At 41.5% G+C, this 72089-nt stretch overlaps 2 protein-coding genes across 4 annotated transcripts in view; both read right to left on the reverse strand.

Moving 5' to 3' along the window:
• LOC143114280 (ankyrin repeat domain-containing protein SOWAHA) overlaps positions 1-1710 on the reverse strand; it is a 20855-nt gene extending 19145 nt beyond the window's left edge. The window contains exon 1 of the mRNA XM_076275805.1: positions 1464-1710. Within this exon, the coding sequence (XP_076131920.1) occupies positions 1464-1587 (124 nt within the window). The 5' untranslated portion in view covers positions 1588-1710. The remainder of the gene's footprint in view (positions 1-1463) is intronic.
• Positions 1711-14646: 12936 nt separating this feature from the next.
• plekhg5b (pleckstrin homology domain containing, family G (with RhoGef domain) member 5b) lies at positions 14647-44515 on the reverse strand. 3 transcript variants are annotated; one of them, XM_076276230.1, is made up of 19 exons: positions 44378-44515; positions 43233-43332; positions 41522-41582; positions 40767-40858; positions 40375-40511; positions 39416-39585; positions 26783-26971; positions 26134-26301; positions 25893-25988; positions 23677-23877; positions 23159-23269; positions 22888-23037; positions 22439-22576; positions 21836-21955; positions 21117-21249; positions 20896-21011; positions 20014-20168; positions 18369-19367; positions 14647-16715 (listed from the first exon to the last, which is right to left on the reverse strand). In XM_076276230.1, exons 1-19 carry the CDS (start codon positions 44418-44420, stop codon positions 16706-16708), a joined length of 3189 nt encoding a protein of 1062 aa, XP_076132345.1. In that variant the 5' UTR covers positions 44421-44515; the 3' UTR covers positions 14647-16705. The 3 variants fall into 3 exon arrangements, with proteins under 3 accessions (XP_076132345.1, XP_076132347.1, XP_076132346.1); XM_076276231.1 differs by lacking the exon at positions 14647-16715 and having other exon boundaries at positions 18365-19367; XM_076276232.1 differs by lacking the exons at positions 39416-39585; positions 40375-40511; positions 40767-40858; ... (1 more) ...; positions 43233-43332; positions 44378-44515 and adding an exon at positions 33392-33468.
• Positions 44516-72089: the final 27574 nt, after the last annotated feature.

Below are 72089 nucleotides of genomic sequence, written 5' to 3' on the forward strand. Positions count from 1 at the left end.
AAAAGCATCCCTGAGTGGCAGTAGGTCTACTCCTCAGATATGAGCAGAATAGACCATTTGAATGTCATCCCTCTGTACATCCCACAAACACAAGCATGTTGTGAAATTAACAAAGGCGTAATTACAAGAACATGATTAAATGTCGGAGACACATGCTTTTATACAGCGCTTTAAATAGATGAGGATGATTATGATTTGAAAGCCATGTCAGATGGTGTTTGTGGAGAGAGGCTTTTCAAACCCCTGTGCACCACTGCCAACAGCATCTGGCCAGAGCACTAACCTCTCACTTCAAGGTCAGGCTAGATTACCACTTAAGGTACTTTGTTGTAGCATGTCAGTATTTCTCTTATAATCAGTATAATTATCTCATAATTATGGTGGAACATACAAACTCATCAGTCAAATCTCTCTATCTCTCCCCCTCTCTGTTTATTCAAACACACGTGACCATTATCTGATTATAGAATCGTTCACAAAATTAAAAAATGTTAACACGTTAGTTAATGGAACACATGAAGGGGCTAGGGAGGAAGACAATAATAACATCTCTCAGATGGGCTTTCAACAAATGATCCATTAATTAAGGACATGTCATTACATCTGGCATAGGGTTGTCTGGCATGTAGTTGGTCTAACACAGTGTTTTTCAACCACTGTGCCGGGGCACACTAGTGTGCCGTGAGAGATCATCAGGTGTGCCGCAGAAAATTACCCAAATGTCACTCACTGGTCCAGAAAAGCAACTGTTGCATCAAATAATTTATAACCACATGCTCTCATTGATTGTATGATTGCACTATTTGTGGTATGCAGGCATTGTACAATGGGGCCCCATATCCAGTATTCACAGAATCATCACATATCCAGTTCATAACAACAATTAAATTAGATATAGTCACCTACAAATGAAACAGAGGGCGCTTGTTTTATTGAGCAGGTCTTGCATAGAAGCCATAATAAGGCCATATCTGTGTATTATTTGAAATTTTAGGCTATGGTATGTTTATTTTTTCTTCACACAGGATGTTAGTGTGCCGTGGGACATTTTAAGTGTCAAAAGTGTGCCGTGGCACAAAAAAGGTTGAAAAACACTGGTCTAACATGCCTAGATGTCAGATGAGGAGGCTACCGAGGCACTCCCAACCAGCGAACAAGCAAGGAAAGGAAATGACAGAATTCCAAACGTGACTATAACTGTTCACAGAGGCAGTCTAATGTAAACCAGATGTTAATCAGAGTTGAAAACTTCTGGATGCATCTTTCAGATATGGCGCCAGAAACATAAAAAACGTGATGAAAGTAGATTATAACTTTGAAAACATATGCAACAGGTATAATTAAAGACCGAAAAACCTAGCCTCTTATCGAGGAATCACGGCGTGCCCATGCTGGTAAAACATGGCACATTTCGTTCTGTGATGTTTAACAAAGGCTACAAATACGTGGCTAAGTTTACTTACCGCGCAGTTGTAAGTCGTTATGGCTTATGAAGGGTTTATATTTTTTCAATATATCTGCATTTCTAACTTTGCCACCTAAAGAATAAATGTAGTTCAATAGCGTCTCCTCACTGACGTCTCCCATTTTATCAAAGAAATGTTAGTGTTTTATTGAGAATAAAATTTAAATTTCTTAAGACACTAAGATATTGTAGCCTAGGATTTGACATATCCTACATAGTGCTTTCCAGTTAATTAACATAGCCTACTCAGCGTCTAACTTCCTCCACCCAAATCCGGTGAGCGCGCCTCCTACATTTTAACCCTTTACAGGCGTTTTTGGAAGAGAAACTTTTGACAAGAGCACTTTGCCCCTACTCAACGCCAACTGTGGACAACATGAAAACTTTACTGCACACTCTGTTTTGAAACACTGAACAGAACAATTGATTGATGTGAAATATACAATTACAAGACCACAAACACTGTGGAAAAAGAATTACTTCTTTCCCAAGATTAACCATGGAATAATAGCCTAATTCAATGAATTCAAGGGTAATTAAGATATTGGGTACCAAATAAAAAACAGGAAACCTGTGTGAAAGTATGTCTCAAAGACAAAGGATTTGGAGTAAATTGATGTAGGTCTACATTTGTACATGGATTCAGGTTTTTCAAATCTGGCGAAACATGCGCTGTCTTCAAGTGTCCCTTGAAGAAGAACCAATAATGTTCTAGGCCGACCTCATAGCAGGCCGTCTGCTGTGTTGTTCCTCTATTTCAGTGTGTTTAGATCTATCATGATTTATCAGAGGCAACCAGATGGGAGTGGTTGGTGGACTCATATGACTGTGTGCCTTTACTCATGCACCTCTGGTGCTCACCAAACAATTCCATATGACGTGGCATTCATTAATAATAGTATAGAACTAAACAATTATGACGTGGCATTCATTAATAATAGTATAGAACTAAACAATTATGACGTGGCATTCATTCATTAATAATAGTATAGAACTAAACAATTATGGCGTGTCATTCATTAATAATAGTATAGAACTAAACAATTATGCCGTGGCATTCATTAATAATAGTATAGAACTAAACAATTATGCCGTGGCATTCATTAATAATAGTATAGAACAATGCTGTCTGCTTTCTCTATTTTGTTGGGAAAAGAAATTATTCTTGGTATTAGTGTTTTGAGTGATGTCTTGCAACCATACACATTAATAGAGAAATGAATGATTGCACTGTTTCCCTTGTGTAGCCTATGGTGTCTACAGGGTGTGTTTCCCTTGGGTATCCTATGGTGTCTACAGGATACAAGGATACAAGGAAGTTTATTGTTACATGCATATAGTTACTGGAAGTAAGAAATGCAGTGAAATTATGTCTGGTGTCAGCCTATTTGTGCATTTATGGGGGGGGGGGGATAAAAAGTGCAGTAAAAGAGGGGTTTAGTAGATTAAGTGGCAAGGGCTGCATAAGAAAGGTGGGGGAGGATTGGGATTGGGGGGGGGGGGGGGGGCACCAACAAGGAGCAGAGTGTGTTTCCCTGATTCTTTAATCCTAATTCTGTGTATTATTCATTAGTCTCCTCAGACCCCTAAATAAAATGTGATCTACAGTTAGATAAGAGGACAAAACCTATAGATAAGCCTTTGAAGTTGAAATATCTGCCATATGTAATATATTTAACAAAACAAGTTAGTAACATTTCATGCAGACTGTTGTTAAATAAGATGTCTAATTCAAAGTTATTGACAGATCAATCTTGTAGTTGATAAATATGTTATGAATATGGGTGTGCACTGAACTACCAGTTGGGAGAATCAAAGAATAACCCAGTCATTCTTAAGATTACTTAATGTTAGATGACTTTATCTTTCACATTACTCATATTTTAACAATCAAACTGTAATAGGTTATGGCCTTTTTTAACCTTCTGCAGAGGATAAAGCAGCCTACTTTTATTTAATCCTTTCAACATTATGCAACCATTTAGGTTATGTCTTTAAGTAATGCAACTTTAAGAGGGTAATTCTTCTCTTGGTGTTAAATGATTTACTTTCAGTTTTTAGAAAGTAACTGACCTCAGTAACATGTACACACACATTGATTGTGATCTTAAGTACACACACTCACTCACACTCCTAGAGAGAGAGAGAGAGAGAGAGAGAGAGAAATAAAGAATAAATATCACCATAAGTCAGCTCTCAAAATCAGCGTTTGAGTTTGAGGCTTGCCATGTCAGTCCAGTTAGTTCACAACAATCTTGAAGATTTCTGTTGTGGAATAAAGCCCAATAAATCCTCAATTAATCCTCATTTAATTAGGAAATAGGCCTACTTGCAATTGTGTTTTTATATGCTCTGTCTACAATAAAAGATACTATTAAAAGTAAGCACCAGTAAGCTTCTTATAGTCCGATACAATTTCAGTAATCTCAGGCTCTTTTAAAATGACACATTATGGTCACTTTCATTTTCCAAAGCACCTCAATGTTAAAATCAGCTGAACATATGTCAGTTCTAAGTAAGAGCAAACATCTGTTCATCAAAGCAAGAAGCATCTTGTGTCATTTCAAATGGTAAACTAATCAAAACATTGGTCTTTTGATTTGCTTTAGCTTTATTTCAGTGATTATTTATTTGATTATTTAATTGTTGTTGTTGAACTTATTCAATTAATGCAGTTTTTACACAGCAGTAAACCTGTGTGAGCTGAAACAAGTTTAGTAATGTGATCAGTTGTCATTCAGGGGTGTGTTTCCCAAAACCGTAGTTTCTAACCTGTTAGCAACTTAGTTGGTTGGCAATGGGAAATTGCATTGCATGCTAACTTAGTTAGCAACTAAGGTTTTGGGAAACGCGCCCCTGTAGGCCTACTATGTTTCAGCCCATGACTCAAACCTCTGGATGAAACAGTGATATTTTGTAATGTTTTGGGTATGCCGGCATATAAAATCTTCTCTTTTCATGAAATGTTGCCTGCCTCCAAAGAATGTGGCAGTAATGTACCACATGCAAACGTGTGTACATTTTCATGAAATTTCAACCTCATCATCACACTGTAAAACAGGGCTCCTCTGGGTTAAAGAGGAGAGGGACTATTCAACTAACCAATGTTTCCAACTTGTTATAAACCCAGCATCCATGACTATGTGGAGGTGCATTGTATGGGCATTTTGCACATCTGGCAAGGCACAATCAATTCTGAACGATGTACACAGATTTAGAGCAACATATACTGCCATCGAGACATGGTATTTTCAGGGAAGACCTTGAATGTTTCAGGAAAACAATGCCAACTCTGTCTGCACATATTTAAACAGTATTTCTCCATTGAGGAAGAGTCTAGGTGCTATAATGGCCTGTCTGCAGTCCAGATCTGTCTATTTGGGTGCATCATGGAATGAAAAACATGATTAAGAAGTTCCCAGACTGTTGAGCAGCTGAAATCCTATATCAGGCATCCTCCAGCAACTGGTCTCCTCAGTTCCTAAACATTTACAGAATGTTGTTAAATGAAGAGGTGAAGCAACACAGTGATAAAGTTCCCCTGTATCATTAACAACATGTTAATTTCTCTCCTTCAACCATGTTATAAACTGAACAAATCTATGGTTCTACGTCAATGTTGGCAAAATGATCACGATACCCTTTATATTTCAGGCCTATATGGCTACTTTGCTAAATGAGCCTTAGGTCTAATAGGCTATATGTGTGATATGTGTGCAAGTGTGATTTACGCTATAATGCATGAAACATATACGACACCCCTGACCTCAGTATTTGAAAAATCCTGGCTACGGCCTTAGGATCAAGCCCTTAAGTTGAGCTTGGGCATAGTGCCACTCCAGCCATCCTCTTCCAGAGCTGCACCAACTAGCTCCTACTTAGCCCATCATCTGCAAAGATACCTACCCACCGTACCCACTGACAACACCACCAGGTCCCAGGTCGCTAGTAGTCGAAGGAGTAAACTCCAGAGGTGCACCCCACCATAGGCCAGGTGATGCCTTTCAGCCTCTGCAATGCCCTGGCCTCCTTCAAGCTCCTCAAGAAGACTATACAAAAAGTGTTTTAAACAAGCCCACATCACAAAGTGCTTTTAGTGGTTACCTGTGTTTTAGAATTGATGTTAAAGGGGTGGTTCAGGATTTTGGACATAGGACCTCATTTCCAAGTAAGCAAGTGTGATATTTATCAGTGGAGACCGTTTTCAACACGTTTCATTCAGTCCTTCTAATTGCAGAGTTCGCAGGTGCTAGGCTAGCGCAAGTCAACGGTATGTGCTAGCCTGCCACTAAAAACAGTCTTACCCACTCCAAAGTACACCCGAGGCAAATAAATGATAACGCCAGACTATCGATGTAAATGTCTGTATTGATAGTGTTATTTCTAACGTTATTCTATCCTTGCATTTCAACGATCACATTACATTTTGAGGGACTAGTTTCTTAGCAGTGGCGGAATTATACTTCTCCGGTTAGTAGTACTGCGCCGAAAAGTAAACAATAAAGCGCACTCCAATGGGGATACCTAGTAGTAGCCTTGGTAATAGCAGTCCGCCGCTGAGTTGCAAAATGACTACTAACAACTTCAGGGACCAAAGTATAACTATTGCAACGCGATGCAAGGGTAGTTGTATTTCTTACACTATTCTATCAACACAGACATTTACATCGATTGTTTGGAATTTGCCTCAGGTGTAGTTTAGAGTGGGTAAGACTGTCTTTAGTGGCAGGCTAGCACATACCGTTGACTTGCGCTAGCCTAGCACCTGCGAACTCTGCAATTAGAAGGACTGGATGAAACGTGTTGAAAAACGGTCTCCACTGATAAATATCACACTTGCTTACTTGGAAATGAGGTCTTATGTCCAAAATCCTGAACCACCCCTTTAAGGTTCTTTTATTGGTTTTCAAAACGCCCAAATGTTTATCAGACACGTTTTTACCATACTCCTTCAAGACCACTTAGATCTGCTGAAGTTAAAGTTGCCTGGTTTTTAGCAGACGCTTTTACCCACAGTGTCACAGACCTGCAACGATGGGTTCGGGAATCAAACCTGGGCGGATGGATCGTCAGCTGGTGATGTTACTGCTCCAACACTTGTCAAAGCTCAATGATCCAGTAGGTAAAGAGTTAATTAAGTACCGGTAGTTACATTTTTGTGTGATTCAATTCACATGTGGGCAGCTGAGCTGTGAGTGGTGCAGCCGTTTGGTGAGCCTGGATGAAGCAGCTGTGCGGCATTGCAGTGAGGCAGCTGTTGGCTGGACGATAACTCCATATGGCCTTTGCTTGTCTCAGTGCTGAACATGTAAACACCCCATCACCTGGCAGTCCAGCCTATTTCTCTTACACTCAAATCCTGCATATGTAGTCACCGTGTTGCCCAGAGAGGATGATTATGTTGATTAATAACAGAGGCACACTAGTGTTCACACAGACACTCACACCCGTGCATTTAGCAACAGCAGTTTGTCTGCAAGCCTCAGAATCAGTGAAGGGGAAGAGGAGCTTATAGCCATGGATTGTTTGGACAGACAATGGTGTCTACCTGCCTGTAATCCCGCAGCGACCCCGGGTTTGTAGGGGATTGTAGGACTTAATAAACCTAAGTGCTTCTGTAATCATGGATTAATCAAAGTGCCCTTTTGTGATAATCTGACATTTTTTACAGGATGCTATTTGACATCTGTCACAGGAAAAGCATGTTAAAATACAGGCAGACATATACAATATAACATACTGGTACATATGCATAAGACTACATGTTATATGTGAGCTACAGCAATATAAACTGTTGAGATTACAGACAACAAACTTGCAACAATAGTACACTTGACATTAAAGCAATCTTGCTTGTTAACGGATGTGTAGCAATATATTTGACAGCATGGCGCTGTAGAATTATATTGTCCCTCTGTAGGGGTTTTCAGAGCACAGAACTACAGTGAATACCTTGGGTAGACAGAGCACAGAACTACAGTGAATACCTTGGGTAGACAGTAGGGACAAACAGGTGTGTTACTGTGTGTTGCTAGAGTGAGAGAGTAGGGACAAACAGGTGTGTTGCTGTATGTTACTACAGTGAATACCTTGGGTAGAGAGCAGGGACAAACAGGTGTGTTGATCTCTCCTGAACGTCTGCCATCACAATTAGGTTGAGCTACAAAACAAAACAACCTAAAGGAAATTAAGTATTTAAAGAACAAGAGAGCTATATAGTATTGCAAGGTGCATTGCTTTTGTGTCCTGATATGCATAAAGAATGGACTTCACTTAATCTCACAGTAAACTTCAGTTATCAGTCCTAAGTTTTGTCTCAATCTCACAGTAAACATCAGTTATCAGTTTTGTCTCAAATGTAAAAAATATGGCACCACAGCTACACCAACAAAACACATGCACACACCAGAGAGAGAGAGAGAGAGAGAGAGAGAGAAGCTAATTTAATCAAGTTGTGTAATTACTTTGAGTCCTGGAGCTGAAAGCTGCATTTTTATAATTAAAATACAGTGTATCAGCGATTAAGCATAATAAAATTGTTCTAAAATGGAGGATTACATCAGTAAGTCCCCCAAGGCCAGATGTGAGAGCGGAGCATGGGTGGGGCAGGATTATGGAACAAATCACAGCAGATAGAATAGGCCACTGCTCAATCAAGCAGATTAGGGGACTTGTGGAGTCAACATGCTGTAATCCTGAGATTAATGGATATAATCACCTGTAAATACACCTTTCCACAGGGCACCTCACTTGTCCTGTCTCTGCCACATATGGAGGTCACAGTTGACTTTAATAGATGGTCACTTATCAGAAGATAGAGCTACATAGAGGTCCCAAGAAGTCTCAGGCAAGAGATCAGTGAGTATATGCCACAGTGGTTTTAATAAACATATGTCAGACAAATTAGGCATGTGTTATAAGTGTGTATCTACATATCTTTGATAGTACTACAGACCTCTGATATCCAATAATATATAATATTTACATAACCATCTATTCAATTTCTCAGCCACATGATACAATATCCTTCTACTTTTAACAGGGCCCTAATTCTAAAGGTACACTATGCAGGTTCAGGTATTTTTGGCGACTGTAGAGCTCCCCTAGATATTTTACTCTGCTGTTGTAAATAGCCTACTTCTATGTTCAATAATGCTGAAAAGTGTTGAAATAAGTGAATTTTAGAGTTAAGGAACAGCCGGAAACATTTATGTAGAAGGCACATTCACTATTAGCCTGGCGAGCCAGACCCACATTATAATGTAGGGTCTGGGCACTCACCGTTCGCAGTGCTCAGTCCGAGGGTCGGGATAATCAGTTGTCTTTCAAATTCCCTCTGCACGCAATAGGACGCAATAGGATATTTGTTTTCAAGTAGCAGGGAATTCAAGCCAAACCGTTGCAACTCTGCCATCAATCATTATGTTAAGCCCAACAAACGACTCTTTACACGATTTCAATGCCACATTTAGTTTCGATTTCTAGAGCTCACAAGTCAACGGAGAGTTGCTAGACTAGCCCTGGCAGCAAATGTAATTTGCTGCCGCTAGGGGCGCGTCTAGATTTCTAGGCTAATTCACTATTGCATTTCAGAGGGAATCATGAAGAGGAGTGTAAAGGAAGGGGGGGGGGGGGGGGGGGGGGTATTTGAGGACATGGTATACTTGAGTAGGGGTTGAGGATGTCGAAATTGGTGGCAGTCTTTGACAAAAATTATTTTAACACCAAAACTATTACTTCTGTGTTTGTTTTATTATTATTATTATTATTATTGAATTGGAGTGTTTTCTCATTTCAGTGGTTATACAGTGGATTCAGTATGCCTACATCAAAGTCGATGATGATGACTTATACCCTTACCCAAGAGTGGCTATCCCACAACTTATACCCTTACCCTAGAATGGCTATTCCACAACTTATACCCTTACCCTAGAATGGCTATTCCACAACTTATACTCTTACCCTAAACCTAAACCTGTGCGAGTATCAACCCATACTCAGGTTTTGGTTTGCCATCATCAACCCCAACATCTTTCCCTGTGTAGCCTGTGGAATTCATTGGTAAGTGCATAGTGGCCAGTTTAGAGGGCAGCTGTCTTTCATTAGCATGAGAGGTAGAGTGATCTGACCTTTGTTGTGTTCCTTTTTTATAATGAACTTGCAACACTGAACATCTGAGCATTACCTGAGACTTCCTGAGGTTCTTGAACTATCTTGGAAGTAACAACCAGGTGTCAATTCACATTAGATGCAAACGTTGTGTACAAATATTCATCTAGTTATTCATGATTAATCCACACATGATGATTTCATTCATTTAAATCTCTCTAAAACCCAGAACCCAAACAGCCAAAACTACCAAAACAACAGTGCCCTCTATTGGTATATTTGTTTTCATCTTTTGAATCTCAGTGCACTCATTTGAGACATACACGGATGAGCCATAACATTATGACCACCTGCCTAATATTATGAAGGTCCCAGTTTACCCAGCTACCAAAATAGCCTTGACCGGTCGAGGCATTGACTCCACTAGACCTCTGAAGGTGTCCTGTGGTATCTGGCATCAAGATCTCAGCAGCAAATCCTTTAAGTCCTGTAAGTTGCGAGGCCAAGTTAACACCTTGAAATTATTGTGTTCCTCAAACCATTTCTACACAATTTTTGCTCTGTGGCAGGGCGCATTATCCTGCGCAAAGAGGCCACACATTATCCTGCGCAAACAGGCCTCTGCCATACTGTTTCTTTGAAAGGGTGTTCATGGTCTGCAACAATATTTAGGTATGTGGTACATGGTACATGGTGGTAACATCTAAATGAATGGCAGGACCCAACGTTTCCCAGCAGAACATGTGTTCCCCAGGTAAGTGATGCACACGCCCAGGACCGTTGCAAGCGGGTTGGGGGGGGGGGGTGCCTGAAACACAATTCCACCCCCCCCCCCCCACACACACACACACACACACTCACACACTTTTTGTCACGAAAATGCAGGGAGTCAAAGACATTGCAGGGAGTCAAAGACATTGAATGGGGGGGTGTGCGCAACAAGCCACTTGTTGTTTCTGTGTAGACAGGCCCTTGGTTACACTGGACACGCAACTGCGTTCTGTTCTCAGAGCATATATGCTTTCTCTGTCTATGATCTGCAGCTTTTCTCAAACTATGGGCCTACTAGAGGATCACTGGTCCGCAGAGCCGCCACGTTAAATTATCCCGGTGCTTCTCTGATCACACGTCTGATCATTTGCCGCAAGACTGAATCTTATTATGGAACCACGGACTGAAAGAAAAATAAATTAAAAGTTTCCCCAATCAGGAAATACTTCTTAATTTGGTGTCATCAACTATAGTGGCGTATGTGTGTGCGTCCCTCCCTGCGCAAGTGAAACTTAAAGGAGAATTCCGGTGTGATATTGACCTAAAGTGTGTTGAAACATGATACTGAGTGTGAACGTATGTCTCATAGCTGTTTTCGGCTTGTCCCCTGCACTCCAAAATCTGGCGCTATTTAGCCGATGCTACCAACAGGTTTTCAAAGAGGGCCGCCTCGGGCATCGGCCTAGCCATGAAAATCAATCACTGTTTTACACCATTTACGAGTCTCAAAGTAGCTCCACACTTCATTGGTAGACTTCCGAGGGCCCTGCTATTTAAAACGAGACATTGAGAACTTTGAAAAAGCACTGGTAGTTTACTTACAAGACGATTTATACAGACAGTACCTTCAGGAAGTTTACCGTTCGCCGCCATCTTGAATTTAGTCACGATAAGTCGAGCGACGAGTACGAATGAACAGGTATGATAAGGCAGGGGTTCCCAAACTTTTCCACGACAAGGCCCCCCAAATACCACTAGGTTCTGGCCAAGGACCCCCTTGATGTGTTATTAAACCCATCGACAATACTACGGCAAATGTAAAAATACATTAAGCTAATCCTAATAATTATTTTAGCCACAAGCACTTCACAATGGAGCATTCAGTGTGTAAAAATTGTGAACGATAACCAATCTCCAGGGGCCATGTTAACCCATTCCATATGCACAAATGTGCATGAACAGATACACACGCACACACATACATTCACGGTAATCATACGAATGACACAGGGGCGGAGTGGCAATCGGGACGATCGGGAGTTTTCCCGGTGGGCCGGTCTAGGTGCGGGCCGGCCCTCAGAGGTTTTACCACGGCCCTGTATTGTTCTTGCCATATACACATAAACATTTCCGCAAAAAACTCTACACTTCAATGTTCAAAGGAGTCCAACCAATATTTATACCACTCATCTCTCCCATGCTGATTTTTGTGAAGTCTTATTCAGGTGTTACAGAACTTTCATGGTCACAAATAAAAAAAAAAATGACAATTTAATTTGTTTGTTTGTTCTTAAATTAACGCAGGCCTAGGCTAGAATGGAGCAAAGCCTCCTGGGAATGGGGAATGAGTTTTTGGTTTATCCAATGAACCGATTGCAGGTCAAGTGTATTTACAGAAATGTAGGGGGATAAATGAGCGGCCCCTTGTCTAATGGCATGACCCTACAAGCGATCAAGTTCGAGGAAAACTGTTAGGCTACTGTCTATGGGGAAAACTACAGGATTTTTGACAGTCAACGGATTTGCGTGGTTGCTTGCTGTTTTACACATGGATGGAAGGCAGAGAGAAAGGTTAGCGGAGCTAAACCATTGACGTTATTGCTAGGCAGAAACTAGCACAAGCTAGTCTTATGTTATGTAGCCTATAGCCTAGCCTATGACTAATTAATGGGCCACTCAGGCTGATAAATGGTTTGTGGAACTCGTTGGAACTGTCTATATGTACGCCTTTATAGGCCTACTTTAATCTATCTATTCAAAGTGCCTGATTTTTCAATTATTTAATTACCTGTGTTATTAGGTTGACATTGTCTGTAGGCTAGGCCTTTTTTGGGTGGAACTACCATTGGGTGGAGTGCATACCCAGATATGTCCTTGCATGATGCTTGAAATTTCCATCCACCCACAGAGCTGTTTTTATACTGCACTTAAATATCTAGTTCCTCACACATTTATTGAAAGTGCCTGGTTTGTGGTTGATAGGCTTGTTGTATTGCATTGCATTAGCACTACAGTTCCTTTCTCCAAATGTAGCCTATACAGCCTAGTGTGCATGTTTGAGGGGGGTGGGGTGTTGGGAGGGAGGAGGGGGGCCGGTGCCGTCAGTATTTTCCCAGTGGATTTTAGTGCCCCACTCCGCCCCTGGTATGACACATACACACACAGTAGACATATGTACAGTACGCATGCATGCACACACAGGTGCACACACAGGTACACACAAGCACATGCACGCACGCACACACACACACAAACAACATTAACACGTACATGTACACGCACACATGAACACAATTCAAGAATTTCTCAGAATTATGAACAGGCAAGATGGGGGTGGGGTTGTATAAAATGTATTTCACATGTCTATGAAATCTATGAACTAATATAGATCCCATGGCACTTATCGCAAAGAGTAGGTGGTTCCCTGATTTGCTTTATTTATGTACACATATACATAAAGACACACACACACACACAGACACACACATAAAAACACACACACACAAAGACACGTAAACACACACACACACTACACATGCACCCACACATACAAACACACCTACATCCACAAACACTTGCACGCACTCACACACACACACACACACACAAAAACAACCACACACTCTGCACACACTCAATTACAAACACAAAAAAGGAACAAAGTAGGAAATGAACACAATTTGACAAGCGTGACTTATTTTTGTGGAAAATTGTGCTGGACTGGGCAGCGGTCATATTTTGGTCCTCCTAGGCCAGGGGTGGGCAACTAATTTCCCCAAGGGGCCACATGACAAACTGGGACTGTTGAGGAGGGCCGGACCCAAAATACCGAACTCAAGTCTGAACTCAATTCTGTTCAATTCTATTCTGTTCTTGTATAACATTAAGTAAATCATATGGTTTTGTTTACTAGTCGTAAGAACAGATGAAAATGTGAGGGAGACAAAGGAAAAACAGCAATATTTAGTCTATGTCCAGTATTTACTCCTCATTCTCGAAAAAGATTTTTTGACATTGACATTTTTTTCAGTTTTCAAAGACTGATATAAAAAAGTACTACAATAGCCTATCTATATAATTAGGCTAGGTCATGAAAATGTGAAGGAGTCAGTACAACCGATAGGCCTGTGCCACCATTTCCTCAGCAATATTTCATCATTAAATCATTACCATCATTAAATTAACTCTATGCAGAATTAGACTACGAAAATGTGGAGCAGACAATAGTAGGCTGTCATTAGTTAATCAACATACACAAAGAAAACTATTTTAAAAATATAGGCTATGTTTTTGCTTTAACTTTATGCACATAACGGTGATTGGTCAACTCGCTCTGTGTGTTGAGCCGGCTGCTTCAAGCAACCTGTGGGTAGTAGCATCATACTAGTTCGCTAACATAAGCTTTGCAAATAAACTCAGACATATTTTGGTTACAATTACGGGGTTATCCGATTGTAAACTGTCTATCTGCCAGTAACGTTTTGAAATGAACACTTCGTATCGTCAACGAGCAGCAGTAGGAGTTCGTTCTAACAACCTTTGCGGTGGTGAGCGACGCAGACATAAGAGACACAAAACTTTGAAAGGTTTACGCCGACGTAAAGGCAACTGCATTGTGTCGACGCAGAAGCATAAATTCTATTCACCAGCACATCAGTGAATGTGTTTACGTCGTATGCATCCACGCACAAATGTATGGGCGTACAAATAGCAGTCGCTTTGAAAATAAAAACAACAATATTGATTTGCATGCATTATCTCTATGCTAGGCTCTTGACTATTGTTCTTTCACGGACCTTACGCGGGCCGGTCAGGGAAAGCCCACGGGCCGGATGTGGCCCGCGGGCCGTATGTTGCCCATGTATGTCCTAGGCCCTACAGTTCTCGAGATATTCACAGAAAACTGTCTCCGGCCACCTACAGGCCAGTTGGTGTATAGTAACATAAATTAATTTATTGTGTGGCCCCCCAAAAATGTGCGGGACTGGGCTTTGTACCGCTCTGCGGTACATCTAGTTAGTAAACAGCATGCACTCAAACACCAAAATCATTCCACTTTACCGTTGCTAGATATTTGTCAACAACAGAATCCAAAACATCTTTATTTATTACAATCTGTCTTTATACTGTAGAGACAGCTACCTTTATGCTGTAATACATTTTTTATAACAAGTAATAAGTAAAGACTTTCGCGATTCAATTTCTTTCTTTTCATTTTTTTCAAACGCAACAGTCTAACATTGTTCAGAGAATGTAATTGCTAATTGCCTTTTAGCAGTAACTGAAGACATGATTAAACTAAATATACAAAGCACATTAAATAAACTAAAAATGTCTCTTTCATATGTATAAACAGCAAAGCCTTAATAAATATAACAGAAAAGTAAAAAGTATAAAAAAATAAAACAATGGATGATAGAATGGAAATGGGAAGTATAAGTTCTAAGTTCTTTTAGCAGAGCGTGTGGAATTCGTTGGGAACCACAGTTAATATCCAGCTGCATGGTTCGTGTTGTGAAGAGTTAGAAAACAGGTAGATCATTATATTTGATCCTGAGGCACCAACAGTATAGGTATAGTATAACTCGCTCACTCTGAACCATTATACAAAATCATAATACGGCCAATAGATCCCTCAGTTATATCATCAATGTGTGTACATTTGTGTACAGTGAGGTTGTAGTTGCTCTATTTCAGATAGCAATAACTTTTTTTTTTTTTTAATTATGTTAAAAGTTATTCTGCATGCCGGTATAACAACACAATTCCACTTTCATGTAATAGTTCAGTTCTCTCAAATTCTTTATCCAAGTGAAGGTGCACACATCCTATTCTATAGCCATCTGCTGTACTCCGGTCTGGGACCGGCTCTCTGCTGTGTACAAATCCAGCAGCTGGTAAATTCATTTTTGGCTGAAGTCAAGTAATTATTTTGGCTTGGATTAGCCGAAGTCCATCCAACTTCTTAATGTGCGCGCCTGCGCACACACACACACACACACGCACGCACGCATGCACACACACAGAGAGAGAGAGAGAGAGAGAGAGAGACCCTTTCACATTTATATTATGGTACATATTAATTTCCTGATTTGTAACGCATTGTGCCCTGTAGTAGTACAATTAATCCACTTGTTGACAAGTTTTAACATAGTAAAGTATTGTTGTTTGTAATTTAGCGGACGCTTTTGCAATGCAACTTACAGTGAATTAACAGCAGGGACAGTCCCCTGAAACAGCTCAGTGTTAAGTGCCTTGGCCAGGGGCACAGTGGAGGCAGCTCCTGGGACTCACAACCTTCCAGCGTTTCACTTGGAAACCCAGAAGCCTGACTAGGCCACAACCAAATTTAATATAGAATGTAGAGGGAATGTACTATGTTTGATACAGAATGTTGAAGGAAAAAGTATAAGAAGCATGGGGTAAAATTGAACCATCTACCCATGTGTCTGCTTTTCAACTATAAAAGGATAGTCAAAATGGTTTTCATAGTCACATAAATAATGTTCATTTCTAGTAAATGTGTTATACTATGGGATAAATGATGTATCAAATATCGACCATGGCAGTGGCATATTGCCACACTGGCGTAACCAACAACTGCTCAAATACAGAACACTACATTGTTTTTTGAATTTTCAAATCAAGGCACATTCCCCACAAACCAAAGGACTTCTTCAGCTACAACTCTCAATGTAGTTCAAGCTCACGCCTTGACCACTGGATGGCGCCAGAGTCCCGCAGGTCCACTCTCCTCCTCGTGGCCCTCTTCTCTTTTGCTTGTATGCCAACAGCAAGACTCATGTCCTACCAGAAGTCCATGGTTTACTTCCTCCTCAAAGGTTCCTCTTATTGTAATACCAAGGCTTGCTTTACCTCATACCGTAACTCATACAACTCTCTCTTCAATGCTACTTGTGTTTCAAAGTGCAAAATATGAGCCTGTGCTACTCTGCCTATGCAGAAAGACAAGAAATACCTTAAAGTGTGCTAACGAAACAAGGTAGCATATACAGAGAAATGAGGCTTTTACAGCAAGGCAGTCCCAGAACTCAGTTTGAAGTGCATTTGCTTTGTGTTGAACGAAGTAGTTTACACTCCGATGTGCAAGAGATGGCGTCTGGGTGCTTGTCACTGTGGCTACACCTCCCTGGAGAAAAACAATAATTATGAATGCAGAGAATAAATTAAGTTGTACTGAGCAAAAATGACAGTCAGAGCAAAGTTAATGATTTGACCTTATTTAGATGTCATTATGGGCAGACTACTTCAAATCAACTCTCGTAATTAATGTATCATTTGAAGGTAACTGACAAGGTTGCTGTGCTCTGAATGCACTAAGTTGGCATTAGCATTTTGAGCAGCATTAACATGTTTAACCGTAAGATGACTTGGGGCCTTATTATAACCATCTAAACACATGGTCTGAAGCATGCGGCACAGCTGCTACCTTTAGGGCATTTCACATCCACTTTTGCTATTTTAACAGTGGAAGAGGTGTGTGGTTCAAAAGGGTGTAACACACAATAAACCAATCAGAGTGTCATCTTCCATTCCCTTTAAAGGCCAGGTGCCCTACACCATGGATTTCTAATAACATGGCAGGTTTGCCAAAATAGCAATAACGAACACGTCTCTGCACAGGAAACTGATCTGCTTGTGATCCTGATGGACACTGTAAAAAAGGAGCTTTGATAAATCATTGTTGTGTGAACATGCACAGGGGGTCCTTCTGAATGAGAACATAGCTTACAAAGTTACGTAATTGATAACCAATGGAAATATCACTGTGATACAAAATGTAAATGCTGATGAGATCAGTCAGCCATATGCTCAACACAGACTATTCATAACCTTTAACTCTGGCTTCACTCACAATCAAACAACACAGACTATTCATAACCTTTAACTCTGGCTTCACTCACAATCAAACAACACAGACTATTCATAACCTTTAACTCTGGCTTCACTCACAATCAAACAACACAGACTATTCATAACCTTTAACTCTGGCTTCACTCACAATCAAACAACACAGACTATTCATAACCTTTAACTCTGGCTTCACTCACAATCAATCAGAGAAGGAATAATGGCTGTGTGTAACAAACAACAAAGCATCAGGTTGCATTCAACGCAACATACTAAAGAAATACCTTGCAAACCCCAAATAACCTAAATTCAATACGCAGAAAAGTCCACTTCAGATAGCCATTAAGAGTTTTTTTAAATGCAGCATGACATTGCATAATGCCCTTTATCTTAATTGCACTGACCATCATCTCTGCTATTGGAGTTTTCGCTTACACACACACTTACACACTCATACACACTTACACACTCATACACATTCATACACACTCATACACACTTACACACTCATAAACACTTACACTCATACACATTCATACACACTTACACACTCATACACACTCATACACACTTACACACTCATACACATTACACACTCATACACACTTACACACTTATTTACACACTCACACACACTTACATACTCACACACACTTACACACTCATACACACTTACACACTCATACACATTCATACACACTCATACACACTTACACACTCATACACATTCATGCACACTCATATACACTTACACACTCATAATACTCATACACACTCATACACACTCATACACACTTACACACTCATACACGCTTACACACTCATACACACTTACATACTCACACTTACACACTCATACACACTTACACACTCATACACACTCATACAGACTTACACACTCATACACACTTACACACTCATACATACTTACGAGGCAGTGAGTGTGGAGTTGAGGACCAAAGTGGTGCGTATGCGGTAAAGCTGGGCTAGCGTGAGCTTCTTATGCTGCTGACCAGGGCACTTTTTGTTGGCTGCCTCTTCCACTGAGGCAGGGTCCTTTGTGCGCTTCCCCTGACCTCCAGAGAGCCCCATGACCTCCATCTCTGTGCTGGGAAAGTCTACTTCTCCCCTGTGCCGTAAGCCCTGAGCTGTCCTCAACGCACGAGAAAGACTCCCAGCTGGAAGGCTGCGGGTCAGATGATCTTCAAACATCTCAGGCGGTGTCTGCTCACCTGTCTGTGTCTCCACTTCTCCCCCGGGGCCCAGCTCCGTCAGGCTCCTGCTGTGGCTCATCCTGCCTGGGGCCATGCGCTCTCCTAGTCCCCCCGCTGAGGCCATGCACTCTCCTAGTCCCCCTGCATGCTGCCGCTGCTTAGCGGAGGCGTCGGTGGCAGCACACCAGGCAGCAGTAGTGGAGGGGTCAGTGTGCAGGCGCTGGAGGAGGTTGTCTTCAGAGCGGGACTTGTGTGCAAGCGTCTGTAGCATCTGGACGCGCATTTGCACCGGCGCCCTCCGCCTGGGCTTCTGTGTCTGACCCGCGTGCTCACACAAGTCTTCTCCTCCCTCTGTTTGGCCCTCTTTCCTCCTCTCCTTTTGCTCTTCCTCCAGCTCAGCTCTCTCACACAGCATCACCTGCTCCTCCTCCCTATCTCTGTCCGTCTCCTCTCCCTCGTTCCTATTGGTTGGTCCCTGCAGCTCCAACATTGACTGGGGAGAGAGTGTACCATAAGCACTGTCCATGGATAAGGAGCGACTTTGTGGGTTGATCTCTGCCACACCAGTTTGTCGATCGTCTTCTGTCACGCTGGATACAAACTCCTGACCCTGGGCTTGAGGAGTCCTGTTAGGTCCAGGAGCCCTTGACCCTGCAAGAGCCCCACTGGGTTCCACTTCCATCACCGGCAGAGTTTCAGAAGAGCCTTCAGATACACTGAAAGAACACAGTGTGGAATACAAAAAAATACTAAATTATTTTGTTCATGTGAAGCAACATATTGTGTGTGTGTGTGTGTGTGTGTGTGTGTGTGTGTGTGTGTGTGTGTTTGTGTGTGTGTGTGTGTGTGTGTGTGTATGTGTGTGTGTGCGCGCGCGCGTGAGTGTTGTGCATTGTGTTTTTAAGTGAAATTGTTCAAACATGCACACATAAATATAAAGTACTATAAAAACATACATGCATATTTAACATATTCCTGGTTACTATATGATGGCGTGTGTGTGTGTGTGTGTGTGTGTGTGCAAATGCATATTTAACATATTCCTGGTTACTATATGATGGCGTGTGTGTGTGTGTGTGTGTGTGTGTGCAAATGCATATTTAACATATTCCTGGTTACTATATGATGGCGTGTGTGTGTGTGTGTGTGTGTGTGTGTGCAAATGCATATTTAACATATTCCTGGTTACTATATGATGGCGTGTGTGTGTGTGTGTGTGTGTGTGTGCAAATGCATATTTAACATATTCCTGGTCACTATATGATGGCGTGTGTGTGTGTGTGTGTGTGTGTGCAAATGCATATTTAACATATTCCTGGTCACTATATGATGGCGTGTGTGTGTGTGTGTGTGTGTGTGCACCTGGTCTGGCGAGCCTGTCGCTGCTGAAGGGAAGGGGAGCTGGCTGTAGAGTTGCTGCTCTCGTCTTCCTCTGCCTCCTCCTCTTCCTCCAGCTTCTGTTGCTGGCGCGCATGTCTCCGCTGAGCCTCCTCACTGCGTAGCCGCTTCAACTGGTTCTGTGACACACACACACACACACACACACACACACACACACACACACACACACACACACACACACATGAACACACACACACACACACACACACACACACACACACACACACACACATGAACACACACACACACACATGAACACACACACACACACACACACACCCACACCCACACACACACACACACACACACATGAACACACACACACACACACACACACACACACACACACACACACACAGACATGAACACACACACACACACATGAACACACACACACACACACACACACACACATGAACACACACACACACACACACACATGAACACACACACACACACACACACACACACACACACACACACACACACACACACACATGAACACACACACACACACATGAACACACACACACACACACACACATGAACACACACACACACACACACACATGAACACACACACACACACACACACACACACACACATGAACACACACACACACACACACACACACACACACACACACACACATGAACACACACACACACACACACACATGAACACACACACACACACACATTAGCACACATGAACACACACACACACACACACACATGAACACACACACACACACACATGAACACACATGAACAGACACATATTAGCACACAAAGCTTGGGATTACTGAGACTTTCAGAGGGAACTTTCACTGATGCTCCTACCTGCACATTACAGATAGCATCTATCCAGCTTCGCCCCTGGGTGGCGCTATTGGCCTGGAAGGAGTAGGCAGCCACAGCAATTTTGAAGTCGTTGAGGTAAATGAGCACAAATGTGCCTTAAGGAGACATAAGATTATAATACATGGGTGAATTACAGAGAGGAAAAGCCTTATAAAGGAATCGTCCTTTTATTTACGGCACAAATAAAATGTGTTTCTTACCAGGATCTTTGAGCTCTCTGCACACAACATTGTGTATGAGAAGGGGCTGCCTGATAACCTTTACTTTCTCCACACGTTTCACAGGCTTAGTGATCAGCAACAGGTCCGTGAATAGAAAACAGTACACCTCCATCTAAGGGATGGACAAACACACACACATACACACACACACACACATTGACCCTTTGAGTCTGGATATGCATCACATGTCTGTGTCTGGATTCTGATATGTTGTTCTCTAGTATAAGCATAAGCATATGTACTCTTTTGATCCCGTGAGGGAAATTTTGTCTCTGCATTTATCCCAATCCGTGAATTAGTGAAACACACTCAGCACACAGTGAACAGAAGCACACACTAATCCCGGTGCAGTAAGCTGCCTGCAACAACAGCAGCGTTCGGGGAGTGGTGTCTTGCTCAAGGGCACTTCAACCGTGCCTACTGGTCGGGGTTCGAACCGGCAACCCTCCGGTTACAAGTCCGAAGCGCTAACCAGTAGTTGTTCAGACCAGAGGTTGTAAAGTGAGAGGTTGCAGTGGTCTGTTGTTCAGACCAGAGGTTGTAAGGTGAGAGGTTGCAGTGGTCTGTTGTTCGGACTAGGGGTTGTAAGGTGAGAGGTTGCAGTGGTCTGTTGTTCGGACTAGAGGTTGTAAGGTGAGAGGTTGCAGTGGTCTGTTGTTCGGACTAGAGGTTGTAAGGTGAGAGGTTGCTTTGCTCACCTTGCTGTCCTTTCCCTCCTTCATGCGCAGTGTCCCTTCCAGGTGCAGCTGCCGAGTCTCCTCTGGGGAGGTGTCAATCATTGGGGCCATCAGGTCAAGGCGACTGAACTCCCGCAGTATCTGAAAAAGTCCACGTGTATATGCTATTCATGTTAACATTTTGCCAACTGGACAAAATGACTGATATCTTTAATATCTATTTATAGAATATTTTACATTACATTACATTACATTACATTACATTACATTTGGCTGACGCATTTTTAACCAAAGTCACTAACAACATGGTAACAGATTAAGTTAAGTAATTCTCTCAACAATTTAAAAACGGTAGAGTACAGTAAGAATAAGTGCATCAGTGAGTGCTGTTTTTAAACAGTTGAGTGTCAGTTAATGACGGCTGGTAAGTGCTAGGATCAGCAAGACTTGATTATTTTATATTTTATTAAGATATGTTTTGCTAATCATTGCTTAGATTGCAAGAGTGTTGTGAATGGCTTCTGTGAGCAGAAGAAATGTATAGAAATGTCTATATGTATTGGTTTAATTGGTTTAAGCCCAGTGGGTGGTGCAGGGGTGTATGCAGTATCAGGAGGCCCTCACCCGCTCCACCTCTTCACTGTTGCCCTCTGTTGTTTCGTAGGCCTCCACCCGAGCAGAGATAGCAGCCAACTTCTGCTGCTCCTGACGCTGATGCATCTGAGCATCCACACTGTTAATGAAGCCCTCCACACACACCACCTGCGCACGTACACACACACACGCACGCACACACACGCACGCACGCACGCACGCACGCACACACACGCACGCACGCACGCATGTACACACACACACACGCGCACGCACACGCACACGTACACGCACACGCACACGCACACACACACAGACACACATACACAGAGAGAGAGAGAGAGATTCATATATCCGCTGTCTTGTGCACACGTCCACACTCTCTCTCTCACAATCACAAAGCCACACCACTTTCTTTCTCTTTCTTTCTCTCGTTCTTTATCAATTTATCACATCGTCCCTGTCCCTCCCTTCCTCACCATCCTGTTGAGGGAGTCCCGTGCTGCAGGGTCGTCAGTCTTCTTCAGAATGCTCTTGAGCAGAAGCGGGTACTTGGTGAGTCTCTGATGAGGCTTCACCAGCATGTCAACAAGCTTCAGACGGTTGCACTCCTTGTGCGTTTCAGCCCACTGTTCAACACACATCAAAACAGGAGGTTGACATCACACACACACAACCCCCTCTAGACACACCCACACTCACACTCCCATTCACTGTCACACTCACACTCCCAGGCATGCGAGTACTTACTGTTACATAAATCCTAAACAGCTCATTGTCTCTGAGTAAGGTGCGTATGTTCTCCATACACGCCTCCTCCTCCATACAGTAGCGGATGTAAGGCTGGAACCTAGAGGCAAACTACACACAGACAAGTGCCATACCAAACACACACACACACACACACACACACACGTGATTATTCATCCACATGAATATGCCATTACATACACTACATTTATGTGCTTTTAACAAGCCATTAAGATGTCAAAGTGTAAACATTCATGCATTCTATAATCTGACTGTGTGAGATGTGGGGTAATGTATGTGTTGAAGTGTAAGCATGAGTGTGTATGTTTATGTGTGTGTGTGTGAGTGTGTGTGAGTGTGTGTGTGTGTGTGTGTGTGTGTGTGTGTGTGTGTGAGAGAGAGTGTGAGTGTGAGTGTGTGTGTGTGTGTGTACGACGTGTGTGTGTGTATGTATGTGTATATGTGTGTGTGTGTGTGTGTGTGTAGCATGTGGATGACTATGTATGAGCGGGTCTCACTGTTCTGAAGCCTGTCTGCAGGTCTATTGGGTTGAGTGGGGTTCGGAGATGTCTGGCTTTGTCAAGCGCTGGCTGCATGACCTGGGTCCAGAGCGTTGTGTGCACCCGCACTAGGTCCTGCACATTACTGAAGAGATGCACTGGCTCCACTTCACCCAGGAGCCCGCTGTCCTGCAGGTTCAGTAGCCCACACAAGAACAACTGCCCCAGAACATACAAAGAAAAGGTTTCAGCATAAAACCCTGCCAAAGAGCACAGAATAGGCCACAGCATAGAGTTCCATTTCAGACCACTCAAATGGTCCCAACATAGAGCTCCACCAGAGACTATGGTGAAGACACAGCCCACAAGCAACTTTAATCCGGCACGCAACACCTTCAAGGGGAAAACTCTCTCACTGTGTTATGTAAGCAAATGGCGAGTCTAAATGTATCCAAGGCTTTTGCTGTAACCTTACAACAGAGGGCGCTGTCCTCAATTGAAATTGTGCTAAAGACCTAAACATTACTCTTCTTTACAGTCCTGGAATGACTGACTTAACGATGTTTGATTGAAATGACAATGGCAAAGAAGAGAAAGGTGTAATAAAGAAGACATCTAAGTATTTGTGATCAGTGTCAGTTCATTTCAATACGAAGCAAGCCAAGTTATGCCACAAATTAGTCTTTCTTCAGTATGTTTAGGCATTTCTGTGTTAAATAATAGAAACAGCTGTGATAGGAGGCTCCAAGACAGTTGACAAGATTGCTTTATAAACGTAATTATATATTGTAATTTCAGGGTATGCCAGATTGACATACAAAGCTTGAAAAAAATCAGGCCTTCAAACAGGCCAGTGGACAGTGCCGCCACTCTCTACACACGCATCACACACTGTGCGTAGGGCACCAAAGGACAGAGGGAGCTCCCAGATTTCATTAATAAATAGCAGCTTTACTGCAAACTGCATTTCAATCTTCCTCGATAACGTTTGCAATGTCACCATGTTACATGCAAGGATGATACTTTTTGGGTTCTCTCAATCTCCACCCTGTAGCAGATCTACTTAATTGGGAACGCATCTTGTGCGCGCAGAAAAGAGACCAAGAAAAACTCATATAACCATTCCAATGACTAAAGCTGTGAAGTTCAGGTAAATTAAGCTAAACAAACTGCATAGTTCCCCTTTAAGAGCATTGTGTCTATACAACTGTCCAAATGATCTTTTGCCAGCTCCATTCATATTCTAGTCCCTTTTCCAAATCACAGTGAGTGCAGCCTACAGTATGTCATAATGCCCTGGCTCTTACAGTTTATAACAGGTCAGTAGGCTAGAGGGAACCAGGTAATTGCTCAATCTACTCCAGTCTCATCTTTGTTGCCTTCATGATTTCCTTTTAAAAGCTTCTTATATTAAAAAGTAGATATCTCTCTCTCTCTGCCTCTCTCTCTCTCCCTCTCTCTCGTGCCCGCTCAGATAGCTCACAGATAAACGGAGAAGCATAACGTTCAAGTTAGATCGTAATGGAGATTGCGAGAGAACCTGAAATGCTGCTGTTGGTGCATATTGCCATTGTAAACACTCTCTAAGAAGATTAAAAATGAGTTTACAGTAAAGCTATTGGCTACATTTTGGTGGCACCTCCCTTGGTGCCCTATGCACAGTGTGTGATGTGCATGGTGGTAGTAGCAGCACTTCTATCAATTTAGCTCAAACAAACAAGGCGTGTAAACAAGAGCTGGCAAAAGGACATTATGAGAATGTAAAGACTCAATGCTCTTAACCCTTAAAGGTGTAGGTTTTTGAACATTCTAAGTTCCGCAACAATTGAAGGTTCTAAAATTCTATGTTGAATTCAATGAACCCAGATATTCTTTAGAATGTTAATTTCCCAACATTCCCGTCACACCAGTGTGACGGTACTCCTTTAAGGGTTAAACTGACAATACAGCAACTTGCTTAGGGCACCGAAAGGGGCAGCAGCGGCACTGGGCAAGGGTAGAAGCTAGGCATGCTGGACTTTAAAATAAGCATTTGGCATAACAGCATCACATGTGTTGTGTTTCATTCAGCCATTCAATGTGTTTCCTGTGCTTTACTTCATCAATGTCAGAATGGCCCTCTGGAGAAATATGTTTTCAACCCGTCTTAGCACTTTAGTATTTCTAATCATGTAACACCCATTACATGGTGAGATTAGAACAGTATAGTCTGGTATGGAAGGAGGTAAACGTACATCTGTGATGACTCTGAGTTTTTTGATGTAGGTGACCTCTGTGTGTAGCAGCTCCCAGATGGCCTCTTGTTGGTGGAACTGCCGCCTGCTCAGCGCCTGCAAACCAACACACAGCCACTAACAGTGAAGAGCAGGGAAATGGCAACTTGTGTAAACAGGTGTTTGAGTTGATGATGTGAGTCTTGCGATCATGTGATGTCATGTGAATGTATGGTAGTGTGTGTCTGTGCTTGTGTGCTACCTCCGGTTGGTCTAGTAGCTTTTGCCAGCTTTCCTCCATGTTCAGATTGCTGTCCTCCTCCCCCTCCCATGAGTCCTGGTGGAAGGCAAGCTGAGGGGGGACCTTTGGTAGCCCATAGTGCGAGTATGAGTAGAGTTTGTGCTGGAGCTGTTCCACACGGTCCACCTCCTACCAAAATACACAGAATTCATTATAGATTTACTGGATGCCTTAGCTGATGGTTGGATTGTGATGGCAGACACATACAGTCACACACACACACAGACAGACAGACAGACAGACACACACACACACACACACACATACCGGTACATGCAACCCATTCCTCCTCACAAACAATGTTTCTGGAAAACTGTGTGTTTGCAGTTTTTTTTGCCCATAAAGTATAATAAACGGCATTCTCACTGCTGCTCATTATTGTTGCAACATTAACATTTTTAGAGGGGAAAACATTTTAAAATGATTAGGGAAAATACAAAAATGTTAAGACAAAAGTGACTGACAGTCTGCAGGCTCCATTAAATTGGGATGACATTCTTGTTGAGAAATGCTGGTTTTACCTTAAATCAATATTAGACAAAAAGTATCACTTATCTAGCCTGTAAGGAATCAGAGTGACAGATCAGGGAAATTGAGATGGCTGTCCCACCTTGCCAAAGGTTATATTGCTGGCACCAAAGAAGACACTGAATCGGCTGGCAGCGCGGTTCTTCCAGCTCTCAGGCCCCGGAATGATGGCAGGAGGCAGAGAGCCGCCCAGCTGAGCCAATGTGTCTGGGGGGGGGATGTTGGGGTCGCCAAGAAACTCCGTCATGTTCTTCCTGTGGCGAGCCTGACCCTGAAGTGTGCAAAATGAGAGAGAGCGAGAGAGAGAGAGAGAGAGAGAGAGCGAGAGAGAGAGAGAGAGAGAGAGAGAGAGAGAGCGAGAGAGAGAGAGAGAGAGAGAGAGAGAGAGAGAGATTTATTTTGCAATCTTGAAAACCACAAAACATATGCCTGATTGCTGTTATTGGATTTCAGTCTGTTTGTCCATATCTCATCAGGCGGTTTCACTCAATTTAGACCGACAAAACTCAGCAAATCAGACCTTATCTGAATCTGAAGTCATCAACATAGGTGTTCTGCATTGAGTTCTCCAACTCTGTTTATATTACAGTGTTTACAGATTTTGATGACTGCCATTATGCGTGCAGACAATGACGTCTCTGGCTTTAGTTTGGAGGTTAAAAAGTTTGTACAGTGATCTGAACAATTGTGAAAATCATAGATAAACAGACAGGTCCACACAGCAATGAATGTGCCAGGGATGGCAGTGAGGAAGCATCTCTCCTTCCCTTTGACAAGTCAATAGTACACAGGCTAGGGAAATGATCACCATCTCTCCCTTGGGCAGCCGTGGCCTACTGGTTAGCGCTTCGGACTTGTAACCGCAGGGTTGCCGGTTCGAACCCCGACCAGTAGGCACGGCTGAAGTGTCCTTGAGCAAGGCACCTAACCCCTCACTGCTCCCCGAGCGCCGCTGTTGTTGCAGGCAGCTCACTGCGCCGGGATTAGTGTGTGCTTCACCTCACTGTGTGTTCACTGTGTGCTGAGTGTGTTTCGATAATTCACGGATTGGGATAAATGCAGAGACCAAATTTCCCCACTTACTAATTTCCCATACTTATGTCATGGAACTGTTCCCATACAGTAGATGCTACAGGGTTCCAATTAAGCCGGAAGAGATACCTAGTAGTTATTAAGTAGCTATTTATTATCAGTGAGTCTCTTAAACTCTGTGTAAGAAATTGTGAAATGAGCAGCCGTGTTGCATGTACTTGTGCTTTTCTGAACTATTTTCATGTGGAATCCTTCATGTTAAAAAACAAATTGACCTAACAACATGACCTATAGCTCTGAAGTCACCCATTGTTGCCCATTTAAAGTAGACACAGCCCCGTCCTAATCCTAACCCCAGTCAAATCAAGTCAATTTATTTTTATAGCACATTTAAAAGCAACAGCATTGCACCAAAGTGATTTACATAAAAAATAAGAAAATATCAATAGGCCAAATAAAGAAAATAACAGATGTAAAATCTCAAAGATAACAACAGATGGCCCTTGTATTAATACTAATGAAAATAAAAACAAAAATGAAAGAAAATGACAAGGAGTTAAAATAACAGAGAAAGAAAAAAAATGGGGGAGAGGTGAAGGGGTCAGGGAGTGTTAAAAGCTAGGGAGAAGAGGTAGGTCTTTAGGTTGGATTTAAACCTACAGATAGTGGGGCAGGATTTGACATCATCAGGAAGGCTAATCCAGAGCTGGGGGGCATAGACAGAGAAAGCTCTGTCACCTTTAGATTTAAGGAAAGCAGAAGGAACAGAAAGAAGACACTGGGAAGATGATGGAAGAGTGCAGTTTAGCCAACACTGGTGATATGGTCTCGTTTCTTAGATCCAGTTAACAATCTGGCTGCAGCATTTTGGACCAGCTGGAGTCTATTCAGGGTGGATTTAGTTAAACCTACATATAGTGAGTTGCAGTAATCAAGCCTTGAGAAAATAAAGGCATGGATAAGAATTTCTAAATCACTGAAAGAGAGAAAAGACTTAAGCTTTGCTATCATTCTTCGCTGGAAAAAGCTTCCCTTGACTATTGACTTGCTTATTAAACGTCAAAGATGAGTCTAGGAAAACACTGAGGTGGATATTCCACCATTTGGGGAATTACGCTCATTTTCCACCTCCCCTCGAGTTAAACAATTGATTTTTGCCTTTCTCCAGTTCATCCAGCCAGTGAGTCTGGCGATACCACATTTAGCTCCAGCCTAGCATAGATCATTGAATCATATTAGGCCATTAGCATCACACTTAAAAGTGAGCGAACTGGAGAAAGGTAAAAATCATTTTTTTAACTGGAGGGGAGGTGGTAAATGAGTGTAATTCCCCAAATGGTGGAATATCCCTTTAACAACACTGATGATTAATAGACAGAGGGCCAAGAGCCTTGCTTACAGTGTTGACAGTGCTTGGTGGTCCAAAAATTATCACTTCTGTTTTGTTGTCATTTAGCTGTAAAAAAATGTTAGCCATTCACTTTTTAATGTCATTGAGACAGAGAAAAAGGTTGCTCAATGAGCAGGGAAATTTTCAGGGGCCACAGGTATATACAATTGGGTATCATCTGTGTAGCAGTGGTAACGAATATGGTATTGATTAAAAAATGGAGCCCAGGGGAAGCATGCATAAAGAAAATAATAGAGGCCCTAAAATAGAACCCTGGGGGACACCACATTTAATAGGAGCAGATGATAGGGAAGCATTACCTAAATGCACTGAAAAGGATCTATCAATTAGGTAAGATCTGAACCAATTTAACACAGTGCCTTGCAGACCAACTTCCAGGCATTTTAAAAGGATCCTATGGTCAATGGTGTCAAAAGCAGGACTAAGATCTAGAACAGGGGTGTCAAACTCATATCAGGCAGTGGGCCAGATTTATTGGAATGAGACCTCATGGGGACCATCATTGTCATGGTAATTTTTATTTCTCTGCATTGGTATCAGAGTGTTGTTAAATGATATACTCCTTTACTATACCCACTCATGAGCAAACAAGTACAAATCATTTACTCATCATATCATGCTTTTTCTTTCTTGAAACACCCTACTTCCATGTCAGTTTTTTGGCCTCTTCTTTCCTGAGGATGGTCTGTAGTGATAGGTTTAATCAATTTATCACAGAAATTGCTTATTACAAATTGTTGAAGACAGCTGGATGTGAATATCTTTTCTTTCTAATTTTCCCTTCCTACCCAAAACATCTTGGGGGCCGTATGAAACCTGCTGGCGGGCCTGATCTAAAATAGGAATTGACCTGTGACATAACAACTTTTTCTATGATCTTTGAGAGAAAAGGCAGTTTAGATATGGGCCTATAATTTTTCAAATCCAAGGGATCAAGGCTAGGCTTCTTCAGGAGAGGTTGCACAATAAAACCAGAGGGAACCAGAGGGAACCACTCCATTGGCCACCAACTGTTAATGGTGCTCAAGACAAAAGGGCAAATGGCTGCAAAAACTTCTTTGAAAAGGTGAGATAGAAGAATATCAGAATGGCAAGAAGAGGGCTTCATATGACTGGTTGGAAATGTTGGAGGCGGCTAATTACAGATTGATACAAAGCAGGATCAGAATTTGAGGGTGAGATATGAGACTTTATGTTGTCAATTATGTTAAAGCGATGGTTCGGAGTAATTTCACCCTAGGGTCCTTTGCACCTTACCTGACTCTCGCCAGATGAATTTCGTTCCGCTTAGCTCCGCCTAGCTTCACTCACATCCATCTGGGACCTCTTCCATTGAGAGTGATTTCTGCAACCGATTTTATGGTAGAGCCAATCAGGACGCAGGGCGGGAGTTTCATAGATGTGACATAGCGTAAAAGCGACTGTGAGACTGTTATCAGCGTCACGGGTTGGCTTCGATGTGAGTGGTTGAAGTAGCACGTCAATAGATGACGGACAAGTGGCTTATTAAATCATATGCAAGCATTTTTTGATTAGGCCCAGCCTTCTGAAGCAACACTCCAATGGATTGGTCCCAGATGGATGTGGAGCTAGGCGGAACGAAATTCATCTGGCGAGAGTCAGGTTACTTTGCACCATGACCCCGAGCCAAACACCCTCCCAGAACCTTTTTTCCCTTGGTCGAACCCTGGTCGAGTAGTGTTGTCAGAAACTACAAACTTTCTAATGCCTCGTTATTGGACTAAAGGTCATAGTTGTACTACTGCAGAAGTTTCGTACCATTCAGGGCATTATTAGTGGGGTAATTTCCGAGATAAAAGTTGGTTCCATCACGACTGCAGAACTTCATTAGTTTCTGACAGCGCTACTCGACCAGGGCTCGACCAAGGGAAAAAAGGTTCTGGGAGGGTGTTTGGCTCGGGGTCATGGTGCAAAGGACCCTAGGGTGAAATTACTCCGAACCATCGCTTTAATAAAGGAATTGAGAAACATCTCACAGCTTTCTGTTGTAGCAGGCAGAGAGGATAAAGTGGAAGGAAGATTAATGATAGAATGAATTAATTAACAACACTTTAGGTCTGTGAGCATTATTATTAATAAGCTCAGTATAGAAATCTGCCTTTGCTGCTTTGATTGTGTTTTGATAAGCCTTAAGAGAATCTCTAAATACATCATAGGAGACCTGTAGTTTCCTTTTTCCATTTTCGCTCCACTTTCCTGCAAGCCTTTCTGAGCAAACAGGAAGTGGAATTAAGCCAAGTAGTTGACCTATTGGACTTACACCGCATTTGTTTTAAAGGAGTCAAATAAATGACCAAATGGAGATGGAATAAGGGACTCCGGGCCAGAGGATATCAGTACAGCACAGCATCTGCTACCATCTGCACTAACATGTGTGGCAGGGACAGCATTGTCTACCATCTGCACTAACATGTGTGACAGGGACATCTCGGCTCTATGAGGTCCAGATGAAATCAAATGAGAAGTTAATGATATTAAATGAGTCCAGTGGTCCATGTTTAAACACTGAGATTGGGTTATGGATTAAGAATATCTAACCCTAATGGATTAAGAATATCTAACCCTAAATGCAAGACTGGAGTTGACCACAATGGAAGAAATACACACTGGGCCTCATGCAGCAACATTCTCTGGAATTTCTTATATATACTGCTCAAAAAAATTAAGGGAACACTTACAGTTTTCCACAATTATTAAAATACATTTTGTGAAACCTTTCACCCTTTTCTCCATTCTCAAACTACATTCACAGAATGTCTGACAGTTTTTGCAAAATAAAACACTCGCCTTAAAAGTTTTACTTGTGCTCAGAGCCAAATAGTGTCAGAGTACCGATCCAGTGTATGATTGAAGGGTTCCCTTTATGATTTAAGTGTTCTCTATAATGCAGTATATTTTGTCTGCACTTAACCCGGTGTGCTGAATGATGAATCAATAGACCTCTGAAGTTCGCCTACAAAAAAGATCCAAAACGGCCATCTTTGCCCATATAAGGAGATCCGGTTGTTAATTGAAGCTAACTACCTATGGCAAATTGCATTGCAAGTTAGCTCTGGAGTAGCAAAAATCTAAGTGTGCCGCCTTCACTTACCGGAGATAACAGTATCCACTCGAAGGCAGAGGACAAAAGTGTGTTCAGGAAAACGTCTGCATTTCAGACTTTTTCATCCCCACGAGACTTTAACAGGTGCGATTATTCAAAATCCCCATGTTATTTTCCCATAGGAAAAATCGCCAGATACCGGATGTCAAAGATGGCAGCTTTTTTGTAGGCGAACTTCAGAGGTCTATTGGAAATTGGAGGATGTCATGTGATGTTGTGCCATGTGATGTGTCATGTGAACATGCTCTGCCTAACAATCTGAGAGATCCCACCAAAAAGGCTGTAAGAGGAAGAAAGGAAATTAACTAATCAATGGACCAATGGTATTTATTTAGCCCACACATTAAGTAATCTGTTCGGAAAATGATCCTAAAACATACTTACAGTAATTTCAAGTAATTCTTGCATTTTTATGTTCCTCAAATTTAAGACATTCTCCTTGCATTAGACAAAAAATAGCCTACTGTGTAAGGTAGTATCTTGGTAATATCGTTGTTGAACACTTCTAAAATGTTCTCTTTTCTAAGAAAAGAGCAAATAAATTAGACAACAATTATGAATTGCCCATGATATATCAGTTTTATAATACCCATTAGGTGGAGAGCTGTTTCTATGACATACAAATACATCAAAGTATTCAGAAAAGTGAAGACAAATTTGCTACTTTGCTAAATCTACTACACTACAAAATGTACACTTCTGCAAACAGAGATTGCCATTGTTTTTTAACTTTATACAATCAACACAGAGTGAAACTGACCAAGCCATAACGTCCCTGCAGCTATGTTTAGACATGTCTCCACACAGCCAACCACTGAAGGAGGGGGATTTATGTTGGGGAAAGGACACAGGTGGCAGGAACTACAAGGTCTCTGGGGACAGGAAGTAGACTAGGATAACTACTCAGTAATGTATATTGAAGTAATCATGTCACTTGGTTGAGAGAGGAGTATTTTTCAGATACTGTCCGCTACGTAACTGAACAGATATGTCAGTATCCAACAACCTTTACTTTCCAAATGAGGTAAAATGAAGTGTCCCATCAAAAGAAAATAATCTTTAAAATAATGTCCTAACAGTAGTAGCATGAGCAAATTGCTATTCCCACAGAGAAACCTACTCACCAGAGCTGAGAGCGGCACGTCCAATCCAGGAGACACCATTGCAATCCTTCAACAGACTTTACCCTTAGACCTGCCATTCATGATCCTGTCCACATATTGTTCTCTCTAGCTAAACTCTAGATAGGTGTTATAATCACAGCCTAATCAAATGGCGTGGAAAGCAACAACAACAACAACAGTCTTTTTCAGGTTTCCTGCAGTAACCCTCCAGAATAGTGAGAGACTCCTGTCCTTGCTCACGCATTCCTACTCCTGAAGGTGAGACTAGGAAGGCTGAGCCAACACTTGCACATAGCTCACACGCACTGTCCCATTGCTACGGTAACTAGCAGGATATCACCCCATTGAGTGAGTTGGAAAGGGGGGTGGGGGTCAGGAATACAGGAGGGACTGGAGCAAACAGCTTGCAGGGGAGACCGCCCCTTTATAGGCACCCATCATTGACTCCCTCTCAGACTTCTTTCTGTCTGCCTGTCTATTGGTCACTCCCCGTCCTCTCCTCCTGCTTGCCCTTATGTGGTTAGTTTGAATCACTTCTCTCTGGTCACCTATACTGTGGTCATTTGGGGCTTTTGTTGCCTCATGAAACACAGCCTTTTAGTATAAGTAAGTATAAGTATATATACTCTTTTGATCCCGTGAGGGAAATTTGGTCTCTGCATTTATCCCAATCCGTGAATTAGTGAAACACACTCAGCACACACAGTGAAGTGAAGCACACACTAATCCCGGCACAGTGAGCTGCCTGCATCAACAGCGGCGCTCGGGTTCCTGTCTTCTCAACTCAGTGATCTTCATTGCTCTGTTTAGAGCAGAGAATATGCGGTCACTTCACAAACTGACTTCTGAACAAACGTAACTCTTTCAACATAAAGCCCTTTAAATGAAAACAGTGAATACTCAGTTCTCACAGGCTATCATGGCCGGACAAATGAAGTGCAAGAAAGTGTCTTCATGTACTCAGTGACAGAACAGTGTTTGGAGAAGTTGTATCAAATCATTCCTACAAAAGACAATAGCTTTCAATCATTTCCCAAATATAGGTGGAGCATGTAATACAGCCTTGTCCATGTGACAAGCTTTTCGCAAGCAGCAAACAGAGGCCAGAGAGATTTCAGCTTATATCTGCCAGCTTTGATAAAATGAAGTCGATTAAGTGCTCCACCAATTCTCTTGTTATTTTTGGCACTTTTGGAGACATTATGTGAAAATAAACAAGCGTATACTACACCAAACTATGGTACATATAGATTTCCTGAGATCATATACAATATAAATCAATCATGACAACAGAGTGAACCTTGGCATGTTACTGAGAGCCAAACTGCCCTCGAGTGTTCTCAGTGAGGGGGAAACTCCTAAAACCACACTGACAAACTAAATCACCCCGTCATTCAGAAAAAAACATAAACAGGGGTTAGTAAAATAACTACTATGCACCAATATTCTGATGTGCACCAATATTCTGTCACTCTCACACAAATGCAAACACATAATCCAGAAAGAAAGTGATGTCAACCATGTAATCTTCACACCTGTGTATGCTCTTTCTATAAAATACATGTAGTTAATCTGGTGAAATGGATATTAGCCTACAACAGAAACCAAGAATCAATGGCTATGACAGAGACAAGACATCTGGGGAAGAAATAGGGCCAAAATATCAGCTTAATAACATTAAATTCCCTGAGTTGCTATACATTATCTTATCACCTGCAACTAAAACCCTCATCTGACAAAAAATAACACTGAAGTTTGTGGTTGTTTCACATCTGATAAGAGGACCCCCTTGATCAGGCTATGATTAATTATGGGAAACATTATGGGCACACACTTACTCCCATGGATAGGATAAGCTTAGCTGTCTAGAAAAATAACATTATCAGAAAGACATGCAAATATACAAAACCGAGGATGTTTCAGGGCAAAAAGAGAGTAAAAAGAAAGGCAAGCACACACACTAGACTGTCTTTCCACATCTGAAAGCAGCTCCTACTTGCCTCTGTCCCACTGCTCCCACTATAACGGTCCACGCAGTGTGACTGTCCTCTCCTGCCTGCTTTACTCTTCAGTCTACACATTCCTACCTGTGTGTTTGTATTTCATCAGCTCTAGCACAAAGACCCATTGACGGGACAGAGAAAGATTAATCAGTGATCAAAACCACTCCCCTGATGACACTGCATATAAGGATGGGAACTATGTCTCACTACTTATACTACTGTTGTAACTCTTGTGTTGTGTTGATTTGCTGATACAATTTCCACGTTTTACTCACAAAAACTGTCTTCCTTCAGCCACACATCGATTTCAACAACATTTCTCAACTTTGGACAAACTGCAGTTATTTGTTCTACAGTAAATGGATTTCTGCTACAGCCAAAGCATAGCCGTTGGTTTCATCTGTCATTGCCAAGCTAGCATATCCCAGGATTCTGCTGAGCCTTAGCTATGTTACATCACTGTTGCAAACTATTCCAAATGCAGTGAAACAGTTCAAAAAACTTCACATCAAGGGGGGCGCTGGTGGTACAGCTGGCTACAGCACGTCAGCACCCATCCCACATTCAGGTGTGTGTGCCCACAGGGACCCAGGTTTAGGTCTGACCCAGGGCGCTAACATGAGCACACATCTTAAAGTGTAAGTAAAACATTTTTCTCATTATAAAAAAACCCCACAGGCTCCGTAGGTTCTAAAGAGTGCATCACAATAGGTAATTCAACCAAGCAGAAGACATAGACAATCATAAAAAAGACATAGACCATACATAGACAATCCCAATTGATTTAGTTAGCTGTTCAACAAAAGCAGGGAAAATGCATTGCCAGTGTCTGAAATGATAGCCAAAAGCCTATTAACCCAAATGCAATAACATATTGTTGAGAGACACAGACAAAATATTAGTGAACTGATAAAGTATGGAAAAACATTAAAATGACGATCAAGTTACATTTAGTTAACAATGCTAGCAGACACTTTTGTCCAAAGTCTTATTTTTACTTATGTCTAGTGTTTGTGTGTGTATGTGTGAATGCTTTGTCATTACATAAAAAATAAAGTGTATCTCTCACAGGGTCCCCCTAGCCTCACCTGAGTTGGCAGAACTGGCAAAGCTCTCAGGGACAATGTGCAGCAAATCAAGCAGAGACGCCATCACTGAGGCAAGCAAGTCACTAGAGTGCTCATTTGGTAGATCTAGCAGATCTGGCTTCTTGCCTTTTGCATTTTAAAGTCAGCCTCTGATTAGTGGCTACCTGTTACTGTTTCACAGAAAGATAAAAGCAGAACCATAACTTGAAACCTATATCTCCCCTCTGTCTTAGATACAAAATGAATTACATGGATGGATGAACCAACACTATCTGATGAACTTTCAAGCCTTTTGGGGTCAAAGTGCTGTAAACTCATCTTTTGAAAGCACAAGGATTAAGTTACAGTAGTATGTCACATGTACATTTTGTTTTTTTGCCACTAAATGAATACAATGAAAATATGTAATATCATGTTGTTAGGTAACCATTGCACTGCACTGAAAGGGCATAGTAATAATTAGCCTATATAACTGCTCCTGCACACACCCACGTTTAGACTGCAGATATATAGATTGATATATAGAGCATAGCTTCAAAATACTACCAAAGAATATCAACAATTTTTTAACATGGTCATAATAATGGTTATGCCAGTATTTTACCTCTGTTGAAATTGGTATATTGATATTACTAGGCAAATCCTATTAGTTAGATGATTTGGGTATATCTCTTACCAGTATTTAATAATATTGTATTGCTGAAGAGTAAACACTTACCCACACTTTAAATGGCTTAAAATTATTGAAAATTGAAAGTGTTGCTTTCCAGCACAACCTTAAACTACAAAAAAGAAACAGAACTAAAGAGTTACGGAGTTGTGTTCATTTCTGCCCTGTATGCATCCTGACATGACAGAACCACGATGAGGATCAGATCCTCATGATTATACAAAGCTAATTTTGCATGCAATTGAAGCAGTGACGTATATACAGTACCACAGTGTTTGAAAACTGTTCCAGGGAAACTAGATCAGCTGACTAGCGTGTGTGTGCGTGTGTGTGCATGTGTGTGCCTGTGTGTCTTGTAATCTGCTATATTATACTGTTACGCAAATGCAGTCGTTGGTCACTTGCACAGACAGGCACACAGACAAACACTCGCCCACTCATCACAGGGAGTGCCTGCTTAGCCTCATGCATAGACTACCAACCAGTGGATTAGGCAAGAGCTAATATTACTACCTAATACTATACCTAGTGGACAGTAAGGGAATAGCTCTGTTAAAACTGTGAGTAAAAGCTTAGGCTAACCATTCCCTCAACTCCTCCCTTCTACAGCAGAACCCCAAAAATATTTGACTGATTATCATAAATCTGACCAAAACTGTCAGTACAATACAATACAAACAGACAATATCTGTATTTGTACAACAGAACTAATATAAAAGACCAAAACCATGTTTCAAGCCAAAAACATAACAGTAGACAAGCAAAACATCTTATGAACTATACCAGCACAAGTGAGCAGGCCTCACAATAGCTGTAAAAGACACACAAAAGCACACCTTAACACTAACACTCGAAACAATAATAAAAGCAACAACTGTTTTTGAAAGTTGCTACAACGCTATTAAATCAGGTCCATTTCCAGCAAATAAAGGATAACACTGCTTTATGAGATACTCAGGTCCAATCTAAAGAAGTAACAGGAGGTTTTGGCTCATGGCTGGTTTTAGAGAGAAATTTGCAATGAGGGTGTATGATGACACACCTCTGTGAATTGTGAAATCTAAATTAGGCTGAGAAATCACCTGGCCTCAACAGTAATCTTTCATGACGACTTAGCGTCAGGCCAAGTGAATCACCAGACACTGAGTAATCTGGCACAGCTGATCAAGTGGTCTAGGACCATTTGTTACATTTGTTAAAGTTACATAGTCAACAATTTACCAGATGATCTGCCTGTTTGTTACAGTAGGAAGGAACTATAGGAAAGCATAACATAGCCTCACGTAAAGTTATGAGGAGATATACAGCTTTAATTTAACACATGTCTGTGTCCTTTTTATAGTCTGTCTGAATAAGAGACTTATGACATCACAATTCCTAACTAAACTAGGAGAGATTGGGTCCTGACTTGCTTGAAAAGCAAATCAAGCATGTCTGTGTGCGAATGTATGACTTAGTCTGACTTGACCCCATGCCTTGAGGACAGGACTAGCCCACACATGTATCATGCCTCTTCACCTCAAATGAGTACACAGTGTACAAAACAAAATCTTCCACCTCCAGCATATCATAGAACAGTCCTATCATTTTAAATCAAAAAGCTGATGTACTTTTACACTACTACTACTACTACTACTACTACTGCTACTACTACTACTACCACTACTTTTACACACTGGGTTTCATGTTTTCGATCAGACATGATCAGACACTTGCAGTATGATTCAAACAATGACACTAAGATGAAAGTATAAGAGGGACGTTTAGATGCAGTGTTGTGGAGGTTTTTTTCAACAATGGTAACTTGCAATCTCATGGCAAGAAATACAAATGCATATAAAACAGTTGTGCCTAGTTGAGTGTTTATAATAACCTCTCTGATGCCAATGAGCTAGCCAGAAGAGAAATATGTATCGCTGGACATTTATGATTAGAGCACAGCTTGAGTTTACACTGTTATCAACTGTTATCAACGCAGGGAGGGCATGCAGTGAGATGCAAGTAGTTTTTACAACATTGCCAAATAACAATTTTAAACACAAGCCCTATTTTCACAAATCTACTCAATCAATCTGTAATATTTTGCCTTGTTCAAAAATGTTACTCTAGAGTCAATTCTGGAAAATGTGTCATTTTTGTTGATGTCCAGTACATCACAGAAGGGCAATAGCAACAGGAAGTCAGATTTGATAGGAGGTGAGTGATGAGAGGTGAAATTGCAGCATGTAGTAAACGTGCAGACATGCCTGTACAGCGTACTCACCAGCAGGTCCACACTGCTGTCACGGCGTCCCAGGGAGCCATGCTCTGGGCGATCAGGGGGTGGGGTTAGGATGTAGCTACTCTGCCCTCCGCATTGCTTCAGGTTGGGTAGGCTTAGCGAGCGCAGGTCCTTAACACACTGCTCCACCTTTAGTTCATCTCCAGGACGTGCTGCCATATATACAAATGCGGTCAAGAGTGGGGAGATGAACTTAGGATACACATAATGGTCTGTTCACATTTAAAATCATCAATCTGCATCTAGCTCTACTGTTAAAGGTAACATGCAACAGAGCTTGAGATGTCTATGCTTGTGTGTGTGTGTGTGTGTGTGTGTGTGTGTGTGTGTGTGTGTGTGTGTGTGTGTATGTGTATGTGTGTGTGTGTCCATTTTTGCATGTGTGTGTGTGTTTCTCATGTCTGAGGCATGGTATGTAAATTTGTTTGAAGTAGTTTTAGGTGCAGGTTGTTCATGCTCATAGTTACATTTACTATGAAGGTCAAAGAAAGACAGAAACACAATCTGCAAGTTTCTTCTCTTTTTAGAGTAGGCAAACATGTGACAGACAAATCAAGCTCTCATCTCAGGACCCACCCCGAAGCTCAGCAACTTTGTGGTGCGAGCTTATTGCATTAGTCCAGACACTAGCAGAGTAGCAGAGAGCGTTTATTACATTAACCAGGACACTGAGTGCCACTGCTTGGTCTCAGCACTGGGGAAGGGTGTGGGTCAACTCTGATAACTGTCTGTTGATGAGAGAAAGCTGCAGGTAAGATTCTGCACTGTCTCTCACTGAAGTTACTGAAATAAACAGACATTACGAACAATTTAAAATGACTACATTAAATGACGACTTTTCACTGATTGTTGATATAGACTACTTCAACAGTCACTATTAGCTACTGCATGCAGGGGAGCCAATGTGTGTCATCATGAGACAGGTTAACAGGGATACTCACCTTTAACCTTGAGATAGTGACCCCCAAAACGATACGCCTCAAAATGTAAGCAGAGTGGTGTGTTCGACTGATCCAGGAATAAGTCCACACAAGACAGTTCAATGCCCTTCCTCTCAAATATAGGCCCAAGAACTTCTCTGTAACATTCATATACACACACACACACACACACACACACACACACACACACACACACACACACACACACACACACACACACACACGCACACACACAACCATTGTACCATTGACCATTATCAAACAAACAGACACTAAATGTGGCAAATGAGCCGAAAGGAAGAGATATGAGAACAGCTGAAAACTATTCCACTCCTAACTGAGCTGCCTCCTTCCATGTTTCATCTTCCTTTCGTCATCTTTAATACTCTTACCTCAAGGTCTTCTTCTTCACCGCTGGCACAATTTCAGTGTCAATGTCCACACTGAGGTCAAACTTCAGACTGAAACATTCTTTACTGGGGTCCTGGAGTGTACAGAACACATATACAACATTGAATTGCTAAGCCAGGAAAACATCCCACCATCCAAAACCATCCAAAGAGGAAAAAGTAGGAGTACAATTGTTTGTTTGTGTGTGTGTGTGTCTGTGTGTGTGTGTGTGTGTGTGTGTGTGTGTGTGTGTGTGTGTGTGTGTGTGTGTGTGTGTGTGTGTGTGTGTGTGTGTTTGTGTGTGTGTGTGTGTGTATGTGTACAGTGTGTGTGTGTGTGTGTGTGTGTGTGTGTGTGTGTGTGTGTGTTTGTGTACAGTGTGTTTGTGTGTGTGTGTGTGTGTGTGTGTGTGTGTGTGTGTGTGTGTGTGTGTGTGTGTGTGTTTGTGTACAGTGTGTTTGTGTGTGTGTGTGTGTGTGTGTGTGTGTGTTTGTGTACAGTGTGTTTGTGTGTGTGTGTGTTTGTGTGTGTGTGTGTGTGTGTGTGTGTACAGTGTGTGTGTGTGTGTGTGTGTGTGTGTGTGTGTGTGTACAGTGTGTGTGTACAGTGTGTGTGTGTGTGTGTGTGTGTGTGTGTGTGTGTGTATGTGTACAGTGTGTGTGTGTGTGTGTGTGTGTGTGTGTGTGTGTATGTGTACAGTGTGTGTGTGTGTGTGTGTGTGTGTGTGTGTGTGTGTGTCTAAATATTCTGAACTTACATCTGTATGTCGTCGCCTTGGTTTCCTCTTCAGCACTTTGGCTCCTCCTATTTTATGCTCCCTGAGAATATATGTGCAAAAATAGACAAACAAAAACGCATATTTTATTTTCTAAGAATGTATTTTTTTAAAATGATGGCTGACGGAAATAAATAACTACTTCATTGATGATGGCTGAAGGAAATAAATTACTATGTTCTTTTAATAAACCACTGTTGTCATACATTTAACAGTTCTGCATATAGCACATACATTCAGTATTAAGTGTTTCCTCTACATACTGTATCATCTGTATAGTCTATCCAACAGAATAAAATAACAGAATATCAAAAAGTTGTCAGTACCACTGTCGCAAAAATCAGATATAAAAAGGAATCCCTTGTATTTGTGTTAATGTTTGCACATTCCAACATAAGGGAGCAGATTCCTTCAGATACTGTCCAATCAGGAGTTTGAAATGGCATCATGAGGACGGGTTCTAACTTGTGCAGTTCGTGGAAAGCAACTCGCACAAACTGACTGACGAATGATCCTATTTCTGATCTGGATATAGCCATAGTGACATTACAATTCCAGCTGAATCTTGTTCATTTTGACAGCTAGAAAACTGTCATCAAGGAAGCCAGGGAACCATAGCGATTTAAGTGCAACAGACTTTATTTTCGCAGAGAGAACTCATTATACTACAAATACATTCATTACAAAACCATACGACACCTGCCATTTATCCCTTGAAAAAAATAATGTATGACTGTTGCGCTGTCCAAAGCGAAAGTGCTGGTCATTCTCTCCACATACAGTATGGCTATCCTAAGCCATCAAATGTGTCAACATAACAGGCTACATTACGGAAAGTAGGCTACAAATGTGCAGGAGAAGTCTTATTAATAATTTAGATATTCCATGAATTCAACTCTTCAACTTTCTAATCCTTTGGCGATTTACTGCTGCACAGTGTTATGCGTACAAAACTTGTGTACACGAGTTGAGACTCGAGGGTAGCCACAGCTCACGTTCAAATTGATAAATGTCATGCTTTGCGTGGAATTGAGCGTACACCAGTCCTACGCCAGTTTCATGTCATACGTTTGTTTCGGAAGTTATGGTGTAGGGTGTGAATCCTTATTGGACATTCATGTTTCTAGATGGAAATACAATAACAACAAAAACAACATAAAATGTAATAAATAGCACAGAATAAAAATCAAGAAAAAGTCTCATAATAAATTGTTAAGTGTTATGTGGACAGGATATTGCTATTGGTGTGTGTGTGTGTGTGTGTGTGTGTAACCTGCGCGGTTCAGCCCTGCACACGCCCAGACTCGAACCCGCGAAGCAGCATCACCTCGGATCGGGAGTTGAGCATGCTGACAATCAAGCTAAAAGCCCAGACTACTAGCTTTCATGCCAGCAGCACTTTTGGGGCATCAGAGAGTGAGGTTTACCAACGTTCCACACACACAGCTAAGCTAGCTGGCATCCGTTACATGTGCATGTGTGTGTGTGTGGCAAAATTCTGCTCCACATCAGCTGTAATAGGCAGTCTAGCTGTGTGGTGTAGGCGATGCTTTATGTACCCTTGAATGTCAAAACTGTATCATCTCTGAGAATATTTGAATCCTTTCTGTAAAGAAATTTGATTGGCAGATTCAAATAAAAAAATAAAATGTGTGTGTGTGTGTGTGTGTGTGTGTGTACTAAATTCACTCACCCTTGTTCGCTGCTTGCCTCTTCCTCTTCTTCCAGGTCAGATGGAGGACTGGTGCGCGGGGGACAGGAGCGGGTGGACACGTTTCGTGACAGAATAGACCCTGCACACACCACATTATTAATATAGACCCTGCACACACCACATTATTAATAAGGATAGACCCTGCACACACCACATTATTAATATAGACCCTGCACACACCACATTATTAATAAGGATAGACCCTGCACACACCACATTATTAATATAGACCCTGCACACACCACATTATTAATATAGACCCTGCACACACCACATTATTAATATAGACCCTGCACACACCACATTATTAACACACCACATTATTAATAAGGATAGACCCTGCACACACCACATTATTAATAAACCACATTATTAATAAGGATACTATAGACCCTGCACACACCACATTATTAATAAACCACATTATTAATAAGGATAGACCCTGCACACACCACATTATTAATAAGGATACTATAGACCCTGCACACACCACATTATTAATAAGGATAGACCCTGCACACACCACATTATTAATAAAGATACTATAGACCCTGCACACAACACATTATTAATAAGGATAGACCCTGCACACACCACATTATTAATAAGGATACTATAGACCCTGCACACACCACATTATTAATGATACTATAGACCCTGCACACACCACATTATTAATAAGTGTGCAGTTACGGGCCTATGCATATAATCTCAGCAATTCTCCATGATATTCCTGACCTTCCTTCAACTGTATCCACCATGAGAATTTGATCACACATCTCTGTAAGATTGCACAAGATTGGTTCTACTAGCCCTTTATCTCAGCCGACATCGGAGCCGATGTCTGAGATGAAGTTACTCACTTAAAATCACTACCTTGTCCCCACAAAGTCTTGCAGAACACAGACAGCATGGCCATAGATGATGATGATCGAGGATGATAATAGGAGTATATATGAAAACTCTGCAATAACTATCATGATGGGTATTTATCCAGATACTTCATTACCCTAAATTCAGTATCAAACATAGCTTGGTATCAAACATAGCTTCAGCATCAGCATGCATACCTGTGTGCCAGTACATGTCTGTATGGTTATGGGTTGTGTTTTCCCTTTTCTTACCTTGTAGATTTGGGTTAAAATGTGGGTGCCTGTCAAAGTGCATACTGTCTACTGGATTGAGATGGCAATGGACATCACATAAGGAACAAAGCAGTAGTGGGGCCTCCTTATTGAGTTCCTGGCAATGTGGATGGTGGCACACCTATAAGAGAAGAAGGAAAGAGAATGGGAGAGAGAGAGAGAGAGAGGGAGAGAGAGAGAGAGAGAGAGAGAGAGAGGGGTGTATATTTATCCTCATCCTTAACTGATCCTGATATCCAACATTGTGTATCTATTTCCCTCTGTCTCACAGACACATGAACATAAACAGAATAAATGAATACAAACACATGGCAAGACTCTCCAGTGTAGGATGGACTATATGATCATTTAAACAAGTTTTATGACAAGGTCGGTGAGGATTGGAAAAATCGTACATTTCTGTGCAAACTTTGCCCACACTTCAGTCACATCCACAGCAAACCTGAAACGGCACATTGAACTGAAGCACCTGGCTAGAAGGTATGTGCAAGCCAATAAAAAATCAAGACTGTCAAGACAGATCCTCAACCTAAATTAACTGCATTCTATATGGGCTGTAGCAATAATTTTGAAAAAAAAAAGCTCGCAGCAACATATGAAAAAAAAGAAAAAAAAAATAATTATGAACTATGAACTGAACTAGTTAATTTTAAAATTTTTAAACTTTGAACTAGTTCACGTAGAAAGTGAACTTTCCCAACACTGACTATAGATAGCATACACGGTTATCCTGACCATATTGTTTCATCTACTGAAGTCAGAGGGTTTTGAGGATGAAAGGGACAAACAGCACTGCAAGGCTGTAAGCCTTTCTCATCCTTCAGCCTCAGCTTTCTTGCTCAGCCTGTACATTCCAGTATGAAGCTTGTGGGGTCAGTTTTCAGATGTCCCATCCAAACACCCACACACACACACACAGGAACAGAGACAATAAGCATCCGGCAAAGGTACTTCCTGTCATATGCATGTGTCTGTGTGTGTTTAAACTGTGAGTGGGCCTTTTCAATATCAACAAACATCCAACACAATGTACTTATGCAGACACACATCAGTCCGCTATACTGTTCTGTCTTAAAACACTAAGTACCATGTGTGGTTGTTAGAATAAGGTTAAAAACTATTACACAATAGTAATATACACATTATTTAAACTGTCACCTGGAGACAACAGTGCAGTGCTACAGAAATAAAACCATTCCAACGTCATCTTCCAGGCAGCGCCACATGGAAGGCACTAGGGTTAGGGTTAGGGTTAAGGTCAGGGTTTGGGTTAGGTGCCTTGAAGTCAACGGTCGCAGCGCTGCCTTGAAGTCAATGCTGGGGGTTTAAAACACCATTGAGCTCTTTTCAATGACACAGGATAAAAGTATAGAACCAATTCCTCAGTTCCCAAACACCTTTAACCCCCCCCCCCCCCCACACACACACACACACACACACCTACATTCATATCACTTTACCTTCCATAGCGCAGGATGGGAGCACTGCTGTTTGTCTGCCTCCATGGGGCCTGAAGGCTCCATCCCTGACCACACAACATACACGGAGAACAACACTGGTTCTCCAGTGATCCTCCTCCCAGCCTCCTCTCTGCCTCTCTGCCCCCTCCCCCAGAGCGGCAGCCGATCGGCCTAATTAACCCCCCTGGCCTTCATGTCTAGCCAGGTTAAGTCCAGAAGGGTGAGTGTGCGGGAGGGGTCCTTCCCAATCAACCTACTGGACGGGAGGGACCGTTCCGCAGAGCCAGAAGCCCTCTAATCTGCTATGCTAATCGTTGACGGTGCTCCGGACAACTCCATCTGACCGAGTGAGAGAAGGGCAGAGGGATTAGAGGGGCTTTTGTACTCTCTAGTCTGTGCTCTGTAGCAAACAAGCAAGGCTCCTGGCCTCGGGACAGACATGTTTAAATAGAGCATATGAACAACAGCGCCCTTTCGGCGCTCACAAGTGTGACCGGCAACCAGTCCAATCAGTGGAATTGAGTTAACTGTGCTTTTATGCCTTCCCACAGCCACAGCCCATAGTTGTGTGTGTGGATAGAGCCACTGTGTATGAGGCTGTGTTGGGATGCCACTGACTTACAAGCACTCTAACTGCAGTTAGGAACTAAACATTTCTAGAAAGTTCGGTCTCTAAAAATGTGTCCTGCACATAGGTTCCTAAAGATGTTGAGCATGAGTATATTTGTGCAAATAACACAAATTCCTTCCTCACAAATCTCCCAACAACCTTTGGTAGAAACACCATAATGTTGTCCCACAAAGTCAGGGATAACCAGCACACACGCGCACACACACACACGCGCACACACGCGCACGCACACACACACACACACACACACATACACACACACACACACACACACACACACACACACACACTTTGATTATTTTATTTGGAATGACCGTAGCAATACTGATTAAAACAACACAGCATCCAAATATCCGCAAAGAGCCTGTTATGTTTCACCTGACAACACAAACACTGTGCTAATAGTCACAACCACATGAATAAACAAATAAACAAACAAACAAACAAACAAACAAACAAACAAATAAATTAATAAATAGAATAGGAAATACACTACCGGTCAAAAGTTTGGGATCAATTTGAAATTTCCATTCCACTCCATTATAGACAGAATACCAGCTGAAATCAGTTGCACTTTTCAGATTACATTATGTGCTTACATAATTGTAAAAGGGTTCTCAACTGTTGTAGAAAGAAATGTCTGATATTTAATGCAATATCTACATTATCATTAACATTAACATTATCAGCAGCCATTCATTCAATGTTCCAAAGGCACATTTTGTTTACTAATCTGATATTTTAAAAGGCTAACTGAGAAAACATTGGAGAACCCTTTTGCAATTATGTAAGCCCATAATGTAATCTGAAAACTGCTGCCCTGATAATGCAACTGATCTCAGCTGGTATTCTGTCCATAATGGAGTGGAATGGAAATTTCTAAGTGACCCCAAACTTTTGACCGGTAGTGTATATATTTACTGCTTCTTAATGTAGTTTTGGTTGCGGATTTCAGGGTTGAAACTAAGCACATTTTGAGTATTCTTGATATTAACACATTGGCTCTCTGCGTTTTCAGGGTTGAAACTAAGCACATTTTGAGTAGTCCCGATATTAACACATTGGCTCTCTCTGCGTTTTCAGGGTTGAAACTAAGCACATTTTGAGTAGTCCCGATATTAACACATTGGCTCTCTCTGCGTTTTCAGGGTTGAAACTAAGCACATTTTGAGTAGTCCTGATATTAACACATTGGCTCTCTCTGCGTTTTCAGGGTTGAAACTAAGCACATTTTGAGTAGTCCCGATATTAACACATTGGCTCTCTGCGTTTTCGCCAGCGGTCAGGACGGGTGTATATGTTAATTTGGTTTGTTAGTGCAGCATGCCAGTGTGTGGGCCTAGAGTCGCCATGCCAGCCCATGATACACACACACACACACACACACACACACAGATTATTTTCCACATACACTACCATGTCCCAACAGTGGTGGCCATCATTGAGATTGAAGATGCTTGTATAGGAGCTATATGTAGAATTTTGTCAATGCCAATGTCAATTTATTTATATAGCATTTTTATAACAATGGCATTGTCAAAAGCACCATTACATTTGCTTCGGCAGTCTTTCATTGATTTGCATTGTATTTAATACAGCGCCACACAAAGTACAAAGTGGTATTAGAAGAAAAACTTGGCAGCGCTGACTGAACTTGTTTAGTGGATATCTGGGCAACAGAGTTAATGTACAGTATTCATAATAATTAATGGTGTTAATGTACAGTATTCATAATAATTAATGGTGTTAATGTACTGTGGGGGGCAGCCGTGGCCTACTGGTTAGCGCTTCGGACTTGTAACCGGAGGGTTTCCGGTTCAAACCCAGACCAGTAGGCAAGGCTGAAGTGCCCTTGAGCAAGGCACCTAACCCCTCACTGCTCCCCGAGCGCCACTGTTGTTGCAGGCAGCTCACTGCGCCGGGATTAGTGTGTGCTTCACCTCACTGTGTGCTGAGTGTGTTTCACTAATTCACGGATTGGGATAAATGCAGAGACCAAATTTCTCTCATGGGATCAAATAGTATAAGTCTAAGTATATATACTTATACTATTTGAGGGAATGATGGAAATTTGGTCTCTGCATTTATCCCAATATAGTATACTTATACTTATACTTACTTATACTGGGCCCAGCCTGAGCAAGAGAACAAAAAGTAGCCCCAAAACGATTAAAGGCAGGCATGATAGATACACTAAACAATAAACACAAATATGATATGGAACATTTGGAACCACAAAGCTATTGTACAGTATGACTTTCCACTTATGTTCTAGTCCTTGCTGGTTATGATATAATGGTAATGTCTATTTATTGTCAAAGGTGATTTTAAATGTATTCAAAGGCTTATTTCAGTAGGCATAGACTCATGTTGTAACATACAAGAACATAGCATGGCCCCAGCCGTGGCACAACTGGCTGGGGCACCTGCACCGTACGCCGGTGACCCGGGTTCGATTCCCGCCCTGAGGTCCTTTCCAGATCCCACCCCGACTCTCTCTCCCCCACTCACTTCCTGTCATTCTCCACTGTCCTATCGAATTAAAGGCATAAAAAGCCCAAAAAAATATACTTAAAAAAAAAAAAAAAGAACATGGCATAAGTAGCATAAGTTGTAGCAGTAGGGCTTTTATGTAACCACAAGTTACAGCAGTTTAAACATATAGCCCTGATTTAGGCTGTAGCCTACCTTATCACTTAGTCGCCAAATACGAGAAAATTAATGTGTAGTTCCCAGACCCCATCTCAATGAGATGGGGTTTGGCGTTAGCCAGGCTAACCACTTAGCCCTCCAAAATAGACAAAATAGCATGAATCCCCTCTGAGTCATCTGGGGGCATGTGCCACCTAATGCCTAAACAATATGCTTCTTTTCTTACATTTGGAGCACTCACTACCGGCTTTTTTTTTGACGACTGATGATGAAAACAACAAACTACTGCATTACCTGGCTACTGTCTCTTTCACTTCAGACTTCTCTTTCGCTTCATAAAAATCCTGTAAAGCTTAGCCTGTAGTAAACTGCCTGCAGGAAGGAAATCCAAATATGACTGCAAACACTGAACCTGTTTGCACACGTTGTATTTCTAGGCAGTCAATTCACTTCAACAACTATCATTTCAGGAGAAAAGAAGTTGATGTTAAACTTTCAAGATGACACAGAGGGTTGCAGTTTGGTGATACTGCCTGAGGTCAACCTATACCAACCCACCTCCCCAACTCATTTTGATGAGTGAGATAAAGAGCTATGAATGCAGCATGCCACCTGGGTAAAAACACTAGAGCCAGGGCGCCAACTCAAGCCATTATGCTAATATGATATCATCAACGTGACAAGCGAATGATTGATAGAAAACTGGCCTATGTCACAACTTTTTTTTTTGCCAAAGCCTGTGCTGCCCCCAGCAAGATGCTGCCCTGGGCAGTTATCTGTGTTACCCAGGCCTAGATCAGTCACTCATTTTAGACAATTGTTATGCTATGCCATTTCATAATACATTTTGTAACATTTCATCAAGGAAGCTATCAACATGGCATATGTAATAAACAAATAAAAAAATAAAGACCCGACTAATTCAGGTATGATCAGCCTGTCAGCATTATGGTCAGAGCTTGTAGACAGAGGAAGGACTCTGGTTACCCCACATCTCATCCGGGAATAGTGACATGAGACAAGGCTACGAGGACCATCAGGGGGACCAACAAGAGTGGAAACTGTTCTTTTCCCACTAGAAACATTCCTACAGTGTGTGTTAGAACATGCTTCTCAGGTATTTTGCCTAAACATGTACATGCGCAGACTCTCTCTCTCTCACACACACACACACACACCTGGTAGTTGACCAAACTGATTTGATTTACTAAGGAACATTATTCTACCATGAACAACCCTTTCAATTAGCACACAAATGTTTTTGTATTTAATCAAATGAAAGACATCAGAACTATTAAGTCCCCAACAACTCTGCAAGTGTGTTCTTGTATATGTGGAGTTGGGTGTGACAACTTCAAAAGCACCTACATTTGCCAGAGCACTTTACACTTACAGTGATACCACATTGTCTGAAGTCCCATGTACCATGATCTGAGCCGTACATATACTGCATATACAGTGCATACAGCTCTGAGAGACCACTGCACATTTTTCTGATGTCATCCTACAGTTGCTGAGTGACATTCGAATGATTTGAAGGTCATATTCAAATTTGCAGTGGTCTCTTAATTTTTTCCAGACCTATATATATACATATACACACAAAAAAAAAATAGCGAGACCACAGGATATAACGGATAAAGTACTAAACTCTATACTATGCTATGTTGTCAGCAATACATATTCAAACACATCTTTTAAAATCTTAAGCATAAGAGAAAAGCATTTCCACTGGCATTTAAACCTAATGGGAATGGCCCTGTAAGAGAATCCAGCAGACATCCATTAAAACATGGTGGTCCGATCTACTTACACCAAAACTGTGACCAATAAAACCGCACTGGATAACTTCAGCTTTCACCCACAGCTGCTCTCACTAACCTTTTCCATCTCTTCTTTCAATCCTACAATGTTTCTGTCGACCACTCTCGTTTAATCAAGTGGACCACTTCTCAGAGCTGTCTGAGACAAGCTTCAACCATGACGCAATTCTGCTATCCATAGCTTCAGGGAAGGAAAAGAGGGGTGAGAGAAAGCAAGAGAGAGACCAGAGGAGGAAGTGAAAGAAGAAAAGTAGGGGAATAAGATCTTAGTATTCTAAAAACTCTTCAACAGTAGCCTAGTGACATGACCTCTAAACTAATTACTTGGGCAAAACATCCTCATGGTAATGTTAACAGACTAATCGTGAAAGTTGACAGTCTGTTTTCTGTTTGTCATTAGAAGAGAGTCAGCTGGCATGGGATGTAGAAATGATTAATATAAAAACAGATGTTAAGTATGAAGGCAGAGAATGGGAAAAAGAAAAGTAAGTCTAAGCGTCTCTAAGAGACAATCTACCAGAATACAGAAACTGTTCACAATGGAACATACTGCCACTGAAATGTACATTTAGTTACTGAGTTACTCAAATAAGAATCACACCGACAGCCATACACCAATATAACTCTGAACTAGGGCTGCACAATTAATCGAATTTTAATCACGATCACGATTTTGGCTTCCCACGATCAAATTTGCGTGATCGAGCGATATTTCAAATGCGTGCTCTACCCATAGAACCAACCTGGTAACCCATAGAACGCTCCGCTACAAAACAAATCAAGAGCTCCTTAAACCTGTCTGACCATGTGCCTGCATGCAGCATACCAATGACAGCTGTTCCCTGCACTGTTCAGCCTGATGCATTGTGGACTAGTGACATTATGTTAACAATTAGTAGGCTAGTTAGACTATACAATAAACGACGATCAAAAATCAAATGTGTGGCACAGCAGAAGGCCAAGAGCTTGTCCCTCGAAGCGGATCATCCATTGTTCGAAAACATTTCTGATTTCAGGCAAGTTTAGTTAACCAAAAATATCTCTCAGCTCTCAACTCATACCGTGAAACACATCACATGACGTAAACCATGCCTTTTTTATCACGTTAACTTTCAGTCTTTGTTTGCTTCCTCCGATAGCCTATAGCCTACTGTAATAAGAGTTGAGCTAACGACGGGATCCGTGAATTTTATTCATGTATTTTATAAGCTACATGTGCAACCTACAATGCATATGCGTTTCAAGACACAGCCTACTCAAAACGATTGAACAATAATGAAAATGTAGCCTAAACCAGGGGTGTCCAAACTGCGGCCAGCCATGCACTTTAATCCGGCCCGCCGAACATTTATTAGTTTATCATAGGCCGCTAGCTATTTTTTTCCAGCGATAGACGACGTTGTGGTTAACTTTAGGCTACTGCAAACTGCTTTACACTCTTCTTAGAGAACGTTTACAATGTCAATGTCAAAACAGCTTGTCACATCGAGATACATAGTATCTCCATTGCAGCAGATCGAACTACGTTATGCTAGTCCATTTAATTGGGGACGCATTTGAGCGTGGGAGAGAGGGCGATGGCAACAGTAGTTACCACTACTGACCATTTATAAACTGTGAGAGGGCACAGCCATAGGCACAGCACTAGCCATAGGCTATTTGAGTGGAGCTGGCAAAGAGTCTTAAAGTGACTGCACCATTTATACATGAATTAAACAGCATCAAATTAACAGTAATTCTTAAGAAATTAATTTTCTACAACAAAATTATTTTGTCATTTAAATAATACAAAACATTATTATTATTATTATTATTATTATTATTATTATTATTATTATTTGTGTGTGGCCCGCTGGCCAATTTTCAAAACCCAATGTGGCCCTTCAGTCAAAAAGTTTGGACACCCCTGGACTAAACGATTACAGTGAACTCATGAACAAGAAGCAGAGCTTAAGTGGCTAATGGGGAGCGTTGGGAGGATTCCCGTGGGCTGTTAACGTTTTCCCAAATATTAACAAAGTAGCACGCACAAAACATTTGTTTGGAAGTTTGGAAGTCACAGTCAAATCTATATTTGCAGTAATAGGGGAGTAAATGTGAGGGGAAAGAATTTGGGTGAGCCAGATAGCAAGTCCAATATGTTTAGGGAAAAAATATTTTTTGTCACTAAAATTAATTAATAATCGTGATAAATAATCGTGATCTCAATATTGATCAAAATAATCGTGATTATCATTTTGGCCATAATCGAGCAGCCCTACTCTGAACTGGTGATTTTTGGGTCAATCAAGTTAGCAATTTAACTACATACTCACACAACAAACACACACAGGTAGAAACAAACACAAACACACACACACACACACACACACACACACACAGGTAGAAACAAACACACACACACACATACTGTACAACAAACACACACAGGTAGAAACAAACACACACACACACATACTGTACAACAAACACACACAGGTAGAAACAAACACACACACACAAAAACAGTATCTGCCAGCTGTGCAAAAAGACCACTGTGTCTATTAGATAAATACATCTAAAGGCAAATGTTGACCTTTCATATTTAGAAAGAGAGAAGCACACACACACACAAGTGTTGTGTAACTCACCTGTGGCTGGCAGGCACACACACACGCACGCACGCGCGCGCACGCACACACAGGCTGTGAGAGTCTTGAGACAAACGTAATCCCTCCTCTGGTCTTAGTCACAGCTATAACCACCACAACACCTGCTACAATGTCTTTCCTTACTCCACCAGTCCTAACATATTGCTCTTCTGCCTGTGAACGTACAGGCCAATAACCAGTGTGTATTTCCTTGGTGAAGTCTTCTCCAGTGAGATGTGGTAACAATGTGTTTGTACCAGGACTGAAGACGGAGAGCTCTGATCCAAACACGAGGCTGTGTTTACCACTCCTCCTCCAAGACGCACACAATCACTCACTCACTCCACCCTCTCTTCCTCACCACTCCCTCTCTTCCTCACCACTCCCTCTCTTCCCGCTCTCTCACACACTCATTTTCTGACTCACCCTTTTGCTCATCAAGTTTCACAGGAGTTTCAGTGATTTTCATCTTTCCAACTCTCCTTATTACTCCATACTCTCCATATTACTCTTATCTTTTAGAAGATTTACATTACTTGAATTTCCCCTTGGGGATCAATAGTGTATCTATCTATCTATCTATCTATCTATCTATCTATCAATAATCCGACCATAAAACAACTATTACATTAATTAATGTATCATACATTAATACCATGTTGTACAATGGCATTTCTATTGAGTATCCAGAATTTTTGAGAATTTGTCTTCACATCTTCTTACAAGTCTTCCCTTTATATACAGATCCTTCTAGTTTTTTGGGTTTTAAGCAGGAGGTGTCAGAAAAGTTACCACAGGGATTACTGGCTTGTGGCGGCCAAGCATTCATAGCGACGTCGCTTTTTGATCCTTCGATGTCGGCTCTTCCTATTATTGTGAAGCAGAATTCACCAAGCGTTGGATTGTTCACCCACTAATAGGGAACGTGAGCTGGGATTAGACCGTCATGAGACAGGTTAGTTTTACCCTACTGATGATGTGTTGTTGCAATGGTAATCCTGCTCAGTACGAGAGGAACCGCAGGTTCAGACATAGAAATGTTTTATTATTACAGGTATACTTCAAGGTTGTTGTATAGATGCTGCCAAAGAAAACTTGCGAGTTCCATTCTCCTAGCTTTTATACTTTGCCATTTTGAGTGCAGACTGGGAGGGGGTGAAGCAAAGGCAGCCCATCTGATTACAGAGCTGATGTCCTAATAAGGCACTCCTCACTGTGTGTAATGACTCCTGAGAGGCCAGAGTGTCAGACCTCGGAGCTCTGCTTACATTAAGACCTACTCAAACATTTAGCTTAGGGGAGTCCTCTCAACCGTAAATGTGAGTGCCTCTATGTGTTGTATAGCTGGGAAGGGATCTCATTAATGTGTTTTCAACCATAGTCTCTTTTTATAGTTTATGGTCTGGCTGAAATTTTAGCGGTCTGCTTGGAAAGTATTGAGTTGTAGGAGGGTATCCATAGTGGTCATCATCACAAACCCAGGGGATATCTACAGTGAAACTTCTACTGCATTTAACCTGGGCAGTCGGAACAGGAATGTTTAGGTTTATGTTGGCTTGCTAGCTGAAGTAGTAGGTAAGATTAGTACTCAAGCAATGAGCCTGGCCAATGCACGAGTGCCTCTCTAGGGTCTGCTATAAGAAAGTAATCCTTTAGGTATTGCCCTGCTGTTAGCCCCTTTAAATCTAGCCTCAGCAGGGGGCTTAGCGGCAGTGGAAAACACAATGTATACATTTGATCACATACACACTCAGACCCAAATACACAAACACCATAATTTCCCCTAGTTCTTGTGCAATAAAGGGGGATTGGTGGGATCGGCTAATTCTGAACAGCTTAAGTTGAGCTCAGGCAAAAAAAAAACAGAGAGGGACAACAGCATACCTGTCAACACTCCCGTTTTTCCCGGGTTCTCCCGTATTTCAAGGTCATCTCCCAGCACCCTCCCGTTTTGTTATTTCTCCCGGAAAACTCCCGTAATTTGCATGGCCATCAAACTTCATTTTAAAATTATTAGTCCATTCAGGTTGCCAGATTGTGTATGAAATACACCCTACACATACAAGATCACTTAGTTTCAATTTCAACCGTTTTGTCATAGGCTAAAACCTGGCAACCCAAAACCCAAACTAGATGTACCGCAGAGCGGTACAAAATATGACCGCCGCCCAGTCCAGCACATTTTTTCCACAAAAATAAATCACGCTGAAAGGCCTATATGATTCTAACTGTCTCACTAAATTGCATTAGCCACACTTAATTCTCACTGGTATCTGCTAGACAACAAGTACCAAAACATGATTAGTTCATAGATTTCACATGTAAAATTCATTTTATACAACCCCACCCCCATCTTGCCTGTTCATAATTCTTGAAAAAGAAGAAATTCTTGAATTGTGTGCATGTGTGCGTGTACACGTTTGTGGGTGTGTGTGTGTGTGTGTGTGTGTGTGTGTGTGTGTGTGTGTGCGTGCGCCGTGCGTGCTTGTGTGTTTGCCTGCGTATGTGTGTTTGTGCATTTGCATGCATGCGTACATATGTCTACTGTGTGAGTATGTGTCATACTGTACGTATGGTTACTGTGAATGTATGTGTGTGCGTGTGTATCTGTTTATGCACATGTGTGCACATGGAATGGGTTAACATGACCCCTGGAGGCAAACATACGAAAAAAATTGGTCATCCTAGGCCCTACGGTTCTCAAGATATTCACAGAAAACTGTGTCTGCCCTACCCTCCTTTCGGGGGGTGCAGTCCAGCGGGGGGGCTACAGATCAAAACGAAAAACGGCGGTTCCATGCTATCCATGTGGGGTTACATGCCCACCAAGTTTCGTGTACCCCGGTCGTGCAGTTTTGTCCATGTCAATTTCGTGCAGTTTTGACCATGTCAGCCAGAGATATTGTGATGAAAACACCTCATTTTTTGCTTTTTAATTTTTAACTAGGTGGCGCTATACATGAAATAAGTGGTAATGGGATGGGTTGACATGCCCCCTTAAGACCAACATATAAAAAAAAGGTGGACCTCCTAGGCCCTACGGTTCTCGAGATATTCACAGAAAACTGTCTCCGGCCACCTACAGGCCAGTTGGTGTATAGTAACATAAATTAATTTATTGTGTGGCCCCCCATGAACGGAATTCCACGAAACTTGGCGTGCATTCAGAGGGTGTCATAATGATCCTACACTTCCAATTTCGTGCAGTTTTGACTATGTTAGGTCACAGATACCTGCGATTACAACACCTCATTTTTACTTGTTTGTGTTTAACTAGGTGGCGCTATACATGAAATGAGTGGTTATGGAATGGGTTGACATGGCCCCTTGAGATCAACATACAAAAAAAAAATGGTCCTCCTACACCTTACGGTTCTCGAGATATTCACTGAAAACTGTGTCTGCCCTACCCTCCTTTCGGGGGGTGCAGTCCAGCGGGGGGGCTACAGATCAAAACGAAAAACGATGGTTCCATGCTATCCATATGGGGTTACATGCCCACCAAGTTTCGTCTACCCCGGTCTTTCAGTGTCCCGGGAATCATTGATGGAAATTTGGACATGCGAAAAAGAAAAAAAAAAAAACTTCACTTTTTAAATGGCAATATCCTGGCCGGACTACTATTGTCAGTGATATAAGTATTTGAAATGAACATGATTTCTTAATGTCTAGTGACATATCAGGGCCATTTTATGATTAATTGAAATACATTTCTTAGATATGGTTCCTTTAAGCATTATCCACACAAATATGACACATACTGAATGAATGGAAAAAAATAAAACTAGCGATCTAGCTAGGATTCGAACCACGCATGGACAAGAAAGTTGATCAGATTAGCTTCTACATCGTCTTAGTTTTAGTCAAAGTTAACACAGGTTATTTTCTCCGAGTTAGACTTATATTATTTAATTTGTTGGTCCTAATTTGACGACACAAAATGGTTATCATGGTATTTGGATTACACAACTTCAATGTAGCTAGATGTCCCCCCTCCACCCTCAGCTACATAACATCCTGGACATTGGACCCACAATGGCCGCCTGCACCACTCCACTTGCACACTTGTACACTTTGCAACTTGTTGTTGTTGTCCTGAAAACACAACACTTCTGCTGCCCTTACATAACTTGCACCACTATGCCACTTTATTTCTTACTTAGGTCAAACAGAACTACCTCAGCCTCTTATTGGCCTGACTTTGCACTAGTATTTTATTTTATTGACTGTCTATGCACAATTTCAACCATTTTTTGCTGCTCTTATTTTTTTCATTATATGTGCCCTCTTATTTACTTATTATGACCGCCGCGCAGCGAAGCGGCGGTCATATAGGTTTAGTCAGATTTTTTTTTCTTTTTTTTTTTTTTTTTTTTTTTTTTTCGCATGCCCAAATTTCTGTCAATGAGTCCCGGGACACTGAAAGACCGGGGTAGACGAAACTTGGTGGGCATGTAACCCCATATGGATAGCATGGAACCATCGTTTTTCGTTTTGATCTGTAGCCCCCCCGCTGGACTGCACCCCCCGAAAGGAGGGTAGGGCAGACACAGTTTTCTGTGAATATCTCGAGAACCGTAAGGTTTAGGAGGACCATTTTTTTTTGGTAAGTTGATCTCAAGTGGCCATGTCAACCCATTCCATAACCCCTCATTTCATGTATAGCGCCACCTAGTTAAACCCAAAAAAGTAAAAATGAGGTGTTGTAATCGCAGGTATCTGTGACCTAACATAGTCAAAACTGCACGAAATTGGAAGTGTAGGATCATTATGACACCCTCTGAATGCACGCCAAGTTTCGTGGAATTCCGTTCATGGGGGGCCACACAATAAATTAATTTATGTTACTATACACCAACTGGCCTGTAGGTGGCCGGAGACAGTTTTCTGTGAATATCTCGAGAACCGTAGGGCCTAGGAGGTCCACCTTTTTTTTGTATGTTGATCTCAAGGGGCCATGTCAACCCATCCCATTACCACTTATTTCATGTATAGCGCCACCTAGTTAAAAATTAAAAAGCAAAAAATTAGGTGTTTTCATCACAATATCTCTGGCTGACATGGTCAAAACTGCACGAAATTGAAAGTGTAGGATCGATCATTATGACACCCTCCGAATGCATGCCAAGTTTTGTGTACTTTCGTTCATGGGGGGCCTTACAATTAAACAATTTATGTGTACATTTAGTGACGTACACCAACAAGGATTCCCGGGACACTGAAAGACCGGGGTACACAAAACTTGGTGGGCATGTACCCCCACATGGATAGCATGGAACTGTCATTTTTCGTTTTGATCTGTAGCCCCCCCGCTGGACTGGACCCCCCGAAAGGAGGGTAGGCCAGACACAGTTCTCTGTGAATATCTTGAGAACTGTAGGACCTAGGATGACCATTTTTTCCGTATATTTGCCTCCAGGGGTAATGTTAACCCAGTTCATGTGCACACATGTGCACAAACAGATACACACACACACACACACCAGTGGCGATTGCTGCTCTTTGGAACAGGGGAAGCTCTGATAAAAATGGTAAATTATTAAATTAATATTATTAAGGTGCTATATTGTTCTTTGAGGGCAAAAAGTATCCCAAACAGTAGGCTATAGAGTTGGCATGGCAGACATGGCATGTAGCCTACACACGCTACCTAATTTAGCCTAAATATACAACTGGAACAAAAGCAAGTCACAAACTCTGTAACTCCACATTACGGTTTTATTTACAGTATGCTATTTACAAAGACAAATAGAAACCGACTGTATTGCTCCCAAATTATGAGAATTTGAGCTGTAACTTGCCTTGTCTCTCGGCTTCACCTGCCAACACTAACGTTAACGCATCCCTGCCTTGAACTTGAACCACTTCCTGTCAGATCGCGACATATGCTGTCAATCAAAAAGAGTCCAGCCTCTATAACGGTTCCTCCAATCATCATACAGAAGCTCGGCGTCCGGGCCATCCCACTGTCCCATTCACTCCCAGAGACGCCGGGCTTCCCTGGAAATGACGATTTTGTGGCGCTTGTCCAATAAACGTGTAGCTTTTCTGCACTGAAATCAGCCCACTCTGTAGTGCCATTGAAAGCCAGTGAAGCCGAGCGTCTATGGGTTTTTTGCATGGTTTTTTGATAGATCGTGTTGTTACAGCAATGTATTACGGGTGCGAAATCACGATAAATGACCGGCAAAACCTTATTGCTGAACAAACTAGCCATGAAGTTGAACATTTTTTCAGCATGTTCTAGTTGGAATAGTAGGCTAGAAGCTGATGTAATAGTGTTATTTGATGCGATTTTCCGTGATATTTTAGAGGAGGCTGAGCTTCCCCTGTAGTCTTAGAGGAATCGCCTCTGACACACACATTCACAGTAATCATACGTATGACCAGGGCCGGCCCGAGGCATAAGCGAACTAAGCGGCTGCTTGGGGCCTCCTGGCCACCAGGGGGCCCCCAATCGAGTTTCTTTTTTTTTTTTACATAATAAATAACGTAAACAAGTGACATCAATGAATGAATAAATGAAACAATTATCATTCAAATCAAGAAAATTATGATTTCATGATTAATATGCCTGCCTACTGCTACTGTGTCTGCCAGCCTTTGAGTCACGCGCATAAAGTAGACACCTCGGGTGCATATACAATTCGTGCAGACACTGCATCAAGTTCAACAATCGGAAGAGACGGTAATGTTCAGACAAGTCACAAAAAAGGACGTATCCCTCTGGTGCCGAAAACAGAACGAAGAAAATGACAGAGGAGGAGAAAAACGAGCAAGATACAGGTATGTTTTGCATGATTATTTACAGTATGTTTTGTGCTTGAGGTAGCTAGCTAGCTGTCATGATCTAATATAAGCCATCACCAGAGCTAAATCTCCGCCATCAACAGAGAAATGTCTCCCATTAATATATATTTATCTAGATGTATTTCAGATGTCAAGGATATTGGGATTGTTTTGGATGTTCAATCAAGCATGTACCCTAGCTCTAGGTGGGCTTATTATGTCGTAAATTAAAGTTAGCTAGCTGACTGAAGTGGACATTAGCACTACAGTAGCTACATGAAAACGTAGCTGAAGGCAAATTTACCACAGAGGGATTGTTTCTGATTTCGCACCTGAAAGTGTTGATAGTTTATTACTGCTCTATAATATGTGACATAGTGGTAAGTCTGATAGCAACAACAGACTAAGCCCAGGCTCCCAGTCCCAACCCAACCCACTGACTAGCGCGACTCTGGGCATCGGTAACGTTCCAGCTTCATAGGCAAAGATGGAACAGTACGTCCGCTCTGCTCTAAGATCTTTGGAGAGAGATGGTAGTGTTTGAGAAAATATACCATGTTGGGTGGGGAGACTTCTGTGATGAAAATAAATTTACATTTGATTAAGATAGTGGCAAGTGATGTAGCGGTGCTACCCTAATATTTAGGCTGCAGTAGATCACCATGTTAAGCGTTCACCATACTGCAATTAAGTATACTCTTTTGAGTATGCCTCATTTGCCAATAGAATATGAATTGTTACATGTGGAATTGCTTGTTATTTGAGTGTAAGTAATGATAGCAAAATAAACTCATTCTGCTCGATCAACTATGCACTTATGCAATATTTTTTTTTTTTAGAGACACTGTTGAAGTCCTTTGGAGCACATCTCTACCTCTACCTAACTCTACCTACCAGAAGGTGAGGTTTTCTTGATGGCAAATGGTTACATAGCCTGTTAATATGACACGACACATTTAACATCGTTTTTTTTTTATTTATTTATGTATTTATTTAATCATTGCAGATTCGTCCACTGCAGAGTTGCAGATGCCTAAAAACCAGGAACGAAGTAGGAATAATTATCTATTTTTTGGGACATTTTATTTTTGATTATTAATGTTTGTCTATTTTGTTTTTATTTTGTAGTTGAAAATTGCTCATTTAATGCACATTTGCGGATTTGTTCAGCAAATCTGATGAAAAACAAGTCATTAAACTGATGTACTTGTTTACAACAAATACAAATGCTGTTGTATTTTGTTATTTGTCAATTCAACTTCAGTAAACCACCCTTAGTGCTTCACTTTGAATATGAATGTTTCAAATAAATCTGTGATTTTAGTACCCTCTAAGATTAAAAGGTGACAGGGTTGGTGTAAATAACAACTATATTAATACATTGGTTTACCAAGCACATGGGGCCAGAAGTCTAGATTGGAGCCCCAAAAAATTTTTGGCATGTGAGCAAGGATGGATTACTGAATGAGCCTACCGAGCCCAAGAGGTCAAGGGACCCTGAACCCCAAGTAGTTGTGTGAATTCACTACCAATAAGTCAAAAAGCAAAAGGCTATGAATCTGAACAAATTTAGGTACTGCCCTTCTCCAGCTGACCATCCCAAAAATGCACCAGAATACAGGAAATCACATCTAACCCCCCCCCACCCAGCCCCCACACACACACACACACACACCCGTTTGTACCCACATTTGCACAAAGAGGGTAGGGGGAGAGGGTCCTTATGCATCTGTGTCCAAGGGGACAGTAGTTCATAATCAGTCGCTGTATTAATACATAACCTCACTGTATTAATTTATAATATGACATTATAGTGTGAAGTTGTCAATTATCACCAAGCACAGGTGACTGCGTTGTGGGAGGGGGCCCCCAAATCAAATTCTGCTTAGGGCCCCCAAAAGGCTTGGGCCGGCACTGCGTATGACACATACTCACACAGTAGACATATGTACGCTTCCATGCACAGGCACATACGCAGGCACACACACACACACACACACACACTCACACACACACACACACACACACCCACACACCCACACACATAACATAAACATAACACAAACAATCAAGAATTTCTCATAATTATGAACAGGCAAGATGGAGGTGGGGTTGTATAAAATTAATTTTACATGTGAAATCTATGAACTAATCATGTTTTGGTACTTGTTGTCTAGCAGATACCAGTCAGAATTGAGTGTGGATAATGCAATTTAGTGAGACAGTTAGAATCATATAGGCCTTTCAGCGTGATTTCTTTTTGTGGAAAAAATGTGCTGGACTGGGCGGCGGTCATATTTTGTACCGCTCTGCGGTACATCTAGTTTACTTACTTTTTGTTTACTTGAATGTTATGTTTTGTCTGTGGACTTAAAATTGGTGGGATAGTGAGAAACGTAATTTCGATCTCTTTGTATGTCTGGAACATGTGAAGAAATTGACAATAAAGCTGACTTTGACTTTGAAGTTTGATGACAGATGTTGCTGTTTCAGATTCCCACGTAGCCTAAATTAGAAAATAGTTTAGCCCAGGAGTCGGGAACCTATGGCTCGCGAGCCACGTGTGGCTCTTTTGGGAACTGCATCTGGCTCTCGGACAAACCTGCCATTTGTTTACTCAATAAGTCATGAATAATTTTGGTACTGTATTAAATTAAAAATGGACCTACTGAAATCAAAATGTTAAAATAGTGTTCGAAATATAATATATGTTCACGTAGTTTAATCCATCCCATGTCTGTTCTCTACCGCTGAAATTCACGGTTACGTCGATGTAGCCTACTGTACAGATATGAAAAACGCGTTTTTTTTATTGGACAATGCTGTGCCGAGATAACATTCCACCCGCTGATGCTGATACTTAAAAATTCAGCTAGCTAAAGGTTGTATCCAAAACAAAGAAAATGGCGAAGAGAAAAAAAGATGAAGGAGAACACTTTAATTGTTATTGTTGATGTGTGCGCTTGCTGTAGGTTAGATAAGGAAAATGTCAAAAAGGAAACGTCAGTGAACACAGCTTGCGAGCGCGAACACAAGCGGGCTGAAATGGGAAAGTTTCCATCCGAAGACTGATTCTGAAAACGCGAAATGAACTGCCCGTTATATATCGCACACTGCAACGAGTTAGTATTGCTTTACTTTGCTTTACTGTTAACCCTGTTCGGTTCCACTTATGTGAAATCTTTCTCACATATGAAAAATATAAAGACAAACCTGCGCTCACGTTTAAGGGCAATTCCGCGCAAAACTGTCACATCCATAACGCCAACACAATGCCATGTTGGCGTTATGGATATATGACAGTTTTGCGTGGAGTTGCCCTTAAATGATGACAGCCTCAATTCTTGCATGAAACTTCACCTCACTGAATATGAGCCAGCCAGACTCCAAGGCTATCACCAAATCTAATCTCTGGTACAGTAGGCCTAATGTTCAATTTCGCCAATGACATGTCATGTCATGAAAATTGAGTGTTGTGTTGTTAACTATGAGGTTACTTTGCATACCAAAAGAACACTGGAAAAATAGGGGGTGGTGTTTAGTCTACATGGGAAGCCTAAGGCCTATACCTCTGTCATTCCACTTTACATTTCAAGTTACTTGCACATTACTTTTAAAACTAGTAGAATATGTATTTAAAAATCCTCTGTTGAATGAAAGTAAATGTACGTTAAATATCTAAACTTTTTCTTGTAACCGTCTTTATGTGGCTCTTCTGAGATTAAAAAAAAAAAAAATTGGTAAAAGTGGCTCTCCAGGCAAAAAAGGTTCCCGACCCCTGGTTTAGCCTATTAATGCAGCCTATTACTGCTCGTTCAGCAGCCTGTTGCAAAACATTCACGTAGCCTAGATGTTTGCTATAATGAATATCTTGATCGATTGACAAATAAGCTGTCACAAGACAACATAGGCCTACACATTCATATAATGGGAACACCATGCTATTGTAGAGATACAAAATGACCAGTGGTGCAATTGGTTAGCAGGATGGCCTATCACTGCTAGCTTGCTATTTTAGTGAGCAGTTCGAGGCCCACAAGTGATCTTCATAATTTTTGCGCACAATGTGTTTCTGCACAAAAAACGAACAACGTCTGATGGAGTCATGCCAGTTTGTTGTTTGTGATGCAAAATTACTGAGGCAAAATTCATCTGCATTATTCAAGGCATGCATTCGCTGTGTTTGCTCATGTCATAGGCTATCACCAGTTAACATGGACATCAGGATAGCTAGTAAGCTAGTAGACTACTCTACTAGACTAATGATAAGTGTTGCTCTCTGTGGCGTAGTGGTGATTGTGCTTGCTGCTTGGAACATTTTGCCTCAGTGAGACTCATGTTCGAAACCCAAGAAAAAATCTTCGCTGATTTACTTTCACATTTCCTGTTTGCACAACATTTTGTGTGGATGCTTAAGCAGACATGCATTATACATGAACTGGTGATTTCCGCGTGTTTTCGGCAAGATCTTGCTTCATATTCTGTCGCCACTGTAGGCTTGTGAAAATGTGAATCTCCAGCACTGGAAGGGCGGAGGCAGAGCAAAGCGTTGTTAACAAGTAGGCAGGGTCTTGTTGAATATTCACGGATTTTATGCAAATATCACAAGTTAACCTGTTCACCATCTAAACTGGAACACCTGTTCGGCGACCCGGATTTGATTTCCGCCCTGTGGTCCTTTCCAGATCTCACCCTGACTCTCTCTCCCACTCGCTTCCTGTCATTCTCCACTTCCTATCTCATTAAAAGGCCTAAAAAGCTCAATATATATAAATGTTTGAGTAGGTCTTAATGTAAGCAGAGCTCCGAGGTCTGACACTCATTACACAGTGAGGAGTGCCTTATTAGGACATCAGCTCTGTAATCAGATGGGCTGCCTTCGCTTCACCCCCTCCCAGTCTGCACTCAAAATGGCAAAGTATAAAAGCTAGGAGAATGGAACTCACAGGTTTTCTTCGGCAGCAACAATACATCAACCTTGAAGGGTGTTTAAAGGGCTGATAAGCCTATCAATGTCAAGGTAAGGGACTGTTCGTTATTTATTTAAGGGGCTACCGGAGGACTTTTGGGAGCATTAGTCAAAAAAGACCCTCCCTCGCCAGCAAGAAACTTTTCTATGACCCTCCAAAGTGATTGAGAAAAAACGCATGACCCTCCGCTTCAATTTATTGGTGCCTTCTGTTCTGGGTCAATTTGCGTGCTACCACTCCTTCCTTAAAATGCCTTGAAAAGGCCGAAAGGCCTGGACCGAAACCAGTGGCGTAACTATAGTAGGTGCAGCAAGTGCAGTCGCACCAGGGCCCGTGACCTCCCGGGGCCCGTCGCTACCCCCGCCCTGCCTCCTTTTTTTTTAGAACTTTAGAATGTTAGAGCACGGAGAGTGAAGCGTCACTTTGACGAACTATCGGAAGATGAGCGCTTAACCGATGCAGAGAGATACTTCAAAGTGCAGGTATTTAATGCAACTCTGGACATCATAATCAGTCAGCTCTCCCAAAGATTTGCAAGTATGCGGGAAACTTGTCTGACAATGAAAGTGTTTGAGTCTTTACGTCCTATGACCCTTCAACTCGCAGGTGATTGCACGGACATTCCCAACACAACTCCTCTCATTCAGGTCTTGCTTTAAAGCAGAGATTTCACACAAGTCATCTATTTTTCAACTTGCCAAAATGCTGGTGGTAGATTATGACAGTGTAACATCCACATTCGGGGAAGTGTGTACTAGGGATGTAACGATTACCGGTATAATGATAAACCGTGATAAAAATGTTGACGATAACAATTACCGTTTTCTTTTGAAATATCATAATTATCACGGTTGATTATCACGGTGTTGAAACCGTGTGTTTAATCCTTCCCAGCTTCATCCGAGCCTGCTTTTGACATACAGTAGGCCTGGTACAATGAAGCAAAATTGGTACCCTACTGATTCTGTTGTCTAGCCTAATTGATGGTTTTAACTGCGAATTGGATTAGGCTACACCTGATTTTAAAAGGCGGAACATTTTCACCGCAAAACTTGCACTGTAACATTTGCACTCTGCGTCTTTTTATGTTCGCGTGCACATTAAATCCATTCCACTCACGTTATCAGAAGAACACAGTAGCCTAAAGTTTTATTTCGAACACTTACTTTGGTCTCACTCAGGGTAGGAATTTCACGGCGGCCACGTTTTTGCCCCTTGTGTTGGCCGTGATGTCCCTTTGAAAATCAGAGGTTTACAGGCCACGGTGCCCTTGGTGCCCTTCTTTCAATATTCTGCTTTGCATCCTACTAATAGCGAATTTTATTTAGCCTATGGCCTGTCAAAATAATCTTAACATTCACAGCGCAAATTAATTTATTTTACGCAGTGGAGAAAGTGACAGCGCAAGAAAGAAAGTGTGTCTAAATTCACCTATTCTTCTCAGTTGAACTACTCGCGAAGTAGCCTACTCTTCACACAGACATCACAAGTATCACATGAAAGAGCTTTTTCTCAGCTTTTAAACGATGTTAGCCGCGAATTGCTGTGGTGAACGGTTCGCGAGAAACGTAAATAATATAATTAAATGTAATCATAAATTCTACTGAAGGTTTTCGTCCATCTCCCTACCCATTCCTCTCGGTGCAATACTTCACAAACCTTTCGTTTAACACATGACAAACCATATATCAGAATAAACAGCAGACCTTACCGAACATAAAGGTGTAAAGCAGTCCCCTGTACAGTTAGCCGTTCCAGAGTAATCCACTTTTGAATTTGCAGTACATTTCGACATGCATGGATGTCTCCAAATTTGGGCTTTAAGTTTTACAATGTGTTTAAATTGTTCCACATGATTTCATAACGGGCCAAATACAAAATAAATGTTACAAATATCGCCTATATATCGGTAAATCAGAGGACAGCTGACTAAGAGTTTGTGAAAGTAGATCACAAAATGCTAAGCATGCATCTAGGCTATTTGAGCTTCTTAAAGCTGAACTGTGCTTAAATTGTTCAATACATGATTTCATAACAGGCCAAATATAAAATAAATGTTAAATATAGCCTAGATATCTGTAAATATTAGATGTTCAGATGATTTGCAGTTCTATATAATATGTCATGTTTCATGTTTTTGTAATGTTTCATACAGTGATGCAGGTCTACTGCAGTGAATAGGCTATGCAACTTTGATATTTTTTTTATAGCCTATGTGGCCTTTGTGCCCTCCACCAAATATGCCCAACTGAAGGCCAAGTCGCCTTGCCCCCAGAATGGTGAAATTCCAAGCCTGGTCTCACTCATTGGATCGATCCAAATAACAGTAATAGCAACCTCCAAGTCATGGTAGGGTAAGTTAAGCGATAAGCACATAGCCAATTAAACATGAAAAACTGAACGGGACACTTTTTGAAACTATTTCAGCTTGTGTAGGCCTATCAGTGCTTTCTGAACATATTGAACACACTTTTAAAAATACCGTGATAATACCGAAAACCGTGATAATTTTGGTCACTATAACCGTGAGGTTAAATTTTCATACCGTTACATCCCTAGTGTGTACTCATGTTGTTTCTGACAATGCCTGTGACTGTGGCAACAGCTAAGCGATCTTTTTCCAAACTCAAATTTATTAAGACCTATAGGCCTACCTAAGGAGCAGCATGGGGCAGGAGAGGCTCCGTGGGTTAGCTATCCTGTCCATTGAAAATACGAGAGCCAGAGCATTAAATATTGGGAACATCGTTGACGATTTTGCACAACGAAAGGCTCGTAAGATGGCTTTCTTCTAATGGCCTAATTCACGCATATTGGGGATTGTATGCATATGAATGATTTTATTTGGTTTCTGGACGGTTAAATACGTTAGGTTACATTAAGTTTTGTTTCTGCGCAGTGCGAGTTTATAAGCAAGCAATTTACGCTTGCAGTTTCAGCAGAGGGTTGAAGAGGCGCATTGAGTGTTCCCATAATTCCATGCGAGTTGATGTTAATGCAGTAATATTAGATTACCCTGGCCTGCAGGCTGTTAATAAAATTATTTTTTAATGTTTTCACATGTAATGGATATGTAGTCGTGTGTTTCTTATTTGAAATTGTAATCTGTAACTACTAAACTACTTCGGTGCCTCAGGCCCTTTGCATAAACAATTGAAGTCACCCTTAATGTGTATTGCATGTATCAGAGCTAATTCATCCTGGGCCAAAGTTTGTCGATATGGGGCCCGCGTAGCGCTCTCGCACCTGGGCCCACCATTGGCTTGTTACGCCACTGACCGAAACATAGCCTACCTGTCAACTTTTTCCGGGTTTATCACCGGTTCTGGGTACTGTATTTGTATTGTCTTAGGAGGAGCTGCAGGGCCGTCGCAAGGGGTGCGAGGCCCTGTGCGAACTTGACAGGTGCGAGGGCCTTTTCACTTACATGCATGAAATCATGCGATAGCCTACTTTACACGTAGCCTACTGACGGTGCATTTTAATAGTAGCCCAGGCTAAAGGCTACACCAGCTTGTCTTTAAGAGGGGAAATTGTATAGCCTATAACATTATCTGAGTCACATATTTGGCCATAAGCCGTTTATCATAGGCTACATATCACGAAACCAAACTAGTGTAACAAAGGCGAACACTTTAACAGGGGCATGAATCATTGTGCTGAACGCTATTTGTCAATGAGCAGAAACACACACGACATTCAAACTATTGATAAGATGTGCACTATGGAAACTGGTCTGTAGGCTAGCATATCCTGACTCAGATAAAAACATCTTCTTACTTACTTTGCCGCAAACTCAGCAATGAAAACATAGGCCAGCCAGGTAGCCTACGTCTTTTTCATTTCATAGAAGGGCGAAGCCCACTAGTCTCTCCTGTGACATGGAGGTGCGCAATAATAGCCTGTTCGACTTAGAAAAGCTTCATTCACCCGATGCCAGTTACTGATCGCAATTTCAAAGTTCGGGAAGTCAATCTTTTTAAGTTTTAAGTGCAGTAGCCTATCCCCTTATTATTATGTGATTATTATGTGGTCCAGTGCGTAGGCTATGTCTTGGGATTCGGATGTGCTTAAAAAGGAAAAAAACCTCGGGCTAGATTTGTATAGATGGTTATGAGGAGCAAAATGAGAGAGAAATGTGATCATTGATCGTTGTGTTGGGACTTTAAGCAATTTTCTATAGGCATCAGTGAAGGAGATTGAAGAAACATGCGTTCAGGTAGCCTATAGCCTAAAGTTCATAGGCCTAATAGACTTCATGCTAATTTTTATGAAGGTTCTTAGTGATTATGAGGAACAATATGAGAGAAATTTGGTGATCACTGATCGTTGTTTTTTAAAACATTAGGCTAAGGTACATTAAGCTTTTTGCTTAGGCTATAGGCGTTAATGAAGAATAAACGCTTAATGTCATCTTTGGCCAGGTGCGAGATCAGACGCGATCCCTGGGCGACGGCCCAAATTTTGCTGTTTTCATGAATACAAATGTTGGGTGACCCTCCCTCCTAGAATAAAAAAAAGTTGGGTGACCCTCCCCTCAACAAAGAATAAAAAGACATGACCCTCCCCTATTTTCCTCCGGGACGGTCCATTCCATAAATACAGAACGGTCCCTAATAATAAAAAAGATTTTCTAGGAGTCAATTTGTATGACCCATTTTGAAATGGTGTCCATGGCTTTGCTGGAGTTCCCTTTTCTACATTGAGCCCATCGCAAATCATAGGTTTCACAAACACTCATTTCAAGAAACCTTGGTAAATGCGATGGTAAATTAAAATTAGACCAATTGGTCTTCACCAACCTTTTTGTAATAGCTGTTGATAGAATGTATGCAGACATGTATTCTATCACATGTTTGGTATTCAACTAATGAGGGTACATGTGTCTTCACTGTTCATTACCCTCCACTGGCTCTGGTGCTCACATTAAACTTGCCACCTGTGTTCCATTATTCAGGGAAACTCCCCCTCCACCAATATACATCCTGACAATGAAAATGGCCTTGCCATCTCTCCATATAGCAGGCTTTTAAGCAGAGTGAAGAGTTTTTTTTTTTTTTTTTTACATTTAGATGCTAACTTTTTCCATAAAATATAATACATTTTAATTAAATGTTGGCAAATTTTCTCATCAAAACTTATTGTTGGCTCATGGCCCCTTACACAGATTATTATTTGTCATTTCATAGGAAAGAATTTCTTCTTAATTAAGACAGGTGATATTTTAAAAGGAGCAGATGATTAATTAAACAGATGATATACGATAAGCATTTTTCAATGCTTCTTGAATGTAACAATGCTGTTGTGGGATTGGACAGCACTGAAGAATTCCATCACATAGATACAACTCCAGCCTACAGGACACCTTGTTATTCAAGCACTATGATACTGCGGACCTCTGATGAGCGTCTGTTGTGTCAGATCAATACAAAGAGATCCCAATCAAGCCTCAAAACAATACATTTCAAAACTCATCTTTACACCTACATGTGTAATACACAGAAATACATAGACACACACTCACACACACACACTCAAAGTAAGCCTACATCTGATCTATTGATCTATGCAGATGGATGGAGTCAGTGAAACTGAGGGCAGCCGCTGAGATCTGAGGCAGGACACAGCTGTACCTCCTCTGAATCAGGTTGCATCACTGCACACTAATCCAAACATCAGCAGCCTCAGACAAATTACTCACCACAGGAAACAGACGACACAGCCCTCCGTCAGTGTGAGATCAAAAGTACTGTGTGAATATCTTACAGCAAGAGGAAGTTAAGAAAATAAAAGAAACTCAGACAGCATGAACCAGAGTTGTGGGGAAAAAAAACATGAAAGTGTTCTTCCCTATGACATTTTCCCTCTCTCTTCCTAAACAGCTATTTGTATTGGGTGTGGTGCGTTGCCATAACACTCCACATGGGCCACACCTTCAAGGCTCTGTCTGATCCTGTCATGGATGAAGCAAGGAGGGGAGAGAGCTGACGAGAAGGGAGCTCTGTCTGATCTCAGTCACATACACCTAAATACATACACAAAACATACATACAGTGCCCTCCAGAATATATTGGCACTCCTGGTAAAGTTGTATCTTTCGGTGAAAACAATGAGAAAAAATCCAACCTTGAAGAGAAGCAAATGTATTCTGAGAAACATATCTCATAAAGAAATAAATATTTTTAACAAAAAACACATCGACCACAATTATTTGCACCCCTAGAAAATCTTATTGACAAAATATAGCTGATGCATTTTTCCATTTATATTCAACTTCTGTAAGTAAATCAAAGTGTCTGTGAATTTTCAGCTGTACAGTATTCATGACGAGTGAGAGGTTAAATCCCCTTGTCATTTTCCATCGTGAAAGACAAGAGAACACAGGAAAGAAGGGAAGTGTATTGCCACTCCTAAGTCAGGGACAGGCTATAAAAGTAGATACTTTGTTGAAAATTACTATAGGCTATTTATAGTTTAAACAATAATTCAAAGGTTTCCCTAGACACAGTAAGGAGGATGGGAAGAAAGGCAAACAAATTCCATATAGACTGTCTGCAGCCGCTGCCTACTGGTTAGCGCTTCGGACTTGTAACCGGAGGGTTGCCGGTTCGAACCCCGCCCAGTAGGAATGGCTCAAGTGCTCTTGAGCAAGGCACCTAACCCCTCACTGCTCCTCTTGAGCAAGGTACCTAACCCCTCACTGCTCCCCGAGCGCTGCTGTTGTAGCAGGCAGCTC

This window comes from Alosa pseudoharengus, unplaced genomic scaffold (assembly GCF_046254945.1).
Source record: "Alosa pseudoharengus isolate Yale_2024_CS ecotype anadromous, Long Island Sound unplaced genomic scaffold, YU_APseudo_1.1 YU_APseudo_1.1_scf_9, whole genome shotgun sequence".
Taxonomy (NCBI): Eukaryota; Metazoa; Chordata; class Actinopteri; order Clupeiformes; family Clupeidae; genus Alosa; species Alosa pseudoharengus.

Bases quoted from the DNA above. Each gene is read 5' to 3' on its own strand.
- plekhg5b (XM_076276230.1), bottom strand. From the start codon at position 44,420: ATGCACTTTGACAGGCACCCACATTTTAACCCAAATCTACAAG. The intron at 40,512-40,766 runs GTAAGAGTATTA...TGAATGTTACAG, and splicing joins GTGAAGAAGAAGACCTTGAG to AGAAGTTCTTGGGCCTATAT. The intron at 26,302-26,782 runs GTGGGACAGCCA...GTATTTTGGTAG, and splicing joins GCAATATAACCTTTGGCAAG to GAGGTGGACCGTGTGGAACA.